The sequence below is a fragment of the Protopterus annectens genome, chromosome 12.part0, assembly GCF_019279795.1.
Source record: "Protopterus annectens isolate FY-2018-M chromosome 12.part0, PAN1.0, whole genome shotgun sequence".
Lineage (NCBI taxonomy): Eukaryota > Metazoa > Chordata > Ceratodontiformes > Protopteridae > Protopterus > Protopterus annectens.
The window spans coordinates 1,451,017,004-1,451,089,092 of NC_056746.1; the positions used below are offsets into that span (position 1 = coordinate 1,451,017,004).

Consider the following 72,089-nt stretch of genomic DNA (forward strand, 5'->3'; position numbering starts at 1 on the left):
ACTCAGGCTCCTTCTGAGCCTGCAGATTCTGCTTCTTTGCAACATTGTACCTGCAAGACATTTTTTTGCTGGCTTTTAGTTCTGCTCAGAACGTTTCTGAGCTCAAGGCCCTTATTGCCATTCCTCCTTCTTTAGTTTTAGTTTTTCACAGGGACAGGATGTCCCCTCATACTAACTATTCTTTTATGCCCAATGCAGTAAATGAGTTGCCCTTGAATCTGTCAGTACAACTCCCTTCCTTTTTCCCTTCTCAGACTACTGGTGAGAGGGTCTTGCATACCTCGGATTTGCACAGACAGCTGAGGTACTATTTGGATACAACTAAGGCCATTTGCATACCTCTCAACTGTCCAAATTTTTGCAGAATGTCTAGATATTTGTCTTATATGTTTGGCCTATCCCTCATCATCATTTTCTTTCAGCTGTTCCCGTTAGGGGTCGCCACAGCAGATCATCTGTTTCCATTTCTTCCTGTCCTTTGCATCATGCTCTTTCACACCAACTGCCTGCATGTCCCATCTCACCACATCCATAAACCTCATCTTAGGCCTTCCTCCTTTCCTCTTACCTGGCAGCTCCATCCTTAGCATCCTTTTCCCAATATACCTAGTATCCCTCCTCAGCACATGTCCAAACCAACACAATCTCACCTCTCTTGCTTTGTCTCCAAACTGTCCAACCTGAGCTGACCCTCTAATATACTGATTCCTAATCTTGTCCATCCTAGTCACACCCAGTGCAAATCTTAACATCTTTAACTCTGCCACATCCAGCTCTGACTCCCTCATACAATTTCTTTTATTGGCAAATCACTGAGGATTGAAATAACTAAATAATGCCATACATTTGAGTTTCAGACTTCATTTCCTTCAGAAAATGAATGCAAAGACAAATGCTGTTATTCCAGCAAGTTTCGAAGTCTATAAGAACAATGTTTAAAATCTGTCCCTATTTTTGAACCTTTGTCCCCCTATTATTTTAGGCTTTGTCCAGATTTCTTGTGCTAACAGGCTGAAAGTTGTGTCCATTCATAAGTCTGACCAGGTTTTTGTTTCCTTTCATCATGGGACCTTGGGTTCGGCTGTTTCTAAGCAAACCACCTCCCCCTGGATATCTGAGGCCATTTCTTTTTGTTATTCTTTTATGGCAAATCTTTGTCTACTTGTTAGCGCTCATTCCACTACAGATGTTGCCTCTTTTAGTGCCGTCTTAAAGGGGGATAGACACCAATTCCATCTTTGAAGCTGCTACTTGGTCTTCAGTGCATACCTTTATTAAGCATTATAAGTTGGATATGGTTTCTAGGGCAAGAGAAGGTTTTGCAAGTACCATTATGTATGGGTTTTTTATGGGCTCTTCTCAGCCTTCCACCTCCTGTCCTGTTTCTTGAGCTTCTTTGCTCTCCCTATGGTAAACAATACTGCAACAGTGGTATAGAAGGAAAGAATACACTGTGTAAAATCTTGTTATAACAGCAGATGTCCTTCTCTTCACTCTTGCTGTATTTGCTCCCTCCCTCCAGCCCCCTGCTGTTTGTTCTGTTTTTTTTGGATTCCCTTCTGGCTGAGTCTCTCCCCTTTTTCTTCTGCATTTTCTGTCTTCTGGATGTGCATGGATTCCTTTGTCCTGTGGAGACTGTTCTCTACTGGGGCAATTCAGTTCTGGTAACTGCGTCTGTATATCACTTTTATGCCCTACATCCTGTGCGGGGAGCATGTGTGTGACGCACGGTCCATGCAATATCATAATGCTTTGATATACTGGCTGAACATCGGGCTGCCTTAGGCGAGAGATCCCTATAGTAAAGAATACTGCAACAGTGAAGAGAAGGACATCTCCTATTATAATAAGATTATACACAACTCTACTTTATCGCATATGATCATTATAGGGCCTGTGTTTCCCAAACTCACATTCCATGACACGTGATGTAACGCGAATTACTGCCTATGCTCATTACAGGGTTTCTGTTTCCCAAACTCACATTCCATGACACACAAGTGGAGTAACATGAATTATTGTCTATACCCATTACACATTAAACAAGTAAAACCAGTGACAAATTAACATTTATTTTGGTATAGGCATGGCGTGGTGTAATCCCATTTGTAGTGGGCATTATACAGGAGATTTTCTTCCTCCTAGAATGTGAATTCGATCATAAGGGCTTTGCCGTAGGGGATGAAACCAAGTCAGTCATAAATAAATCTTAGCAAAACTCCCAAACTGTCAGGTGTTGCAACTATATTAATACATCTGCTTTAGTTGGCTTTGCTGGAGTTAAAAACAGATGTCAGTTTAAGTAACTATTTGAATTGTAGTAGCCTGCTAGACAGAGTTCTGAAACACAGAGACTAAATATCCTAAAGAATGGCCTTGGATATACCTAGTTCAAGATGGCCATTTCTCAGAATATTCCTTTTTCTGTGAGATATGGTGATTGCAGAGTTGGTTTATACAAGTTCATGGGATGTGACGGGCTTGTCCCCTTAAAAAAGAAGATTAAAGAAGAGCAATGTTCAAAATTCACTCTTCTCCATGCCTTTCGATCTTTTTTCGGCTTGTCTGCAGCCAGCATTTCAAGTGATAACATTTCAATAGAGAGCCATCTGTTTTAGTTAGTAGCTTATTTATTTATTTTACATTTGTTGACCGGGATAGTCCGACTGGATGCATGTCCATTTTCAGCGGAGGCCTGGGGAGAAAAGCTCCACAGAGAAAAGAGTACACACATTGATTTACATCCAGATAAATACTCATTCACAGGATTTATACTTTGTTTTGGTTTAGATACATTTGCCAACAGTGTGATTTAATTACAACTCAAAATGCAATAATGTAACTATAACTAGTTATAAGATCCTAGCACTTATAGAATACAGTCAGACAATGAGGAACTTGATTACTGTAGAACCAGTAGAGATAGAATACGGTGGATGTTGATTTATAATTATTTGAAACTTAGAAAACAAGTGTAGCGCCTAGTAGGTACAGGGGAGTGGGTTATAGGATGTGTCAAAGAGGACTAGTCTGGATTAATACATGGGCAAAGCCAATGAGACTTAAAAAATTGTTTAAGATTATTTTTAAATTGACAAAGGGAGGTAGTGAGTCTTAGGTTATTAGGGAGGGAATTCCAAACCTTTTCTATAGCATTGGCAAAAAGAGCTTCGCTTAAAGAGCTTACTTTATACATGACACAATAACCAGAAAGTACAAGGATTTTAATTGATATGCCAGTTTACCCATACAGGGCCTTATCAAAGCAATAAAAGGTATTATATTTTATTTCATTTAGGTACAACTTTTTAAAAAAAAAACTTGTATATGAGGGCTGTATTACAAAATGAGTGCAAAGTGACTCATTGATAGATGAATTGTGGAATCAGAGCTTATAGAAATGAACTCAAATTGCAAGCTTGTCATAAGGAATATTACATACAGAATTTATTTATTTATTGTGGACTGAATAGGTTGGTAATCTTGTCTGTGGCTGTATGACCTCAGAACTGGTATATTTAATTTATGGGATATAGGTCTATAGGGGCACATACCACCCTATGCAAAAATACTTTTTTCCTGAATGCTATGATTCTTTTTTCTTGTTTTACTGAACTGCTAGTTCTCAGAATTCCTATCAATGAACTCTAATTCAGAAGTTCATTTTTCAATATTTTTTCAATAACGCTATAAAACCTTCCATACATGCTGGCCCAACTACAGAGACAATGAGTTTGTTACAATCCCTAAATCTCAGCATGGAAAAGTGGAATGAGTCTGCTAGATGTAGCTCTTTTTAGTCAGTTTTATACTTATCAGGTTTATTTCCTTATTTAATTCAGAAAAGAAATGTTGTTCTGCTTAAATACAATGAGCTGCTTTTATATCTATGCCCTCCCCTCCCGCAATGAGGGGGCCACCCCTGGGGTCGTACACCGATGTCCTCTTCCCTCTGCAACTCTGGTCAGGGAGATAACCTTACCATGCAGAAGGAGAGGTATTGACCATTGTAAATGCCATGCAATAAGGAAAGTTGTATAAATTCAGATATATTCTCTTTACCTTTTGCTGACCCTGTAAAGACAACAAAAAATGGTGCTGTTCCCATATGCATGCAGGAGCTAGGAGATTATAGCACTGATCGATTTCAAAGCACTTCACTGGAATATAAATCATATAGCTGCTTCATAAGAGCATGGTCGTTATATAGAAAATGGCTTTCTATTAAAATTTATTATTTGGGAAAGAAGATGAACAGAATGACAAATCTCATTTAAAATGTATTTGAACTGTGTGTGATTACTGTCTCGTCTAGAAGGTCTAGTAAATTTTTGAATATTCAGAGAGGAAATATTGTACATATTCTTAAAATGGAACTGAATATGTGAAATAAAACCAGAGAGACAGAGACTCTGTGTGAGCTATCTGCCATATTCGATCTTTCACTTCAGTATGAACATAATGCATTATTTATAGAACTGATTGACGAAAACTTGACATTTGCTTACAGTCTGGTAAAGCAGTGTTAGGAAATATTAGCTCTTAACTTAATGTCATTACATTTTCATCTCTCAGACAGACATCATTATTCCTGCAGCAATGCATTTAAAGAAGACTAGGAAAAACACTGGCTGCTGGTCACATTTTTGATAAGATAGTTTGTTAATATTACTGATTATCTTGTGTTGTCTCTTTGTAGGATTTCTGCACTCCTCCATCATACATATCAGATAAGAAAAAAGATCAGCACTTGAAGATTTACAATTCTACATCTTCATTTGTCTTACTTCCTAATGCCACAGGCCTAACATGGTCACCAAATGCTGTCAGGCCTCTGCAGTGGCCTCCTGTCACATCAATGAAGCTATGGATTTCTGAAGAAGGACAATCTTGTACTGATACATGTCAAGTGCATGGACACATCTGTGAACCAGAGTTCTTCCAGTTTATCAATAAAAAGGAATTATTTCTCCTGTAAGTTTATGAGAAACCTCACTGTTGCCATACTTTCTCTGTTTATTATACAAATAAGAAAGTAGCAGTATGCGGAATGTTACTTTTTACTTCCTCAAGTTTCAACTTCCCACAGCTGTACAAACATTTGTGTATTTCGGTGAGCAATACTGAAATACAAAGACTATCTGTTAATATACTTTCTTCAAATTTGTTTAACTTTGGAAGCATGCTATTTGTACTCCGTTGGTGTGGGGACAGTGCTCCCTTTGTCAATAGGTGTAGGAGGGCTTGTCACCCTGCAAAAAACAAAAATTTGCTCCCCTCACAAATATACCTTCATTTGAGCAGCTTGCAGTGAGTTAGTGAAACTCAAGCAGTTTGTATTCAAGTTAATAAAGTAGATCCTGCACAGGCTAATTACTTCAGGCTATAAAACGGTTAGTCTTGACACAGGTCAAATGGTCTGTACTGGAGGAAAACCATTCCTGCTAAACAGATACTTGTCCCAAACTCAAATTGGGAATCAGTAACGTGTTGCATTTTCACTGGGAAAAACGGGAAAACTGCAGTAGGAGAAAGCTATATGATAGCCTCATTTTGATTAGATAAGTGTTTTGTATTTTATACATATTTGATTAATATCTTTCAAAACTACCTGTTTTGGCATTTGTACTGCCAGCCTATATTTGGGTAAGAAAAATCAGAAGTCTGGGAAATGCATGATGCAACTTAATGTGTGATCATAGTTGCTCAAAAGAAGCAGACAGCAGGAGGCAATGCTAGACTATGTTTGATAAAAGGATCTTCAATTTAATTCAAGAAAACATGAAGAACCTAACAGTATATTTATTAAAGTGGAACTTAATAAAATACAACTAGAAGTTAGAATCACTATCTTTCAATCAAATTGCATAATATAATTAGTGACAAGAAATGCTGTACATATAAGTGACTCACTGCATCATATAGTCTGCCATAGCCCATAAGTAATAATCTCATTGGTTTCAGGATGTGGAAAAGAAATGACAATAATGGTACATTTCCAAATACTGCACTAGAAATAGCAGAGCACCTGGCTGCACAGTTATATTTACATGAAGCTCTTTAGTTTGCACACACACCCCCCACTATACCTCTGTATGCCTTTCAACTAACTATCTGCTGCTTGTGCTAAAGTTTCTCCTAATCATTGTGTCCCTGATACTGTCCCCTAGGGCTGGAACTGCCTCAGCTGCAAACACTGTGGGACAGAGTCATTGAAATGTGGATCTGTCTCTACCGAAGCAGCTTACATTTGGTTGTGTACATAAGGAATATTTTGAAATAGCAGTGTCTAGGTTTAGCTGCTGACATCAAACACATCACCCACCACACATCAGTCAGCTCCAACTCTACCTTGAAATGCCAGTTCTGAACAGCAGTATGTTTTGGGAATACAGCATCTTTCACCATTATTGGGAATTGCTAATTGCAGGCAGATGTCTGTCCCATCCCTTATGGACTAAATAAGCTGTCAAAGTGACCTGGCTTCCCACCCTGGCTCATCCAGTGACTCAGCCACTAATCATTTGCAATTCATCTGTGTGGATTCAGGACTCCAGCTCTAACCTACCATGGAAACGAATAATTCCCATCGACTCACAAAGCTATCGAGGAATAGCACTTTTCACTTCAGACTATAGCAATTTTGAAAAATTATTAAAAAATGATAAAAATGTCAATTATTTGCATTCGTATCAGTTCAGTTCTATTTCAAGAAAAATGGACATTATAAATCATGTATTAAAAGCTACTCTCCTACATTAAAAAATATAAGTACAGGCATTTTACCAGCAGGCTTGATATATTTGTTCATATGTATAGGGCTGCTTTGTAGTCACTTCATTAGTTTTATGGCATGGATATCACTTGCAATGTAGATAAGTTACAGAGGTACATGTTGGCTTGCAAACCTTTTCTATGTGCGTGCCAAGCTCCTGCTAGGTGGGGTTCTTGGGCAGCTTTCTACATGGTTCTGGGACAATCGAATATGTATTTTAGTAAGAGGGTTTTGAACAGGTAGAGTCCCTTGTGTGTGCTGGGGGGTACAGGGGCTGTCTCCCCTGCACAATACACTTTTAACTCTGTACTTATTTTTGATGCTTTTGTTGAGGTTACTGTTCCTCATCTGTTAAATTGGCTTGCATTGTATGCTGCATAGTGTTTAGTGGCTTATTTTCACTTTTGTTTGATTGATTGTGCTATATTTACAATCAGCTGCTTTTCGGTGTCTTTTTTTCAATTTTCAGTTTCAAATTCAAATTCAGTTTTTCATTTGCTTTGTATCTGACTTCTTTATATTGTGATCATTTAATATATATTCATTTATCAGTTGTCTTCCACCTTCACATAGTTTTCATGGAGAAGATTTAAAGGTACAGCTGAGGTTCAGAGGTTATCATTTTGGGATATTAGAGTTGCATCTCCACTACTTGCAGATGACGATGTCCCCTTAGCATTAGGTCACTGTGATCACTAGGGTGCATTGGAACAGTTTGTGGTTGAGTGTAAAGCAGATGGAATGAGACTCAGCACTTTTAAATCTAATGTCCGTTTCTTTCCTGTAGTGAGAACAGTCACCTGAAGCAGAAGGATTTCAAGTGTCATGGAGTCTTCTTAATGAATGAGGATAGAGAGTACTGTGATCTTTTATTTTCTAAAAGCTGTTTTTTCACTACATGTCTACTGGCTGTTAAGCCTTCCCCGTCAGTCTTGAAAACATTTATTCCCCTACTGTCAGATATACCCAAACACTGAGGTGAGAACTAAACTGAGAGGTCATCATCCAGGCAGTCAAGGAGTGTTTTTTTTATTTTGCTCGAATCCCAGCACTCAGTGCAGTTGTAGTGAGGTGTTAACCCCCATCTTTCTTTGCTGATGTTAACACCCCCTTCTCAAAAGAGAAAACATCACCTCCCATGTATATTCGTCCTTCTACCATAGGTTCATAAGTGGTTACTGGGTTATTGACTCAGAGGTCTTTATAAGCCTAGCCGTCTGTATCCAATATAATACTAGAGAAACACAATATAAAAGATCTTGCGAAAACTCAAGATCTTATTTAGCAATGACTGCCCATATCTAGGAGGGTCATAGGTGAAATCCCTGGCAGGAATTTACAGTTTCCCCATCTTGATATCTAGGCTACACTAGCATAGAGGGGCTCTTTTTCGTGTGAATTGGTAGCCTATTCCACAGGAGTGGCAACTTCTGAGACATATATCTATCTCTCCAGAAGGTCCTATTTATGTTGCAGGCCAGATTAAGGTCCCTGGAGCAGAGCGGATGACCCTTGTCCCATTTGACTTGCGGATGTGCATGATTTCCATTAGGTTTGGATCCAAGAATACTCGGCAGGCCAGGCACAAGTCTCCTGTAAGTAGTCTGTATGCTACTAAGTACAGTGACAATGACTTCACTCTGTCAATGTATGACGTGTTGGAGACCCTGAATTTCTTGGTTAGAAATCTCTGAGGTCTTACATGTTGCTGCAGGTGCCTGGTAAGGTACATACCAAAGGGAGCACTGCACTCAATTATTGGCCAGATGAGGGTCGAGTACAGGGATGTTATGACCTCTGTTGCTCTTGAGACAGTGCCTTTGCTAATGAGGTGTGCAACGTAGAACGCCTTCCTTACTACAGTAGACACATGGTAGTCAAAGTTTACGCTACAGTCAACTTTTGTTCCCAAGTCTGTCACTACAAAGTTGTTACTTAGGGTATTATTATTTATATGATAATCTGCAGGGATATCGTTTTTCCGAAGGGGATGATAATGCATTTTTTAGCACTGAGGTTGAGTCCATAGCTTTGGCCCAAATCACTGGTTTGTGCCATTCCCTCAAAGTATATTGGCATTGTTTGGGGATTCAGTGATTGTGCCTAATTTTGCAGTCGTCAGCCACAGCCCCTCTGTTTGGACGGAACTTCTGAGAAGTATATTCCAAAAATGGGGGGCCCAACACTGACCCCTGTGGAACCCCACTGGTGACAGGTCTGCTGGTTGAGGTAAAGTCCCCTACTTTGACTGAGTGTGATCTGTCAGTGAGCCAGATAGCAACTCACCTGACGACATAAGGGTTGATATTCAACTGGGAGAGTGTATCAATGATGTCTGAATGTGGGATTGTGTCAAAGTCCTTGACTAAGTCAAGGTAGGCTGTATGCATAGATATGCCTTAGTCTATGGCTCTGGTGATGTTTTTGAAGAAGTCCACCAGATTTAACAGGCCTGACCTGCCTTTGACAAAACCAGCTGTGTTAGATCAAGGGTTTGGAGATCACCTATATCTTTACTTATAAGGTCCATGATGATTTGTTCCATGGCCTTACACACAAAGCTGGTTAAGCTTATGGATCTGTAGTTCCAAGAGTCTGTTGCTGTACCTGCTTTATGAAGGGGGATGGTGGATGCTGTTTTCCATTCATAAAGGACAAAACCAGTACTCAGGCTGTGGTTGAAGAGAGTACCTAATGGAGTTCCTAACTCATGTTTTAGACCATTTAAAAATGCAACCTGGGATGCCATCCGGTCCCATAGAGGCTGTGTTTTTGGCCTTGGGGAGAGCATTAATGACTTGCTCTTTAGAAATGCAAGGTGGGAAAGATGTAGAGGGAATGCTTTGTGTAATGTTTGCAGGTGACAGGGTGAATTTTTCAGCAAACCTGTCAGCTAATAGCTTAGCTATTCTTGCAGGATCAGTGTGTGTGATGCCATCCACAGCAGCCCACATCTGCGCTCTACCTTTTAGGTTACGGATATAGCTGAAGAATGCCTTATGGTTATCCATAGCTATGGTTGCTATTTTTTTTTCAAAGTTGCCCTTAGAGGATTTTGCAAGTTGTCTTATTTGTTTGTTCAAGTGGGGGGCGGGTGTTCTTCCAGTGCTGGAACCTCTATTTTTTTATTCTTAGACAGTAACTACTTCTTATTGTATAACTTATTAATGCTAAATGCCCACCAGGGAGGCTTGTTTTTTTTCTTGAGGATCTTGTTTTGATCCTATCAGGTACAGCAGTGTTAATACATGTGTATAAGTGATTGTACAGGGCATTTGTGTATACCTTAGTATAGTTGTCACTGCCATCTGTGAGAACAGGAGCTTGGAAATTATATATGCCATTCCTTAGGAGGGTATAATTAGCTTTGGTGAAATGTTTTAGCCTGCTTTCACTTGAGAGCTTCAGGTGTTATAACTACTTCAAATGTGACTGATTTGTGATCAGATTTACCAGTGAGGGTCCTATACTTGTCATGATGCAACAGTCAACCATGTGATTTCATTCTGATGAAGGGGATCACCGCGCCCACATTCCTGATCCTGGACATTTCAATGACGTGTAACTCTGTGTTTGTATGGTGGTGAGAAGTTAACTGGAAGCCACCTCTACTACCCCTTAGTCACTCATTCCTACCCTCCCGAACACGTCCACTGCCTGAAGTGCTAGTTGGTTTTGGGTCATCTGGGTCATAGTTATGGTTCTGTCCCTGTCTGCCACAGAGGTGAGGATGGGGATGTGTAGAGAATAGCCAATGGATGAGTGCGTAACTGACAGTACTGGAAGTGTTGCACCAGGCAGTGATAGTTATGTGGGAGATGTCCTAGTGTGAAGTTCTCAGTTTACCAGTTAGTCATTGTCCCTGTCCTCACCTGTGTCTTGAACTTTGGGTAGTAACTGAAAGAAAGTGATCACAGATGCAAATGGCAAAAATAAGATTGTTTTGTGTAAAATTTGGGGCTGACTTTCTGTGAAAAAGAGCTTTGCATCTGGGAAGCACATGGAGTGGAGTTGCTGCTCAGGACTGAGAGGAGCCGGATGAGATGTTTTGTTTGGGCATGCGTGTGGATGCTCCCAGCATTCCTTGAGAGGCGTACTGAGCACTTTCCACAGACACAGGTTTGTGATGGCTCATCATATTGCCATTTCATCGGTAACTGATATATCACAATAAAACTTGAGACTCAGTCCATTAAATGTGATGTATGAATATTTTTAATGGGTACTTTGCCTCATATCCCCTATAGAATTATATATACTAACTCTGAGATCTCTCAACAGTGCTGACAAGGGGATACTACAGTGCTTGCAACACTTGAAGAAAACAAAATACTGGTGTAACATTAGGGGGGATTTCACAGATTTACACGAGGCTGATACTTTTATAGGATGTCTTATTGTTTAAATGAGGAGTATGATGTTCTTACAGGAGATTTAAACTCTCTGTATATTAATTGTTCTCTTAGAGAGAGATCTACTCATTTTCAAATTTACACCTGTATAGATCTATGGTATGATTTTTGTAACTCCCTTTAGGACCTGAGTAACAAATTTAAAATTAAGCAACCTTAGATGAACACCAAGAAAAAAACATTAATTTCACAAAGCAATGGTGGTGCTGCGGTAGCGTTGTTGCCTCACAGTAAAACGCTGTCCGGTTCGATTCTCAGCTAGAGCGTCTTCTGTGTGGAGACATCTGTGAATGGTCGTACCTTCGTTGAAGGTTGTGTGTCAGACCTCGCAAGCCGGTATGTAAAAATCAACTGCCAATCATTAGCAGACCGGAGTTCCACTGTGGCGACCCCTAACCGGGAAAAGACACAAACAAAATGTTGCAAAACAATTCTCCAAGTCTCAACAGGGAAACACACACTACTAAAGACAAGTATGAGAAATCTCAGTCTTTTGCAATTACTGATAAAAAGGCATTCTTTAAATATGTTAATTACAACATTTTTAAAAATTATATCATTAGTGAATTAAAGTTTAACAGACATCGTTAGGTTTCTGCATTAGGCTGCAAACATCTGAAAATTATATTTGATATTTGTTGTGGTACAAATGTTAATATGCCACATCTTGACTCTTTCAGTGATGCTATATGCTTTAAAATTACTTGAGTGAAGGCTATGTCAGCTTTGGATGTTGTTAAACTTGGCAACTGAGCTGGCCTGATGCAATACCAGGGGGCTTGTTAAAAATATCACATTTGCCATCACATCTGTGCTGACTGAGCTTAAAAAAATATCACATTTGCTATCATGTCTGTGTTGATTGAGCTTTTTTAACTTTTGTCATCAAACCAGCAATATACAGGATGTGAGGAAATCTGCTACAGGTGTTCCAGTTTGTCATTTCTTACATTATTGACCAATCAGCTTGGCTAGCTATATAAGGGAGATAATGTTAGAGACTTTGCCTAAGCTGATCCCAGTACACGGAATTGAACTGCATGATCCTAACCACTGTGGTTTTGTGGGAATTAGTCATGTGACCCTAACTTGATCCAGTTTCATAAAAATGCCCTATGTGCTAATAATAATGGTTTCCCAGTAGTCTTTGTACTTTTACATCTTAAAAAGCCTTTGATACTGTTCCTCAACAGGCTACTATAGATTGAATCCTAGCTTTAAACATCACTCCATATGTTAATCACGCTACCCACAAGTAGTTAAAATAGATCTAATTAAGTCAAAGTCTGCTGTAGCCTTTCAGAACTCTGTACAGTTGCTTGAGGTACTCATCGGGGTTCAGCTTTAGGCCCTTTTCTGTTTAACTTCAATTGGTTCCACCCTGACTCTTTCTAGTTAGGTTTGGTGCTCAAAATTTGTCAGTGATACTTAAATAACTAAAGAGCTTAAATGAATAGTTGGTTCTTCAGCCTTATTTAGGAAGTCTAAAAACATGAGACGAGAAGCGTAACCTAGACTTTCACATTAATAAATGCCCAGTTATGCACACTGGATATTACAACACAGATTTCCTTATGGATTGATGCCACTAGTATCCAGACTACTGAGATTTAATAGGATCTGGGATATACTGCCTTCTTTAGTGATGTGCATGTGGAGGCATTTAAAAGGAAAGTGTATTCTGTGATTTATTTCATCATTAGTTCAGAATGCTTCACTTTACATTTAATACGTAGCTGAATATATCCCACCTCTCATACAAGGCTCATTTTATTCCACCTTACATTTTATACTTAGCTCATTATGTTCCACCTTACATCTCATATATAGGTTACTATATTCAAACTCACATCTTATACATACCATATTTTTTGTACATAGCTGGATATGTTACACCTTACATCTCATACATCACTCTGTATGTTTCCTTTACATCTCATACATAACTCTGTATGTTCCATTTTATATCTCGTACATAACTTTGTATATTCCTTTTACATCTCATACATAACGCTGCATGTTCCCTTTACATCTCATACATAACTCTGTATGTTCCTTTTACATCTCATACGTAACTCTGTATGTTCCCTTTACATTTCATACATCACTCCGTATGTTTCCTTTACATATCATACATAACTCTGCATGTTCCCTTTACATCTCATACGTCACTCTGTATGTTCAATTTTACATCTCATACATAACTCTATGTTCCCTTTACATCTCATACATAACTCTGTATGTTCCCTTTACATCTCATACATAACTCTGTATGATGTTCTTCATGTTTCACTGTTGCAGTCATCACATTTGGGTTATCTGCTTGCATTGGCCCTCAGTCGGCCTGATTATCAAATCCTTTGGTCCTGTGTCGGTTGCTGTCTCATCTTCCATGATGTCAGGTAGTCAGGGGTATAAAGCATGCAGCCAACATCATTACATCAGTCTTTCTTACTGTGCGGTGCCCGAAGCAAAAGCAGTTCGCAAGTGCTGGTCGGTCGACTCCTGAAATTTTCGTTTTCGAGTTTCAGAACCAAAGTCTTCAACTAAAGCTAAGTACCCCGGTGGGGAAACTTTTTCTTGCTCTAAACCGATGTCAGTAAAAATCAATAATTGTATTTCTTGCGGAAAGCAAATACCTCATAAAGATTTTATTCGTACTGTATTCCTTGCCTAGGCCCTGACCATGACGTACCTTGCTGTCGGTTTTGTGCCTTATTTAAACAATGGACTATGCATCGTCGGTATATTTATGCTTCTAAATATTTTGGTACTCGGTTCAATTACCCAGATATGGCTTCGGTAAGCCACCCAACATTCCAAAAAAACGCAAAGATAAAGACAGAGACAGGCTGCCTAGGTTCAAAGCTGCCGACAATGCTTCTCCTAAGCTAGTTGCCAGTTGCTGGTACTCAGTGAGGCACTTTCGCAGCCCCTGATACCTGCTACTTCAGATTCGCAGGCCTCTACTGAGACCCATTCAGAGTCTGGTATGCCGCGAGATGCTTCAACTGTGGAACGTGTGGATGTCTCTACCTTGGATGGGTCCGAAGCCACTGTGCAGGCACTGGCTTCTGAGGGTGTATTCAGGCCTACTGACTTGCATATTAAACCAACGCCATCTTCTTCTTCAAGGCCTAAAACTCGAACCATGCCTAGAAAACCGACACCCAGACTGCATGGTCCGGCCTCTAGGCCTAAAAAACAAATGATTGGAATGGCTGAAGATCTTGTTACTTTAATCAGGGGAAGCCATCCTTCCCCCTCTAAGAGACATAGGACTGAATTTGCTTATGATTCTTCTGATCTGGATTCTGAAATCTCTGTTTCCTCTGATGACCAGGATTTACCGTTATCTACCTATGAGGATTCTGGTGCAGAGCACTCTATTCCCTCTGCTTCCCCTCCAGAGGATTTCTCTTTTGGTGAAACCTTGCATACACTTAGGGAGCATTTTCGCTGGGATTACTCTGATTCTAAAAAGAAGCTTAGGGATTTCTTGCTCCTGCCCCAACACAGGCCTTTAGCTATCCCCCCCTGTACTGGACATTGTTGATGATGCCTTTTCGGAATCTAGCGTGGCCCCTGACTCCTTACCTCCTGCTCCCAGCAAACCAGGTAGATTTTACAGGGTTCCTGACTCTCACAAGTTCTTCTTTAAAAATCCTACTGCGGATCCTGAGACCATTTCACAGGGACCCAAGGGCATTAAGGCTACTACTGCCAAAAATCCTACCCCCTCTGATAGAGATTCCAGAGTGCTGGATAGATGGGGTAAGAAGGTATACACTTCTGCAACCTTGGCCATTAGGGCCTTAAACTGCCAGTTTCATATGTTAAAGTATCAGCAGCATATTATTGGATTGCTTAAACATAAAATGATATTGATTCATGACTGTGCTGAAAATAAGGATTTACAGGATTTGATGCATTCTGCTGAACAAGTTGGAAAACATACTTTGCAATGTGGTTTTGATTCACTAGAGGCATCTTGCAGGGCTGCTGTCACTGGGTCTGTACTTAGAAGGCATGCTTGGCTTAAGGAGCAATCTTTGCCAGATCATTTTAAAGCTAAATTGCTGGATGCTCCCTTAAACCAGGACCGCCTGTTTGGCAACAAAGCAGAAGTAGTACTTAAAAAGATGGAGAAAAAAGCTAAATCTATGCAAACTGTTAAAGATTTCCTGCAAGTACAGCCTCCAAGATTTAGTAGGCATTGGCCCTCTAAGAATTGTTCCTTTTCTGCCTCTTCCAAGCCTTCTCAGTCCAAATCCAGAACCAGCAGAACACCAAGGCTTCAGTCCCAAGGTACACAGGACTAAGCAGTGGGGGGCTCCCACTTCCAAACCAGGGAGTAGTAAGAATCCCCCCTATGGTAAACTGTCTCAATGACTTAACTTTAAAACTTCCAAGCCCTTCTCAACTGACTGCTCCTTTAGGGGGAAAGATTGCTTTGCAGGCAAAAACTGGGAACTCATTACCCAGGACAAATGGGTTTTAAATATAGTTTCCCAAGAATACAGATTCCACTTCCACACTTTATCAACCCCAAATGGTTGGGCAGATCTCCCCCCAAATTAGTGGGCAGTGGCTCAAAAGCAAGTTCTCTCTCTCTTATGTATAAGGGCTATTCAAACTGTCCCAGAAGAGGAAAGGGGACAAGGTTTTTACTCAAGACTTTTCCTGGTGACCAGAAAAGACAACTCCTGGTGTCCTGTCCTGGATCTCTCTATCCTAAACACTTTTTTGGTGATCCCAAAATTCTAGATGCTAACTCCTCACCATTTGCTTCCTATGCTAGGCAAGGATGCCTGGTTGGCAACACTGGATTTAAAGGAAGCCTACCTGCACATCCCAATCAGGGAATCTTGCAGAAGATACCTATGCTTCAAAGCAGGCTTCATGCGCTATCAGTTCTCTGCACTGCCCTTTGGCTTATCTACTGTACCCAGGGTATTCACAAAGTGCCTAGCTCCAGTCATTGCATTCTGCAGCAAAGAAATATTCAAATATACCCATACCTGGACGGTTGTCTAATTCAGGCAGAAAGCCAGGACATACTTTTGAATCATCTGGCATTTGTACAAAAGGTGCTAACTTGTCTGGGGTACACCATAAACAAAAATAAATCACATCTGGTACCCTGCCAACAAATTGTATTCCTGGGAGCAAGCTTGGACACAGCTTCCCAGATGGCTTTCCTCATACCAGAGAAACAAGTTCATTTGACAGCTTACTTCAAACTAATGGCCACAAAGACCCTGTTATCTGCAAGGCAAATACTTCAAGCCTTGGGGTTCATGGCCTCCTGCATTCTCCTAATTCCATATGCAAGACTGCATATGAGGAAACTACAATGGTATCTAAAAAGCCTAAGGTGTCAAAATTCTCAGGATCTAGAAGCAATGATTCCTATCTTACCTTGCCTGCAGTTAGAGTTCCTTTGGTGGGCAGAGGCCTGCCACCAAAACAAGGGGCTGCTATTCACTCTACCCCCTGCTGCCCAAACCCTAACAAGAGATGCATCAGACTATGCATGGGGGGCTCACTTGGCAGGGAAGTGCATTCAGGGCAAATGGAACCCAAGTCAAATGCATCTGCATCTCAATCAAAAAGAAATGTTAGCTGCACAGAATGCTCTGACAGCCTTCAAGGACCACATTCTTCCAGGACAATTAATGGTAAAGACGGACAACACCACTGTTATGTGGTACATAAACAAGTAGGGGGGAACCCACTCATACCCTCTCTGCAGACTAGCCATGGCTCTGTGGAACACAGCCTTGAGCTACCAAATGCACCTACAGGATCAATTCTTGCCAGGAAAGCTAAGTAAACTGGCAGACAAACTAAGCAGAAATCTCATGGACCCACATGAGTGGAAAATGGAACCAAAGACATTCAACATGTTGATAAACAAATGGGGAAGCCCAGTGATAGACCTGTTTGCTTCCCCCCAGAACTACCAATTGGAGAAATTCTGCACATGAACTCTCCACAAATAAGCTTGGAAAGTGGATGCCCTGTCCTTCACCTGGAAAAATCTATCAGTTTATGCCTTTCCTCCTCTGCCTCTCCTCTCCAAGGTACTACTAAGGATAAAACAGGACAAACCAAGGACGATACTGATTGCACCAGACTGGCCACGCCAACACTGGTACCCCCTCTTGCGCAGTGTATCACTGCTGGCACCATGGCACCTGCCTCAGACCCCTACCCTGCTGTCCCAGCAGGAGGGCCAGATTCTGCACCCTCAGCTTCAAACTCTGAACCTGGCAGCCTGGCTAATTACCTGATCTGTCCATTACCATCCCTCAGTAAACAAGTGTTGGATGTCATTCGGGAGGCAAGGAGGCCTAGTACTAGAAAATCTTATGCTGAAAAATGGAAAAGATTCTGTTCCTGGAACCAAACTCAGGGGATGAGCACAGCAGCACCCAATTTACCTCAGATTCTTCAATACTTAACTGAGATGCTTCACAGTGGCCTTTTCTTTTCCTCCATCAAAATTCATGCCTCAGCCATTTCAGCTCATTACAACACAGAACCACCTCTCTTCTCTCATCTACTGCTCAAGCAGTTCCTCAGAGGGGCCAAAAACTTAAGACCACCCAGGAGAGCCCCAACTCCAGCCTGGGACCTTAACTTTGTTTTGGAAAAACTCACTCTACCTCCTTTTGAGCCAGCTGCAAGTGCAGAGTTGAAATTCCTTTCTTGGAAAACAGCCTTCCTTTTAGCCATCACTTCAGCTAGAAGGGTGTCTGAATTAAAGGCCCTTATGGCAGTGGAGCTTTTTATCATCTTTCATGCGGACAGGGTGTCCCTCAGGATCAATCCCTCCTTCATGCCCATGGTAGTATCCAGTGTGGCTGTTAATCAGTTCATTCATTTGCCAACCTTCTTTTCTAATCCACATAACAAAGTGGAACGGATACTGCACTCCTTAGATGTGCACAGACAACTCAGATTTTACTTGGACAGGACTAAACCTCTCAGGAAATCTGAACAGCTGCTGGTGGCATTTGCTCCAGGGCTAGAGGTGAAGGCCATTTCAAAGCAAACCATTTCTAAATCTATAGGCCATTGCATTCATTTCTGCTATAAGCACCATGGAAAACCTATCCCACAGGGGATAAGACCACATTCAATCAGGGTTGCATCTACCCCTACAGCCTTTCTCAGAGGTGTCCCTACCAGGGACATCCTAGAAGCTGTTACCTGGAGTTCTGTAGATACTTTCACCAAGCATTACCATTTGCCAATTTTCTCTAAATCCAGAGCTGGCTTTGCCACTGCAGCCTTGCAGGGCCTTATAGCTGGTCCTAATGCTACCTTATTTCCTCCTCCCATCCTTAGCTTTGGGAATCTACCCAAATACGATGGCTGCAACAGTGAAACACGAAGAACATACTACAGTTGTGTACACTTACCATAAATGTAGATGTTCGAGTGTATTCACTGTTGCAGTCCTAGTTTCCCTCCCTCCAGCCCCCTGACTTCTATTGGCTATACCTCTATTCTTGCTTACTGTGTTTAAAGCTTTTTGGCGTATTTGCTATTTTGTTGGAGGTGTAACCTTGTATATATATTTGCTTCCCATTATGGGGGCACCTGACATATGGGGCAAGAAAAACTGATGTAATGGCATCGGCTGCATGCTTTATACCTCTGACTACCTGACGTCATGGAAGATGAGACAGCAACTAACGCAGGACCCAAGACTTTGATAATCAGGCTGACTGAGGGCTACTGCAAGCAAATAACCCGAATGTGATGACTGCAACAGTGAATACACGTGAACATCTACATGTATAAGTGTACACAACTGCATTTTCCCTTTACATCTCATAACATCACTCAGTATGTTCCCTTTACATCTCATACATAACTCTGTATGTTCCCTTTATATCTCATACATAACTATGTATGGTCCCTTTTACATCTCATACATAACTTTGTATGTTCCCTTTACATCTCATACATAACTCTGTATGTTCCCTTTATATCTCATACATAAATCCGTATGTTCCCTTTATATCTCATACATAACTCTATGTTCCCTTTACATCTCATACATAACTCTGTATGTTCCCTTTATATCTCATACATAACTATGTATGGTCCCTTTTACATCTCATACATAACTTTGTATGTTCCCTTTACATCTCATACATAACTCTGTATGTTCCCTTTATATCTCATACATAACTCTGTATGTTCCCTTTACATCTCATACATAACTCTGTATGTTTCCTTTATACCTCATACATAACTCTGTATGTTCCCTTTACATCTCGTACATAACTCTGTATTTTCCCTTTATATCTCATACATAACTCCGTATGTTCCCTTTACATCTCATACATAACTCCGTATGTTCCCTTTACATCTCATACATAACTCTGTATGTTCCCTTTATATCTCATACATAACTCTGTATGTTCCCTTTACATCTCGTACATAACTCTGTATGTTCCCTTTACATCTCATACATAACTCTGTATGTTCCCTTTACATCTCATACATAACTCTGTATGTTCCCTTTATATCTCATACATAACTCCGTATGTTCCCTTTACATCTCATACATAACTCTGTATGTTCCCTTTATATCTCATACATAACTCCGTATGTTCCCTTTGCATCTCATACATAACTCTGTATGTTCCCTTTATATCTCATACATAACTCTGTATGTTCCCTTTACATCTCATACATAACTCTGTATGTTCCCTTTATATCTCATACATAACTCTGTATGTTCCCTTTACATCTCATACATAACTCTGTTTGTTCCATTTTATGTCTCGTACATAGGTTCATAGGTAGGTACTAGGCTATCTGCCTGAAGGCATTTTAAGCCTAGCCAGAATGTGTTGGCTTTCGCCACCCCCTTAGATTAGTTCCTGTGCCTTTGTCCAGCAGAGCCACTGAAGTGATCCCCGGGGTAAACTATCTGTTTCCCATCCACTCGTCAAGGTTTCTTTTGAAGAGTGTTAGCGAGGACCTCTGCCTAATGTAGAGTGGAATCTTGTTCCAAAGCATGAAAAGTCTCCGGGACAGGAATCTATCCCTCCAGCATGTCCTATTTATTGTTGTGGTGAGGTTTAGATCCCTAGAGCATGTGGCTCGAGGGGATAAGGTTTTCTTTAGGTGGAGCATGTCCTTCAATTCTGGATTGGACATGGCCTTGTATGTCAGGCAGAGATCACCTCTGAGTAGGCGGTATGCAACCGAGTACAGCTGGAGTTTCTAAAGTCAAGCTGCATAGGGCATCTGTTTGAGGCCAGTGATCCTCTTAGTGAGGTACTTCTGTGGTCTTTCCAGCTGTTGCAGGTGTCTTGTAAGGTACATCCCAAAAGGGGCGTTGTACTCTATGATGGGTCTGATGAGTGATGAGTAGAGGGGCACAGTGACCTCTTTTGATCTGGATGCGAACCCTTTTGTGATTAGGTGGGCCACATATTTACATCTCATACATAACTCTGTATGTTTCCTTTACATCTCATTCATCACTCTCTGTGTTCCATTTTATATCTGATACATAGGTCACTATGTTCCACCTTAAATGCTGTACATAGCTCTATACATCCTGCCTTTCATTTAATACATGACTCTATATTATTCTACCATACATCATTCTGTATGTTCCACCTTACATCTTACATGAGGCTCAGTTTATTCAACCTAACGCCTCATACATAGGTCGATGTGGTTCACCTTGCATATTGCTTGGTATATTCTACCTTACAGCTCATACTAGGCTAAGTTTATTCCACATAATATCTCATGTACAGGTCAGTTTGTTCCATTTTATGTCTCATAGATAGGTCAGGATATTCTACCTTACATGTCATAGTAGGATTGAATATCATAGCAGAATACTAGGCTATTGACCCAAGGGGCATTTTAAGCCTAGCCATGCTTCCCAGTAAAATTTGATTGGTTTTAGTTTCCAAGAGATTTATGGGGGTATACATTCTTGTGCAAGGGTGACCATGCATTTACAAGCTTGCTGTCTTTTTTTCTTTGTCTCTCTCTCTCTCTGTCTGATAGAGACATGGGTGCCAGACCAGGGATGTATTTACAGTTCCCATCCACTGATACAAGCTGCTGTTGAATAAGTGCAGGAATGAACTTCACTTAACATGGATGAGAAGCCTGTGCCAGAGAAAGGGGAGCCTTTAATATACATACTTACCCATCCAACACATCCTATTTATATTGCAGGCAAAGTTTAGGTCTCTGGACCAGGTGATGTCCTTCCATATCATTTTTTGCAGTATTCTGTACCCTGGTATCTTCTGCCAAGGATAGCCCAGCATCTGGCCAGTATACCAAAGCCTTCAGATGTTTACAGATACTGCGTGTCACACACATGCTCCTGCATACATTGTGGGGCATAAAGGTGACATATACATGTAGAAACTCAGAACTTTGCTGCCAGCCTGAACGGCATTATGGAATATAAGTCTGAAAGCCCTTCTGCTGTGCTGGTTACCGAGCTGAGTTATCAGATAAGTACCACATTTGTTTTTTTTTTTTTCCCCTCTTCTTATTGTTGTTCTTGTATTCATATCATCCAGACAGGGAAAATGTCAGTCTGGGAGGCAGATTCCCCATAAAGACAGTCACAACAAGTGTGTTTGGGTGCTTGCCTTGATCATGCGCGGGGCTCTATCTGCCAAGCATCTGGCATTTGTGCCTAAGACTCTATTTTGTCTCTTGTCATCTTTGTCCATATACCTGGAGAACCAGTGTCTTAAGTTGTTGGTGCAGGGTGCTTCGGCAGAATCCTTCTGTTCCAAGAGCCAGCCATCTGCCAAGAAGACAACCAAAAAAGTTAGGCCTGATTAGGCTGCTTTCCAGGCTCTCCCAGACATCTCACTTTTGGTCCGGTGCTTGCTTCAGATTCCTCTGCCATGACACCGGCATCAGAATTCTCGCATGTCCTCAGAGTCTGTGCCTGATGTTGGATGATTATATCTGAATATATCTGAGGGACTGGTGGCGGGATTCCTCAGATCTTACTGAGGGAGGAGATTCTTGCAATCATTACAGATTACTGTCAGGGGTGCCCTCCAAGGGTGTTTTGAGCAGATATTTGGCAAAAAATGTCTCCTGTTGTGAAGGATTCCCAACATGAATGGCAGGATTTCACTCAGTGTTTATTTAATGCTTTGATGGCCTTGAAGCCACCTCAAGGGGTCTCTGTTCCTGCTCCTTCCTGGTGTTCCACTCCACTCAAGTGGCCTAGAGAATTGGATTCCTCAGATGAAGATCTGGACTCGGGGGGGGAAGAATCTTTGACTTATTCTTTCCAAATCACTTCCCCCTTGGACTACGGTTCAGAGAGGGAGGATTCCTTAAGTCCAAACTCCCCTTTGGAAGAGCTGTCTTTTCGGGATACCATGGCCTGTATGTTGGACTCTATTGCAAGTGGGTTTGTAAGGTATTTTCAGCTCCTACAGATGGAGCCTCCCAAACCATCTGCTGTTCCTCCTGTTCTGGCTGCCATTTTGGATACCATTTCAGCAGCTTCTGTAACCCCTGACCCTCAGCCTCCTGCACCTGTGGATCCAGATAGGTTCTATAAAGTGCTGGAAGATTGTAAATTTTTTAATAAACAGCCTACTGCTGACACTTCTGTAGTGTCAGTCTTTTCTGACAAACCATCTAAGTTGTTGCCCTCCGCCAAGTTGTTGCCTTCTGATAAGGATAGTAGGGCCATGGTAAGGTTCAGCAAGATTGTTTACATTGCTGCCACTTTGTCCTTTAGTGCCATTAACTACTAGACTCATATGACCAGGTATATTTTGGCTGTTTTTTCTCAGGTTTCTAAGAGGGTTTCTAACCTTCCTGACCTTTCTGACTCTAAGGGAGAGGCTTTGTCCCTTTTCCTACCGAGCTCCACTTCTCAGTTTGCCCACCATTCATTCAGATGCAGCTGATGCTTCTTCCAGGGCTGCTTCCTTTGGTTCAGTTATGACAAGTTATGCTTGGCTTCATCTTCTGAATTTGGATGCTCCTTTGGATAACAAAAGTCTTTTTGGATCTGCTGCTGCTGACCTTTTCAAGTCCCTCCAGGAAAAGGGCAAAGTCTTGCAGGAGCTGAAACATATTTTTGTTTCTCCCAATCATAAATTTCAGAGAAACTATCCCTCTAAGTCTGCCTTTGTTCATAGGCAATCTTGCCCTCCTACCAAGGGTGAGAATGGTTCTGTGGGTGTGCCTCCTACTAAGTTTACTCAAACTCGTGCCTAGAGAGAAGCATTCTTTTTGATGGTTTTTTTAGCTTTTCTATTTGATGATTAGCTTCCTTCTTCCCTCAGCTAGGTTCACTTGTCCCTTCATCTATCCTTGTCTTTTTTTTTTTTTTTTAATCTTTCTCTGTCTTTTCCAAATTGGCTAAACATCACTTCAGACTTGTGGGTTCTGTCCCTTATCTGTCAGGGTGGATTCTGTCCATTATCACTCAGGGATATTTCAGGGCTTGGAAGTCCTTTCCTCCCTTTTCAGCCATTCTTCAACATCCTTGGGAATAGATCTCTCATTTCCCAGTGCTTCTTCCCTCTCTTTTCATTCATTGCACCATTCAAGCCATGCCTCCCACCCTGGTGGGGAAGGGACTTTATTCCAGGATGTTTTTGGTCCCACAAAAGGAGGGTACATGGAGACCAATTCTGGATCTTTCACTACTGAACACCTTTTCAAAATTCCTTCCATTCCGATGTTATCCCTTCAGACACTTTCCTCCTCTTCTTCTTCTGCAGGCCTTCTGGTATCTCTGGGTCTCAAGGATGCATACCTTCACATTCCAATCCATGCTCTTTTCAGGAAGGTTTTTACATTTCTGTCTCTTTCTGGCATTTTCAGTTCTCTGCTTTGCACTCTGACCTCTACTGCCCCAAATATATTCCCCTAATGAAGCGCTCCTGTCCTTGCTTTTTGCAAGATTTGAGGAATTCAGATTTTTCGTTAGCCAGACAATCTGCTTATTCAAGCTCATTCCCCCAGCAGTCTGCTTCAGGATCTCCAGTTTACCACTTGCCTTTTACACAGTCTGGGCTTGACCATAAAACTCCAGCAATCAGTTCTGATGCATTCCCAGGATCATATTTTCCTCGGCTGCAGACTTCAGACAGTTCCCATGTTGGCATCTCTGCCAACCCCCAAGCCTCTGTCTCTAATAACCTTTTTCCAATCCCTTCTTTCTCTTGCATTTGTCACAACCAGGAAATTTCTGAGAGTCCTGGACATAAGGCTACCATCATTCCCTTGCTCCCTGTCATCAGGGTCCATATGAGGAAACATCAGTGATGCCTAAAATCAATGTGGTTTCAACATTGCCACCCAACTGGCCTTCTCAGTAACTTTCATTCCCTGTCTCAGGGTTGAGCTTCAGTGGTGGATTCATCCACTTTCTGTCAATCCTGGGCTTCCATTTCAAGCTCCAGTTCCCTCTCAGGAGCTCTTTTCATATGCCTCAGACAGGGGGTGGGGTGCCTCCTGTGGCCCCATAAACATTCAGTGTCTCTGGCCCCTTCATCAGAGGTCAGACCACATCAACATAAAGGAGACAAGGGCTCTGCTTCTGGCTCTGTAAACTTTTCTCCCCCTCTTTCATCCTGGGACACTACAATACCGCAATGATGTGGTATGTCAACAAGCTTATCTTCTTTGCAGACTAGCTCTTCAGGACTGGTATCTAGCTATTCAATATCTAGTGACTCCTCAGGCAGTTTACATTCCCTCTGAGCGCAGTCTAGTGGCAGATTTGTTGAGCAGGTCCAGCACATAAGCTTATGAATGGATGCCTCACACAGATGTGTTCCTAGTCATTTTCCATCAGTGAGGTATTTTTCAGGTAGATCTTTTTGCCTCCTCTCTGAACAGACAACTTCCTCTCTTCTGTTCCAGAGTCCTAAATTTATTTATTTATTTATTTATTTACATTTGTTGACCAGGAGTGTCCGACTGGATGTAGGTCCATTTTCAGCGGAGGCCCGGGGAGAAAAGCTCCACGGTTAAAATAAACAGACAGTAGTTACATTGAATTACATAGTGATTAACAATTTAACATAGCAATTACTTACAACATATTTACAGATGAAGAACATAGTACATCAGTAGACAACTAGAATCTTTATCTGTGAAGTACATAACAGACATTTACAAATGTTACAATAAGAAGTTCCTACTGTATAATACGTACTAGGCTTATGAGCATCTGAGCTTGCTATAATCAAGGTAGTTAGTGGAGTGGAAAGAAATGTAGTGGTTGGATGGGGTGGGTGATATTAGAGTGGGAGTTGCAAGGGCATAGCCAGCGTGTTTTTAGGTGCGCTTTGAGTAAAGTTTTGAAGTGGGTGCATGATGGTACGGAGGTAATTGTGGGTGGGAGGGAGTTCCATAATTTGGCTATGGTGCAAGAGAATAGTGCTTCACCAGCAAAGTTATTGGCTTTAGTGATCTGCAAGTGATTTTTGTTGCTGGATCTTAGTGGTCTAATGGTGCGAAAGGGTTGGAGTAGATTCTGGAGGGATGGGACATTTAGAGGATGGTTTACTAGTTTGTGAGCAAGTGAAAGTTGATACCACTGAAGGAGGTGAGGGAGTTCAAGCCAGCCCAGTTCAGCAAGTGAGAGACAGTGGTGACTACGGTAGGATGCCCCTGTGGCGAATTTGGCAATTTTGTTGTAGCAGGTCTCTAGCTTGTTTAGATCACATTGCCTTAGGTTGGTATATATTGGAGAGGCATAAAGTAGGGTGGAGATAAGGTGGGAATTTGCTATTGAAATCTTTGCTGCTTTGGTGAGAAGTTGCTTATTTCTGTATAATGCTCCTAGTTTTTTGTGGACTTTTTTATGGTCATGAATATGTGAATGTCAAATTTTAGTTTATTGTCTATTTCCACTCCTAGCAATTTGGTGTGTTCAGTTGGGTATATAGTGGTGTTGTCTTTTGCTGTGATGTTAAAGTGAGAGTTGTTTTGAGTATGTTTGGTGGGTTGGAAGATGAGTAGTTTAGTTTTGTTTGGGTTGAGTATTAATAGGGCATCGGATAACCAAGTTTCAACAGAGGAAAAGGCTTTCTGTGTGACTTTCTGCAGTTTGGGTAGGGGCTGGGCTGAGCAGATCATGGTTGAGTCATCTGCATATTGTATGATTGGATTGGATTGGAGAGTGGGGACCCTGTATTTTCTTTTTAAGAGTGTGTTTCTGTACTTCTTTCCCCCTTCCTCTGTTACCACGAGATCTGCACAAGATCCAGCAGGACTCTCCCAAAATCTTGTTGGTGACTCCCATGTGGCCCAGACAGCATTGGTTCCCCCTTCTTTCTCACTTGGTCAGGGGCATTCACCACGTTACCTCATTGGGTGGATCTTCTCACACAAGAGAATTGGTCTGTTGTCCATCCTCAATTGTTCAGTCTTCAAATGACTGTTTAGGTGATAGGGTTTTGATCCCTTGTAGGCACCTCATTTTTGAGGGCTTTCTTCTGGTTCTGCAGGAAGCCCACTACCAGGAAATCCTACATGTCCAAATGGAAAAGATTTTCTGTCTTATGTCTCTCTCGCTTATCAGTGGAGGTTCCTTTGATTCTCTTATTTGTGTGATCTGATGCATGCTGAGTTGGCATATTCTTCACTGAAAGCTCAGCTGTCAGCAATTTCTGCCTGTTTGCCTTTGAATCCACCTCTGGCCTCTAGGTTTGAGGTCAACCAGTTCCTTAAAGGCGTCCTTCATATTAGGCCTAACAGGAAGGCTATTCTGCCTCCTCCTTGGGACCTCAATTTTGTACTTGAAAATTTGGCCCAGATTAATTACAGCCTGCTTCCTCAGCTTCCTTTCAACATTGTATTTGGAAGACTGTTCAACATTTGGCACTTGCTGCAGCCAAGAGGGTGTCTGAACTTCAGGGTGTCATTGCCCTCTTTCCTGTTTTAGTTTTCCACAGAGACAGGGTCTCTCATCATACTAATCCTTCTTTTATGTCCAAGGTGGTTAATGAGTTGTACTGTCTTTTTATCTTCCTTCCTTTTTTCCTTCTCTGCCGTCTGCCAGTGAGAAGGTTCTTCACACCTTGGATTTGCATAGACAGCTCAGATTTTATTTAGATAAAACTAAAGTTTTTTTTTTCAAATCTGAGCAGCTTTGTTCATTTCATCCACGAAATTGGGTTTGTTTCTCAGCAAACCATCTCCTCCTGGATTTTTAAGGCCATTTCCTTTTGTTATTCTTTTCATGGCAAATTTATTTATTTATTTATTTATTTATTTACTGGGTAGTCTCCAACTGGGCAGGTGGCCTGTTTTCAGTGGAGACCTGGGAGAAAAGCTCCAGAAAAATATAATGCAGATAAAGATAAATGTATTTCCTCATCTGTGAAATCACATTCTGCTAGGGTAGTTGTCTCCTCTGATTCCTTTTTCAAGGCTGTGAGTACCAATTTTAGCCTTGAGGCTGCTATTTGGTCTTCTGTTCATACTTACATTACAAGCTGGATGCTGTTTTCAGGTTCTGGGTAGGTTTTGCCATGGCCATCCTGCATAGGTTTATGGAGGTTTCTTCTCTGTCTTCCTCCTCCCAGGCATCCTCTTAAGCTCTTGTATTCTCCCTTAGGTGAAGAATACTGCAATAATGATATGGAAGGACATAGTACAGATCTGTAAAATCTTACCATAAAAGTAAAAGTTGCTACAGTTAATAAATTGTGAACAGTCTACTTGGACTTATATGTAATAACGAGCAGTTGAGCATAACCCTTTTGATTCCTTACTTTTGTTTTTTTAGTTCTTTAGATTCCTTTGCCATTTTTAGTTTGGTTATTAAAATCTTACCATAACAGTAGATAGCCTTCTCTTCATTATTGCAGTATTTGGTCCCTCCCTCCTTTCCCTTCTGTCCTGGCTCTTGCCCTGCTGGTTGCCCTTCTGCCTTCTTCTTCTTTATTTTTCCTTCTGGTTGCACATGTTCCTAATTGTGCCTGAGAGTATTGTTCCTCCTTGGACTTTTGCAGTTCTGATCATCTGTGTCTATATGGAACCTCTCTTTTTAATTTCTCCAAATCTTTCGGGTTTCTAATATCATGATGGGAATGGACCCCATTCCTATGTCAAAGTATAATTAAAATTCATGAAATTAGTATTATTTCACTCTTTGATGTCAGCCAAAAGTGCTCTCCGCAGCACCCACATTGTGCCCAGTAATGACTCCTCCTTCAGTTTGTATGAAGTTACATGTATTGATTGCATATCTAAATATGATTGTAGACTCTTTTTTTTTTTTTTATAACACCTGTTGCTGCTACTACTATTGGAACTATATGGGTATCTTTCTTCCACAATGCTCTCATTTCTGCTTGCAAATCCTGATATTTTATGACATTGTATCTCTCTATACACAGGACACTGTAGTCACTGGGTGTGGCAATTTCAATGATCAATGCCACTTTTGTCTTCTTTTCTTGGACCACTATATTCAGTTTTCTAGCATCTATCTTTTGAACTGGGTAATGGATGATCCCATGTGATGCAGACTTCATAATTTTCTGTGATGCTTTGTGGCTCATGCTTCCAGTGTTTTTCAGCCGCTTCAGTGCCATAATGTTTGCACAATACCCAGTGCAATAGTCTTGCCACATTATTATGCCTTTCAGTATACAGTCCTTCTGCCATTAGTATGTTGCATCCAGCAATGAGATATGCAACTGTTTCCAATTCTGTTTTACAAAATCTACATTTGTCTGTTTCTCCCACATGTTCAATGGACTTTATAAACCAACATGTACGTAAGCCCATCTTGTGCTGCCAATATTTACCTTTCATCTCTTGGTTTGAATTTGCCTCTCCTTAACCATTCTTGCATTCATTCTTGATCAACATGAGGTTCTTCCAGAAGTTTTCTATACTTGCAACTATAGTTACACATTTTCCACATTTCTTGCCTTCTCATCTGGTACTTCACCTTATATGCTTTCTTTTGTTTTTTTTGGAGCATTCAGTTGCTACCTGGTTTTTATCCACTTGTGGTTTAATTTCCATTCCTGCTTGATGCCGATGTGTTTCTGCTAGCCTAAGCAGGGAAGTCATCTTAGATTTATTCTTCTCATGTTTCAAAACTTTCACTACAGCTGGGTCTTGTGAGGTCAGCAGATATGTGTGAAGTCCCACGATTGCTGATCCCTCCTTCAGAACGGGGAATATATAATCTTGGTATGCACTGATTTTTATAAATCATTTGGTGAGCATGGAGCATCCTTCTTGTTTTCCTATCTAATCTACCTAACTTGCTTTGGGGCCGTTCAGTCACTCCAAAACTGTAAGGACAGGAACAGCAAATTGGTTAACAGATTGAATTTTGTTCCTAGATGTCAATGCTGTTTTCAGGATTAATTTAAGTCTTCTAAAGTACTCCTTACAAAGTTTTATTCACATTTGTTCATGTTTTATTGTTGATCCTTCATCAATTCCCAAGTATTTATACACTCCCTCTTGCTCAAGTTCTTTTATATCACATTCTTGTCCCAAACTGATGTTGTCCTTGTGCTGCAGTTTTCCTGCTTTAAAGGTTGCTTTTGCACATTTATCAAGACCAAGTGACATTCTTGTATCATCTGAAAAAGTTTTGACAACTTGCAGTTGTACTTTCAGTTCCTCATCTGATGAGCTATAGAGTTTCAAATCATCGACAAAGTGAAGATGGAGAAGTCTTTAGACTTTGTTGTTTTCTAGGATCAGATTATAGCCATGGCCTAAGCTGTTAAGTAGACAGCTTAATGGGTTAAGGGCAAGGCAGAATAGCAGCAGTGACAGAGTGTCACCCTGGAATATCCTCCTTTGAATTTTTATCCCTGGAGTAATAATTAGTCCTTTATCATGGTTTAACTGCAGAGTGACCTGCCACTGTTTCATAGTCACTGTAAGGTAGTCGATCAGTGTACGGTGTATCTTATACATTTTTAAGCACTCTTTTATCCATGAATGTGGGATACTATCACATGTTTTTTTGTAGTCAATCCATGTCATACTTACATTCTTCCCCTTTTAACAGTTCCCCAGTATGACTTTATTTAACAGCAAATGATCCTCTGTTCCAAATGACTTTTATTTTATTGCCCTTTTGTTCATTGCCATAATTGAGTTTTCTCCTAAATGACAATAGATTCTGTTGGCATAAATTCCCGTGTGTAGTTTGTACGTTGTTGGAAGGCAAGTTATTGGTCTATAATTTTTACGGTAGCTTGCAAGTTCACTCTTAAGTAGAAGCATTGATTTTCCTGTTGTTAGCCAGGTTAGTGTCTGTTCGGGGTGCACATATAAATAGTTCTTACTCTTGGCTAAATCTTCATGCAAAGATGTTAATACTTTTAACCAGAAGTTAGGTAATGCATCTGGGTCTGGGGTTTTCCAATTTGAGGTTTTTCTTAACTTTGTTTCAATATGTCTGGCTGTTACTTCATCCCATTTCATATCATGTACCTTTAAATTTCTTATTTTTTCTTTTACTTCTTCTATCCATTTAGCATCTTTGTTATGTTCCACAGGATCTTCATAGATTCTTCTTCAAAATGTATATATTTCTTCTTTTTTTGGTGGTCTTTCAATTCCTTTTACCTTGTTTCCCAATTCTTTAGAAAACTATCTTTGGGTCATCATTAAACTGCTTATTTTGTACTTTTCCCTTATATTTATCTGTATATCTTATAAGTTTTTCTGCCTTTGCTGAGATTTTTAGTTTATTTGTGATAGTGCATGGTAGATCCTGATCTGTTCTAATACTGCGCATTGCTTTTATCACATCTGTCTTTCTAAATCATATTGTTAATCTGTTTCCTCTTCTATACTCTTCTAACAATGACACTTCTTGTCTTAGTTGCTTTATAGTTTTCTCTATTCGATACTTCCATGATGGTAGTCAGATTCTCCCCTTTCTCTCCCTCACTACCCTGTGTTGTCGTGGTAGAACTTTATCAGTTATAAATGTAGCTGCACAGTAATGTATACTGTTTACTTCTCTTATATCGCATGGATCTCAATGAATAGTCCATATTATTGTGTTCATTTGTTTTATCAAACTTCTGACTTTTTGGGTTTTATTGACTTTCTGCAGTCTCTCTCATTGATCTTAATATAGGTTCATAGGTAGGTACTAGGCTATTGGCCCTAGGGCCTATACAAGCACAGGCAAAAAGGTACCCTGGCTTTTGCCACCCAAGAAAATTATTTTCCTGTGCCACTGTCGAGCAGAGCCACAGAAGTGATCCCCGGGGTGAATTTCCCATCCAATCATCAAGATTTTTCTTGAAGAGTGATAATGAGGAGCTTTGTTTGATATAGATAGGTAGTTCATTCCAGAGTATGGGAAGTCTCTTGGACAGGAATCTATCCCTCCGGCATGTTCTGTTTATTGTGGTGACAAGGTTTTGGTCCCTAAAGCATGTAGCTCAGAGGGATTGGGATTTCTTTAAGTGGAGCATGTCCAACAGCTCTGGGTTTGACGTAGCTTTGTATGTTAGGCAGTGATCACCTCTGAGTAGGCGATATGTGATGGAGTAAAGTTGGAGTTTTTTGAGACGGTCTGCATAGGGCATCTGTTTGAGGCTGGTAATCTTCTTTGTGAGGTATTTCTGTGGCCTTTCCAGTTGTTGTAGATGTCTTGTGAGGTACATACCAAATGGGGCTTTGTACTCTATAATGGGTCTAATGAGTGATGAGTAGAGGGGTACAATGACCTCTTTTCTTCTGGATGAGAAACCTTTTGTGATGAGGTGTGCCATGTAGAAGGATTTCCTGACTACTGTGGCGATGTGATTATCAAAGGAGAGACTACTGTCCACCTGTGTCCCAAGGTCTCTCATCACACTTTTGCTGTTAAGTATACTACTGCCTATTTTGTAGTTCATAGGTACAGAGCTTTTACCAAAGGGGATGACAATGCACTTTTTGGCATTGAGCTTGAGGCCATGGATTTGACACCAGGCATCTGTCTCAGTGAGGCCCTTTTGTAGGATGTCCACATCGTTAGGAGTTTCGATTATGGCTCCTAATTTGCAGTCATCAGCGAACTTCGTTAGCCAAAGACCTTCTGTGTTAGCCTGTACTTCAGAGAAGAAGATACCAAACAGGAGGGTCCCAGGACTGAACCCTGTAGTACTCCACTTGTCACTGGTCTGAAGTCGGATTTGGAGTCTGCTACTTTTACAGTGTGAGTTCTGTCAGTGAGCAAGTTGGAAACCCATCTTGTGACATAGGGATTTATACCTAGTTTAGTGAGTTTATAATTCCAGAGTGGGGGATGGTGGTGAAAGCCTTGGAAAGATCTAGATAGGCTGTGTGAACCACTTTACCCCCATCTACGGCTTTGGTGACTGCTTCAAAGAAGTCTATCAGGTTTAGGAGACATGATCTGCCTTTTACAAACCCGAACTGGGTGGGGTCCAGAGTTTGGAGGTTACCAATGTCTTTGTTTATAAGTTCCATGATGATACGTTCCACGGTCTTGTAGACCAGGCTCGTCAGGCTAATGGGGCGGTAGTTCCCGAGGTGCATGGTGGCTCCCCCTTTGTGGAGTGGGATACCTGTCGCTGTGTACCATTCAGTGTGCACAAAACCTGAGGTGAGGCTATGATTGAACATGGTACTTAGGTGGGGTGCCAGTTCGTTCTGTAGTTCATGTAGAACGAAGCCTGGGATGTTGTCTGGTCCCATGGATGCTGTGTTCTTGAATTTGGAGAGTGTGTTTTTTACCTGTGCAGCTGTGATTACAGGAACTTTGCACTGTTCCGGTATAGAGATGGGCCCTTTAGGGGGTGAGAGGGGTGTAAAGTTAGCACTGAACCTATCTGCCACGATGTTGGCAATATTAGTTGGGCCTGTATATTTAGTGCCATTATGCTGTAACTCAGAGCAGATCTGAGTGTTGCCATTGAGATTCTTGACATAGCTATAGAATGCTTTGTGGTTGTCTTTATAATCAGTGTCAATTTTGTTTTCGTAACTAGCTGTGGAGGATTTTATGAGGGATCACAGATTCTTACTGAGGCTGACCAGGGAGCTCCTCCACTCATCGGATTTTATTCTCTTTTGCAACAGTTTCTTCCTTCTGTTGTACAGTTTGTTTATTGCAGGGGACCACCAGATTGGCTTCCTTTCTTTGTAGGATAGCGTCTTGGTTCTGTTTGGGATAGCACGATCCATGCACTCGTGTAAGTACTTATAAAGTGCAATTGTGTAGGATTCAGTAGTCATAACTGTATTGTCCATCTGTATGGGTGTCATGAAGTTCACCACTTCTGTCTTAAGAAGCATGAAGTTGGCTTTGGAGACATTTTTTACCATGGTTTATCTATCTATCTCTATTATGTCAAGCAACTCTTCTCTTAGCTCGTTTTCTTCTAAACTGAGGCACATTTTTTTTCCATTTCCTGCAGGCATTCTATAGAAAGTTCTATTGCATCTTCTTGTGGCACATTCTCTTCGATTTCCTCCTGTGTCATCCATTGTTCTATCATATGAGAACTCACTGGCCTATCACTCCTCAACATTAACTGTGTCAGAGTTTTCACAGTTTCCTGTTCCTTCCCTTGCCGTCCAGCTTCAAGTGAATCTTTATACTCATTTCCTGCGGAAGGCTCCAAAATATCTTCACATGGCACCTGACCAATTGCTTCCCATTGTACTGGTTTCCCCTTAATTTGGAGTTCCATTGCTCTATCCTTTTGTGGTGCTTTCTGATTTAAATTTTCCACACTGAATCCTTCATTTGGAGGTACACCATAACCTCAGTTTCTATTTGTTTAACTTCTCCATTACTGATATTTTTTCCTCTGTCTTCTTATTTTTTGTATTGTAAAGTTTTTCATGTCCAGATTCCTTTACCTGTATTTCATTGAAATATCTTTGGTGCTGCTCTTTTTGAATTGATTAGTTTTGGTTTCTCCTTTGCATAGATATTACACGATATTAACTTTTATTTTCTTCCCCATGCCCATATTTGTTCTTCAGACGTCTCCTGATCTTCCTGTTTCTCCCTATTTTGGGGACTTGTTCCACCATGCTGTGATGCAACTTCCATTTTAGATCTTCTACATCAAATCCTTCACTTTGCAGGCACTCCATAACTTCAACTTCTATTTTTTTTAAATTCTGCTTTACTAATCTGCTTTTCTACATTCCCTCTTTGTGATATTTTTTTTTATTGTGAAATTTTCCATGTGTGGATGCCTTTGTCTGTATTTCTCTTTGAATATCTTTGGTGCTGCCTTTTTTATGTTGATTAATTTGGCTTTCACCTTGGCATAAATGTTGCACCATATAAAATCTCTCACATTCCCATGTCCATATTTCTTTTTTATACTTTTCAAAAATGTCTTGGTTTTGTTGTTTATATTTTCGCACTTCCTCAGATGCATGGAAAATCTGGAATAATCTCAAACCCCCCTCTACAAAACTACAGGGAACTATGAAACATCTCAAAAAACATGTCACCCTTGACAAAAAATCATTTTATCTTGACCCACAAAGAAGCCCCCACTCAAATCCCCAAAAAGTCTGGAGTACCGTCAACGCACTCTTACACCCAGGAAATCCATCTCCTCCCAACCCATCCCCTAACAGCTCCACTCGAAACTGCCACTCTTCTGAACTCCTTTTTCATTAACTCCATGCAAAATCTAATTAAACCAAACACAGATACCTGCCTCACCCCCCCCCTCTATCAAGCCTATCCCTAACTCATTCATCAAATCCCTACTCTATAAACTAAGACCTTGCTCCCCTTCTGCTGACAACCTACCTCCTCTATACCTTAAACTCACTGCCCCTCTATTGCCTCTCCAGTCTCTATTCTTATCAATAGGTCAATTCAGGAACATTCTGTCTCTAATAGCTGGAAAAAGTCCTATATTATACCCTTACATAAAGGAGTAACTCTACTGACCCTGCCAATTTCAGGCCTATTGCTATTCTATCCCCTACACAAGCAGCTCATCTCATATCTCATCAACAGAAATCTCTTCACCCCTACACACCATGTTTGTCGACCACATCATAGCACGAATACAGCATTACTAGCCTTCATTCACTCTATTGCTTAATCTCATAATGACAACAAACTAGTATCATGCCTCTTCCTTGACCTATCTAAAGCTTTCAACACTGTGTCCCGCAACCTCCTTCTCTCCAGTCTCTCCCTCTACCTCTAGTCTATCCTGGTTCTCTTCATACTTACCAAATAGAGCTCAGTCAGCCAAATAGCTCTCTGCAACCTCACCTTTCTTACCTGTTCAAACTGGCATGCCCCAAGGCTCCATCCTGGGCCCACTATTATTTAGCATCTTTAATAATAATCTCAACCAATCCTGCCCCCTCTCCACACTTATAGAATATGCTGACGACTCCATCCTCATCACAACTGCTGACAGCTTACCCCACCTACTCTCCCTCACCCAAGACACCCTCCACTCCGTTGAAAGATGCCTCACAACTAATCAGCTCCTACTTAACCCCATAAAACAAAACTACTTCTCTTCCAGCCCAAATCCCTCCATCACCTCAAGGCCTCTTTCTCAGTCTCTAAACAACACAACCATTAAGTCGAGTCTTACACTAAACTTCTTGGGGTTTTCATAGATCATGATCTTAAATTTGACATCCACATTAATAACTGCATCAAGAAAACACTCCAAAAACTAGGACTGCTATACAGAAATAAAACATTCTTAACCCAAGAATCTAAAGTCTCCCTAGCTTAGGCCTACCTGCTTCCTATCCTACTATACACCACTCCAATTTTCACTAACCTCAAAAAAATTTGTGTACCAAACTCAAGCTCACGTACAACAAAATTGCTACATTTGCCACAAATCTCCCCAATCACTCACATCACTGCCTCTCCTTACAAAAACTCCACTGGTTAAAATCCCATAATCAGCTCCTTCTGCCTCAGCTGCTTCTGACTCATAGTTTCCTCCATCAACCTACAGCATGTCCATCTCTGGCAACGCTCACCTCTCCTTATGTCCCCAACCGGGAACTTTGAAGGTCCAGCCAGCACCTCCTTCAAATCACAAAACCAAATTAATCTATAGGAAAACTGTTACATAGCCACTTAGCTCCATTTGGAACCAACTTCCTCTCCATATCAGAACCATCCAAAGCCCTTGCAACTTCAAACTTGCTGTAAAGACATATCTGCTTAACTCCTGGAACTACCCCTGTAAAGATCCTACTTGAACTTTGCTCACTCTGCCTCATCCCCTCCCCTTCCTTCTACCATTATCTCTTACAGTTACCTATTTCTTCTTGTATTCTAGATTTTCCTGCTCTCTGACCTTCCCGTCCCACAAACTCCTATCATTACTTTATATTTCTACCTCCTATTCTCCCCCTACTTTTACATTCTATTAACCATCTTTCACTTTTCTTTTGTCTTCTGCCTTGATCCCTCCTCCTTGCACCTGAATAACTCACTTCACTCACACTTAGGTTAGCAAATTTCCCATCACAACTATGATTATGATGTTGAATCTGTGTTTGTAAGTCACATAATTAACTTATAATATGTTTACATTTTCTTTTGCTTCTAACATTGTATAAAATTAATCAATTTTTGCTGTATGTATCTCCACAAGATTGTATGCTTAAATACTTAAATGATTGTATAAAAAATGAATTGCTGTAACAGAGCTTTTCTCCTCAGGTCTCTGCTGAAAAAGGGCATCTGCCCAGCCAGATCAACCCAGTTAACAAATGGCAAATAAATAAATACATTTTTTTCCAAACAGATCAAAGTTTCTTGTTCTATATAGTGTTTTTCAAAAATCTGTTGCATTAATGACTGCAAATTTTGACAGTTTTTCTTGCAGAAGTATTTTTCTTTCCTCTAATTTCTCTCTTAATCTTTTTGTATATCTTGTATCTGGAAATTCTGGGGTTTTTGCATAATAGCAACAATGCACAATTTCTTTCTTATCCTCAATACTCCAGTCTGTCGTCTTTAGGGCTCTTCTTTGGCCTGTCAGTTTTTATGATTTTTGTGGACTGCTACTTCCTTCTTCAACTGGGGGGGGGGGCATCTTTATGCCCTATGTCATATGCAGGGAGGACACGTGTGATATACAATGCCTATAAGAGCTGAAGGTTTCGGTTTACTGGTCGGATATTGGGCTATCGTTAGCAGGAGATTCCTTAGGTGAAGAATACTGCAACATTGACAAGAAGGCCATCTACTGTTATGGTAAGATTTTACACAACTCTGTTTTCCTAATGCTATTTGTTTTAGACCTGAATTGGAGGATGCACTGTAGGCGAATCATATTTTACCACTCAGCAGTCTAAAGGATACTGACTATAAGGACAAGGCTTTGAGGTGGTCTGAATAAGATTTGTTTTTCCACAACATGAATTCCTTCTGTGAGGAATCTCCAAATTCACTCCAGCTGTTGTATATACCTGGCAAGCTAAAGACCAAAGAGGGCATTGTACTCAGTGTTTGGTCTTATGAGAGCAGAGTAGAATGGACCATTGACACATTTGGATCTAGACATAATACCCCTGTTTATAATTTGTGCAACACAGAATGATTTCCTCACTACAGCAGACACATGATGATTGAATGCCAAATCACTGTCTACATGCTTTCCTAATTCCGTGATTACAGAATTAACTCTTAGGGGTGTTGTCAATGTGGTACCAATGTAATAGTTTACTGAGGTGGCCATATTTCTGAAAGATACTATGATGCACTTTTCATCATTTAGTTTTAGACCATGACTTTGGGACCTGCCATTAGTCTGTGTCTGGCCTTCTTAGAGGATAGTTGAGTTTATATATTTTACTTATTATTAAAAGATGAATACATTAAAGAAAGAGCTACTATAGATATTATTCAGAACAGCTTGAACACAGATTATTGGTATGATAATGTGGCATATTTGCAGGCTACAAGGACATTATTACCAGTGTCTAAAATATTTGTATGCATAAATGATTAAAGAAATGAAATGATTGATATCATTCTAACACCATATATTTATTTGGGTTAATTGTAATTATGATATGGTCAGCATTTTATAGGCTTTATATACTTCATTATCTTCCAAGATTAAGCTGTCAGACATTGATGTGAAAAGGTCAAAAGGGAAGAGAACAAAAAAAGAGGTTGGAAAAAGGTACATTGATAAATGCTGTAATACAAATATGTAGTTAAAAAATTGCAATTTTTTTCTTTCATTGTTTGAACATGTATTTATGTATTTGTCTATCTGTCTTTGTTGACCAGTGGAGACCCAGGAAGAAAAGTTACACATGAAATACATTTATAATTCCAGGGTAAAACATATATACATGAGCTTATTAACATGGTTTTTAATTAATTTTTAAATATTTCTTACATGAACATAATATTTTTAATACAAAAAAGAGAGAAATTAACATAAATTGGATAATTATTAAATACAGAGATAGTATATAGTAAGAATGTATTTATAGCATGATAGCTGCAGGGAAGAGATCATACTCGAGTATTTTTGAGTGTAGTAATAATTTACAGACAGACAAGTAGAATGTACCTTAAAATAAGACTGCTATGAAAGAAGACATTATGGAAATGAGCAGGAGGAAAAACAGACAGAGGAAGAATTGTAGTTTGCAATGGGGAGTGTTTGAAATTGGGAGGAGAGAGTAGAAATTCAGGATTTGTTGAGGTGGGTGACATATAACTTCAGATGAAAATTATTTTTCATATGGTCTGGATGGCATATGGGAATGGGTAAGCAGCTCTTTTAAGAGAATAGGAGTCAAAATTAAGGAGGACTGTAAGTGACAATGCATGCAAAGGGCAGTAGGTACAAGGGAGGGAGGGAGAGACTGGAGGACTGGAAGGCTTAGGAAAGGGGAATGTGAAGATAATGGGGGAGAGGTAAATGGAATTTAATCTATGACAAGTGTTCTTTGGTAGGTAAAATAATATTTTGCTCCTTGCTCTTATTGTATGATGAGTGCAACAGGGTTATTGAGGTTTGCAGGATATGTTGACTTTTTGTAGGGGTAGATGCTAGGGCTTCCATTATGTGCATAGCTTGGGTTTTGATGACACTGTACTTAGCAAGAAGAGTTAAAATTGCTAACTAAGGCAGTTGGTAATGCTGGCTGAGATATAGATGAGTGATAGGGGCTAAAGATTGCCTATTTGGGGATCCAAGTGGCCTGTTTTTATAAATATTATTGTATGAGTAGAATTTGTGTAGTGATGGCTTTTGATGAGAAATAGTTGTGAAATTAAAATGTAAATTATATTAAAACAAGTTAGGGAAAAGTCATTAATAGAATATATTTAAATTTAATATCTCTTCACATCTCACTCTTAAATGACTTAACCTAATAGTGCTCCTTTGAATATCAGAAGACTTAGCTGTGATCATACATGGGATAGAGTGTTGAAACATCTTGGACATAATAAAAGTGATTCTGTTTTTTTTAACAAACACTTTCATAAGATGCAAATATTAATGTCATCTTTTAACCAAAATGCTACTTGAACAACACATTTGTTATACGAGGTAAATGCAAGAGGGATATGATACTGAGAAGAAGAATACATTAATACTAGTAGTTGTATTCTAGTGTCCTTATAATGAAGGAATGCTTACTATGGTCATATGACTAGGTTATTAATTCTAGCTAATAGCTATTGGATCCTGTTACCGGGGGCTACAGTTACAAAGAAATTTCTAAATATCATATTTCTGAAAGAAAGTCAAATTTTATGTGAGTTTATTGGGCAAAATAACTTTTAGTGATAGGAAAGAAGCAAATTGACTGATTCAACTCAGTATTTAACAACAGGGTCAACATATTCAAATTAAAAGATTAAAACTATTTTAAATAATGAAAATTATTTTGTCTTATGCTGATTATGCTTTTATTTGTGGTACACAAACATGTATATACAGAATAAACATTTAATAGTTTGTGTTCCAGAACTGAATATTTTCACATAATCTCTTGTCTGTTCCAGCTCCAGATACTTATCTGTTTTTGTGGATTTTTGAAAAGAAAGTAACTTTTTAAATCAGAATCAGTCAAATACAGCTCTTTGTCCTTGTAGCCTGCAAATATGCCACATTATCATACCAATAATCTGTGTTCAAGCTGTTCTGAATAATATCTATAGTAGCTTTTTCTTTAATGTATTCATCTTTTAATAATAAGTAAAATATATAAACTCAACTATCCTCTAAGAAGGCCTGACACAGACTAATGGCTGGTCCCAGAGTCATGGTCTAAAACTAAATGATGAAAAGTGCATCATAGTATCTTTCAGAAATATGGCCACCTCAGAAGAAACTTATGTTTAAACATTTAGTAGTTATTAGTAATTACTAGTAGAAATTCCTTCATAAATGACAAAACTGAAAGGATTTAAAGATTAGTTTATCAGAGAAATTGATACATTTCTTTCAATAGATAATGAGGTTAATTAGACACTATAATAGACATTTTAGAATTGTGCTTATTTAGTAAGATTTCAGATTAGTGTATGAATAAATTGAAACATTTGGGGAGTCAAACAATCAATCCCAAAAAAACTTAATTTTGCTAATCCTTAACTACAGAAGGAAGAAACTGTATATGTTGATATGATTAAGGAATTAAAAAACTATCTTCACATATTAGATAATAAATCTGCAACAGTGATATAAAAATCATGTTGTTCTCTTATTCTGTAAATTGTCAAGGAATGCATAACTTAACGAGAGATTCAAGACTAAGTTTTAAATTGAGCCAAATTAATAGCATAATATTCTCATTAACTAGTTAATAAAGGCATATATTGAAGATATGCTGCATGTGTTTGGAAACTTCTGTAAAAATATTCATAAGAACAAAGAGCTGTATTTCCAATGAAAAATGAGACGTAGACGGCTGTAAAATCCAAAGTAGGCCTTTACTTGGTGCAAACACAAGCGCTTTCACAATTAAGCTTCTTCAGGTGTATGTAAGCACTGAATACAACCACACCTTTATACTCACATTGCATCACATGTTACATAGTCATATGACTAGATCTAACTATCAAACTTTATTAACAACTACTATGCACAACTAAATGTGTAAACATTTTATATAAATACATGTATTGATTCAAATGTAAAACTTAAAAATATGCATATAAATACACATTTAAAAACATAAATATCTGCTGAATGATCAGGTCTGTACAAATGTATATAACATTCATCTTCTATCTGCGAAGGGGTCTCATCTTAAGTTTAGGCTTGAGGGGTATACACTCATTCAAACCGTGTCCTTCCATACCTCTGAGTTTCGTGATCCAAAATGCTTCTAAGTTCTCTGCCTTATTACGTATATCCCCACGTCTCAAACTTTCGTGTGACAAAGCTATCACTCTAAACTTAAAGGTATGAGAGCTATCAAACTCCATCACATGCTTCGCTAGTGCATTATTCCTATTTCCCCTCCTAATATTGTAGATGTGCTCTCTGATCCGGTCTTTCAAATATCTATCCGTCTTCCCCACATAAAATTTCCTGCAGATATCGCAGCTTGCCAGGTAAACCACATGTTGGTTCAAGCAAGTTGCTGCTGCCTTAAAATACAAATCTTGCTTTAAATCAGGATGATGGAAACAAACGCTTCCATCGATGTATATACACCAATTACAACGCCCACAAGGTGTAGTCCGTCCAGGTCCTGTATCAACATGAATTTCTCTAGGAAAACATAATCTCCTTTTCAAAGAACTGTCATTCCTATAGCTGAATCTAGGTATGTTACCAATCAAACCTGCTACATCTTTATCTGTCAAAAGAATTTGCCAGTTCTTCCTAACTATGTCTGTGTACCTATATACATCTGTTGTATATTTCAAGGACATTCTAATATTATTGTTAGTCGGTGTTATGTGTCTTTTATCATCAGGTTTACTCCTGTGTGAAAAATAGGGTTTAGCTTGTTCTTTCCTCTTCTCGACAGCTGAGGGTATATGCATCTGTATGTTGCCATCATTATATCCTCTGCTGCCCAAGAATCTCTTGACCCTATCCAGCTCAGCATTAAAATCTTCATCCCTCACATTCAACCGGGAAGCTCTCATGACCTGATTCGTAACCACATTCTTAAATATATGTGGTGGATGTGCACTGCTCCTGTGTAACAAATGATTAACATGGCAGTCCTTCCTGTGTTGTCTGGTATAAATTACTTCATTATTACCTCTCACTACTTCAACATCCAGAAAATCCATGGTACATCTAGAGACTCTATGTGTAAATCTTAGATAGTGGGTGCTATTATTAATATAACCCACAAAGTTAGTCAGCTCTATTTCATCCCCTCTCCACAAAATAAAAACATCATCCACAAATCTCCGATAAAAAGAGATTAAGTGGATGAAAGGACCTTTGAACACAAACTCATCTTCCCAATCAACCATGACCGCATTGGCGTAGCTATTGGCACAAGAGGTGCCCATAGCTACGCCATTGCATTGTCTATAAAACTGGTCAGCAAATAGGAACAAATTATGTTCCAACACTAATTCAAGCAACTGCAAGATTAAACGAACTTTGTCAGAACTATAATTCGCATAGGCCTCCATAAAGTTCTTAGTTGCTATTAATCCCTCTGTGTTCGGAATTACAGTGAACAATGAAACTACATCCAATGTAACAAAAATTACACTGGAATCATGATGTTCAAAGAACTCATAGAGGTCTCTCAAAAAATGTTCTGTGTCTCTAAGGACATGAACATTCATATCTAAAATAGGTCTGAGATGCTTTTCAATAAAGATAGAGATTGGTTCAGTACACCAACCTCTGCCAGAGACAATGGGTCTCATAGGAGGATCAACCACAGATTTATGTACCTTAGGGAGACCTTGCAATATAGGTATAACTGGGTTGCTAACCATGAAATAATCCAGAAGTTTCTCATCAATCAAATTTCCAACTAACGACCCTCGCAAAACAGTACATACATCATTAATATGATAAGATACTTGCTCAATGTCTATCTTCTCATAGAACAAGTCATCAGTCAAACTGGCTAACATACTGGACACATATCTCTCTCTATCTAATACTACGATTAGACCCCCCTTGTCTGCAGGTCTTATGATAATATTTGTGTCTCTTTCTAACTCATTCAATGCTTGTCTCTCAAATAGCGTCATATTATGCCTTCCAGTATTAATACTTCTAAAGTTGTGCTTCATATTCAATTCATATATGTCACATATGCACATTTTTTCAAAAGCATTTATCAACGTGTTAGAGTTAGGTATAAATGTGCTAGGTTTAGAAAACACATTCTGTACATTGTCAGTTACTATACAGTCTTTATACATCATTTTCAAGTTCAAAGCCCTGGTGAACATCTTGACATCAAGAATGACTTCAGTGTAGCTGGAGCTACTTGTTGGAATAAATGAGAGTCCCTTACCTAAAACAGACAGATGAAACTCATTCAATATATGTGAAGATAAATTCAAAACTAGTCCCTCTTGCTGTTTAAAAAAGCCTTCTTTATACTCAGTTGGTTCCCCGACGTTTGCTCCCACTTCCTCTTGCCTCTTGTAACACTCCTTCCTCTGGAGTGCTCTCGGTGAAGTCATTCTTGATGTCAAGATGTTCACCAGGGCTTTGAACTTGAAAATGATGTATAAAGACTGTATAGTAACTGACAATGTACAGATTGTGTTTTCTAAACCTAGCACATTTATACCTAACTCTAACACGTTGATAAATGCTTTTGAAAAAATGTGCATACGTGACTTATATGAATTGAATATGAAGCACAACTTTAGAAGTATTAATACTGGAAGGCATAATATGACGCTATTTGAGAGACAAGCATTGAATGAGTTAGAAAGAGACACAAATATTATCATAAGACCTGCAGACAAGGGGGGTCTAATCGTAGTATTAGATAGAGAGAGATATGTGTCCAGTATTTTAGCCAGTTTGACTGATGACTTGTTCTATGAGAAGATAGACATTGAGCAAGTATCTTATCATATTAATGATGTATGTACTGTTTTGCGAGGGTTGTTAGCTGGAAATTTGATTGATGAGAAACTTCTGGATTATTTCATGGTTAGCAACCCAGTTATACCTATATTGCAAGGTCTCCCTAAGGTACATAAATCTGTGGTTGATCCTCCTATGAGACCCATTGTCTCTGGCAGAGGTTGGTGTACTGAACCAATCTCTATCTTTATTGAAAAGCATCTCAGACCTATTTTAGACATGAATGTTCATGTCCTTAGAGACACAGAACATTTTTTGAGAGACCTCTATGAGTTCTTTGAACATCATGATTCCAGTGTAATTTTTGTTACATTGGATGTAGTTTCATTGTTCACTGTAATTCCGAACACAGAGGGATTAATAGCAACTAAGAACTTTATGGAGGCCTATGCGAATTATAGTTCTGACAAAGTTCGTTTAATCTTGCAGTTGCTTGAATTAGTGTTGGAACATAATTTGTTCCTATTTGCTGACCAGTTTTATAGACAATGCAATGGCGTAGCTATGGGCACCTCTTGTGCCAATAGCTACGCCAATGCGGTCATGGTTGATTGGGAAGATGAGTTTGTGTTCAAAGGTCCTTTCATCCACTTAATCTCTTTTTATCGGAGATTTGTGGATGATGTTTTTATTTTGTGGAGAGGGGATGAAATAGAGCTGACTAACTTTGTGGGTTATATTAATAATAGCACCCACTATCTAAGATTTACACATAGAGTCTCTAGATGTACCATGGATTTTCTGGATGTTGAAGTAGTGAGAGGTAATAATGAAGTAATTTATAAAAGACAACACAGGAAGGACTGCCATGTTAATCATTTGTTACACAGGAGCAGTGCACATCCACCACATATATTTAAGAATGTGGTTACGAATCAGGTCATGAGAGCTTCCCGGTTGAATGTGAGGGATGAAGATTTTAATGCTGAGCTGGATAGGGTCAAGAGATTCTTGGGCAGCAGAGGATATAATGATGGCAACATACAGATGCATATACCCTCAGCTGTCGAGAAGAGGAAAGACCAAGCTAAACCCTATTTTTCACACAGGAGTAAACCTGATGATAAAAGACACATAACACCGACTAACAATAATATTAGAATGTCCTTGAAATATACAACAGATGTATATAGGTACACAGACATAGTTAGGAAGAACTGGCAAATTCTTTTGACAGATAAAGATGTAGCAGGTTTGATTGGTAACACACCTAGATTCAGCTATAGGAATGACAGATCTTTGAAAAAGAGATTATGTTTTCCTAGAGAAATTCATGTTGATACAGGACCTGGACGGACTACACCTTGTGGGCATTGTAATTGGTGTATATACATCGATGGAAGCATTTGTTTCCATCATCCTGATTTAAAGCAAGATTTTTATTTTAAGGCAGCAGCAACTTGCTTGAACCAACATGTGGTTTACCTGGCAAGCTGCGATATCTGCAGGAAATTTTATGTGGGGAAGACGGATAGATATTTGAAAGACCGGATCAGAGAGCACATCTACAATATTAGGAGGGGAAATAGGAATAATGCACTAGCGAAGCATGTGATGGAGTTTGATAGCTCTCATACCTTTAAGTTTAGAGTGATAGCTTTGTCACACGAAAGTTTGAGACGTGGGGATATACGTAATAAGACAGAGAACTTAGAAGCATTTTGGATCATGAAACTCAGAGGTATGGAAGGACATGGTTTGAATGAGTGTATACCCCTCAAGCCTAAACTTAAGATGAGACCCCTTCGCAGATAGAAGATGAATGTTATATACATTTGTACAGACCTGATCATTCATCAGATATTTATGTTTTTAAATGTGTATTTATATGCATATTTTTAAGTTTTACATTTGAATCAATACATGTATTTATATAAAATTTTTACACATTTAGTTGTGCATAGTAGTTGTTAATAAAGTTTGATAGTTAGATCTAGTCATATGACTATGTAACATGTGATGTAATGTGAGTATAAAGGTGTGGTTGTATTCAGTGCTTACATACACCTGAAGAAGCTTAATTGTGAAAGCGCTTGTGTTTGCACCAAGTAAAGGCCTACTCTGGATTTTACAGCCGTCTACGTCTCATTCTTCATTGGATTTGCCTTGTTTTTTTGTGGAGACACTGTGGTGGGTTACCTTCTGTTGGCAATTTTTTATTTTACTAAAGAGCTGTATTTGACTGATTCTGATTTAAAAAGTTACTTTCTTTTCAAAAATCCACAAAAACTGATAAGTATCTGGAGCTGGAACAGAAATCCAAGCAAAGAACAAACAACTGACTAGGAGCCAAAGACCACAGCAAGTGAATCCAACAATGGTAGAAACCACTCCAGTTTTCAGTTGCTATAGAAAGAAACAATTCTTTACTGGTAAAACCACTGCTATTCACAGTTAAGCACTTCCGTCTAAACATAGACTTCTTCAGAACCATAAAAAGTCCACTAAACACTGGATTTAAAACCTCAGAGAAGTAAAGCCACACCCGCAGGAACTGTCAATCAACAGGCAGGCTGAACAAAGCCCAGGAAGCTTAAAGATGTACACACACAAAAAAACACTTCCACATTAAACCAACTAAAAATGTAAAAAAATCTAGAATGTCAAAATACTACAGAAAGCCAATGCCAATTGTAAAATTTTGCTATGTTGGCTTTTAAGTTCACTAGCAATGGAAATATAGTCAGTCAGTCCAGGTGGATTTGCGGGGTCTAAAGCCAGCTGCCAGTATATCTACGGACGTCTGTGTTTAGATGAAAGTGCTTAACCATGAATTGCATTGGTTTTAGCAATAAAGAATTGTTTCTTTCTGCAGCAACTGCAAACTGGAGTGGTTTCTACCATTGCTGGATTCATTTGTTGTGGTCTTTGGCTTCCTGGTCAGTTGTTTGTTCTTCTTTTCAAACCTGTTGTGAATAGAAACAATATATCCATTGTAAACCTTTACAGTTACTGTAGCAGCAAAACCAGCAAAAGTTGTTTACATTATTTATGTTCCCAAGATCCAAAGAACCAAAACCATACTGTGTCCACAGCAGAGAACTCATTTTATTGAAACTTTATTTGAGCCCTTTCATCTTAAAAACAAGACTTATGCAGAAATAAAGCTCCAAAAGACACACTGTTTAACTATGCAGTAATTATGTGATGAAAATCATGTGCTAAAAAGTTATGCAATTAAAAAGCAAGTAGTAAAAAGTCATAAGACCATCGATAAACACAGTTATATACAATGATTAACATTTTTGTGAGTTTTTTAAACAGAAGTAAATATTGCAAAATCAAAATAATCATGTATATTCTTGATGCCTTCTTTTAAAGAATGCTGTCAATACTGATAGATCCATTTAGATGGGGGGATTCCAGAAAAGGTTACCAATTTCCACTGCCCAAAGGCATGCTAATTATTTTCCAGCACTATGAAAGCAAACATGGAAAACATCTTCCAGCAACCAACATATATATTTAATGTATTAGTTGAAACGCTTGCTAATGTTGTAAACATGCTCTTGCATTCCTTCTCTTATGCTACGTACTACTAATATAGAATGCATTAACCTAGTCTGTGACATTAATAGCACTTGTTGGCAGGATAGATTTGGTGTCCAATAGACTCCCTCTTTATGTCAAGCAGAGTACCTCTCTAGCCCTCTTTAAGAGGAACCTGGACGATTGAACGGGAAACAGAAAATATACCCTTGGGATCCCACCTGTGTCCCTGCTGGACAGGGGAAACAGGTGCTGACTTTGATGGAACATGGAGGAAATTCTTGGCTAGGCTTATAAGGGCCTCCGGACTTATGAACCTATGAACCTATCATACGTAAGCAATCAGCTAAATCTACAACTGTTTTAGTCACAGAATTTACCCTTCCATGTCCCAATCTTAAGCCATAATGCTTCAATATTTCACTACACCCACTGACATTAATAAAACTCCATAACTTACAGTGACTACCCAACACTTTGCCAGTTTTTAAGCTATCAGTAATATATTCCAGTACATTTTTGATATCGGCCCCTCTCTCGTAAATAAATTCCAGTACATTTTTGATATTGGCCTCTCTCTTGTAAATAAATCCAGGGGCAGTACCTAAAGGCTCGCTAGTGTGGATTTTTTTAATGCAGTGTACATTGTTGCTGTAAGTTAAGATCACATATTTCTTGAAATTTGTAAGATTGTGAGGGATTTGAACAACCAGCTTCTTCACTACTTATGAAAATTGGGACAAATCTCCATGCTCTTTCTTCCTGCATGTATCTCATGGTGTCAGCAAGACAACTATCAGGGTAGCCCCTCTCCCTTAATGTTTCACTTAAGTTGTTCAACTCAGTGCAAAAATTGTGATTCTCAGATATTAATCTGGAGAGATGAGCCATCTGTTTTTTTACCAAGTTGATTTTTTTTTTCCTTTGGGTGTGTGACAACTCCCATGGTACAAATACGAATTTGAAAAAGTCTTTTTGGTAGATATTCAAGGAATAGCAGCACTGAGAAAAATTCTAATATAGCCACACATATAGGTAAGAGGTGCCATCATATGCAAAGATCTAAGTGAAATGTAGGAGGGAAGTAGTATCTTCCAGAAACTGCACAAACTAATGTAGCACTTCTTCAGTACCTTGCTAGAAAATAAAGCTGTCATCTAGGTATCTGAAGTAAGTCTTGCAGTAGCTCCTGTAGGAGATGGAATAGAAAACACAACATTGGTTCCCAGTATCACAAAATGTAATTAGTATATATGGGGACACTCCACTAATCTGATGGTAAAATTCCACTTCAAAGGTAACAAAATTGTTGTATAACACAGTCTGCATTGTTTCTTCTAACAAGTTAATTTCCCTGGCTGAAAGGGAAGGATCCCCCCATTAGAGCTTCATGAACCACCTTAAACCTATGCCATGTGGTATGACAGAAAGCAGGTCTTTGGTTTCAGTAGTCACACAGATGTTATCCACAGAGAAGTCCACTTTCTTGACTTTGTGAAAAAAAAATGCTAGTAATATTTCAGTATGTGATGAACTCTTTTAGTGTTTTTTTTTTTTATTTGAAGTCAATAAACCTTTAACAAATGATTCAATTTTTGAACCTTCCACTGTAATAATAGGTCTTAGTGGAGGATTATTTACGATTTTGTGGATTTCAGGAATTTCCGCTATATTTGGTGTTGAAAGGCGAGTTAGTGAGTTAGAAGTTATAGAGATCAATGTCAGTAATATCTATCAATAACAGATCCTTTAGCCACCTGTCAGTCTTTCTATAAGCTACATTTCAAGCAGAGACACAACACAATAGGTGTTACAGTCACTCAACATATGTAACATTATCCTCACATAGTCCATGGTCTGCATTATCCCCACCCACCCACCCCGTTATCAGGTTTCATGATTTTTATGGGCTTGTCAGAAGATGTTCTTTCAACAGTGTGTACTCTTTAAGACTTAGATTAAAAAGTGATGTTCAAAATTAAAAGAATATAACTTTCTGATGTCAGTCTCATATTGTTTTTATAATAACTAGACTACAGGGATTGAGGGGAATTGGTTTAAAGTATTTTTTTTCTGAAGGGGAATTTCAGTCTAACATTCACCTTAACTTTTTAAAGTACATTGCCAAGTTGAGTTTACATGTGTGGAATTTGAGATTGACCAGTGTCTCTATTAGGCTGAACTTTCAAGAGGGAATAAAAGTACACCCCTTTTTGAAGTGACAACAACGGAGTCTGTGATGTTTAAAGGAATAGAATTGTAAATATTGAAGTTATTTTTATCAAAAATATGTAAGATGCCTGCTGGGTAAGGTAAGCCAAGGCATCTGATTCTGTTAAAAAAAAACATTGGTATGCAAATGATTTCCTCCCAAAGTTCTGTCCCCTTCTTCTGCCTATCCTGGTTGATGTTGTCAGGGGTTTTGTGGGGATAAAAAATGTGAATCAGCAAAGGGTTGGTTATTTTGTTCCTCTGTCCTGTTAGAATGCCTCAATGGTGGGAGCAAGGTGAGCTCCTCGGTTTTGTGCATCAGATGTCTGGGGAGTGATCTCAAAATTAGATTCCACAGGGTCTGTATTGAATTAACGAAAATCCTCTTGTGTGAATATGTAAACATCGACATGTATGCAGCAAAGCAGCAGAAGAGCGAACATCCAGAACCATGAAGATCCGAAGATCAAACTGCCATAGTTGTCCATGGCAGTAGGTGATTTCCTTATCCGGTATAGCTCCCTAAGGTAAGTGTGCGATAGTTACTGACCTTAGGGTTAGGGTGTGGGTTAAGGTAAGTGTATATGTAGTGGTATGTTTAACTTAGATGTCAGGGTTAGAAATAGGGTTAAGTTTAGTGCATATATAGTAATGTAGTTGAGTAGCGGAGTATATATGGTAATATTTTATTTTTACTTTTCAGCTGTTGTTTTTTATAGTTAGATGTATTTGTGTGTCATGTAGGTTTTATTAGGATATGGGATATGTAGGTGAAATGTAGATATGGGTATAGTGTGTTTTTTTTTATTTTGTTTGGGTAGGCAGTATATAGCGGGAGGTGGAGTTGGCCAGCTATGGGGATTCAACGTTTTGTATTTTGTGATTTTGTACGTTCACTGTCTTTGCGTATCGCTGTTTATGTGTCGACATTTACTTATTCGCGCAAGAGGATTTTTGGTAATTCAATATAGACCTGATTCCACAGTTCTATAATTGTCAGAAGCATCATCATAATGTTCATGTTTTTTCTGGTAGTGGCTACATGGACTCCTGGTCATATTCTTTGAGTCCCTGTCTAGGTTTTCTCTCATTTCTAGGTTTTATACCTTTGACTTGTTTTTCAACTTTAAGAAATGTCCTGGAATACATCTCTTTGCATTTGTCAAACAATAAATCTTTGACAGTAGATATTTTCAAGTCATGAGTCTTGCCCTTTAACTCATTGTACACTTTGAAGCCTTTTGGAACTTGTTGCCACTTCAGGTGTTCTGTAAGAAATCCACTGTCAAGCTGCAAACAGTTGTACTAAAGAAGTAGTTTTTAAGATCATAGAAGATAATGAATTTGTTTTGTTGCCACTGTGAATTTTGTTACTGTGAAACCACTGATTGAGTTAGGGAAATCGTTGCTGTTGACAGAGTCAGTTGTATTCCCTTTCCTAGAATCAGCTATGTTTCTGTGTTTATCACTGATATGAATATTCACAGAAGAAGAAGAATTGTTCTGTTCCTTCTGGTCATTTAATTGCTAGGTCAGTTGCTGTATTAGTTAAAGTTAAGTTGCTTACCATAGTAGAAAGGTCTGCAGCAGATAAACCAGGTTGAGTGTTCTTGGTGAAAAGTTCAGGTGAGGATATATTAGAAGCCACTAAGGAAAAATTCACCAGTAACAAAAAAAATACATATTGTGTTCTCACAAGAGAACTCACTTTATTGAAGCTTTGTTTGAACACTTTCATCTTAGAAAACAGGACTTCTTCGAAAATAACAAAGCTCTAAGAGACACTCCATTTTAAATATGCATTAATCATGTGATGCATACATCTACGAAGAGGGCATCTTTACATGTACAGTGGAACTGTTTCACATATTCAGGTAAGTTAAACTATAGAAAATATTTAAAATTGAATATAATGTTAATTTTAATCTTCTAACTTGAATTAAAGCCACAGATACAAAAATCAGATTCCACAAGTGCATTTGCAATACTGCATCATATCTAGCTTGTTGAATGTTATGATGAAAATAACTACATACAAAATGATGAAATAATCCCACCTGCTTCAAGTTCTACAGTGACATCACCAATATTAAAACAAAGTGTTAAGTCCGGAAGAGTGTTCATCATAAAGTCCCATTTTATTTATTAAATGTCGATTACAATATTTTAATGTCAGTTTTAGCAGAACGAATACAAACTTTTTACCATCCATAATAACTGAAGACCAAAAGACTTGATAAAAATTTTAAAACATCTCATTGATTATGCTGATTATAATAAATGTCATTTAGCAGTTAATAACCCTGCTATAATTAAACAATATTTGATTCCTTAAACTGGTCATATCTGTTCAGAATATCAGGTTTCAATTTCACTAAAATATTACTGCTATAATTACAGTCTGTATTCTAAAAACTTTCATTAAGCTAGGACCATTTTTTAGTAGTTTATTGAAATTAAAAGGAAAAAGAACTAGGCTGTTTATTGCATCTTTACTAATTAATCTAGCAGTGGAACCTTTTGTAAATAAGAGAGCAGAAAAAAATATGTAAAGATTTTGAAGTGATTAGATCATCCATCTTGCACACCTGTCGACCATCTGTTTTGTTAACCAAAGCATGTTGAAAAACAGAGTTTGACCTTTCGGACATTCAATATTTCTGTAGAGCCAAACCAAATAAACCCAATCACTCAGATAAATCCTGTAAACTCCACTTAAAGACAGCCAGACAAAAAGTCACTGGGACCATGAATCGCTGTTCACAATACATGTTTATTAAATACAAAATTAATAAAAGCTTTTATTCATTTTGTATGTTACTAAAAGCATGTTGTGAAGAGTGGGGTGTGGTTCCAGTGACTTTTTATTATTCTGGAATATATCTGTAGATGCCCATATGTGCATGGAAAACACACACAAAGTTCATTCATTCTGTGATAACCTGCTTAATCCATTTCAAAGTCACAAGTCAAAATTTGTTGTTTATTTAGTTAAATGTATGTCTCGTCCTGCCTTTTATATAGGCCGAATGAGTAGAGAACTTTACAAGTGTGTATACGAACATAGATATGCAGTAGCAATGGGTGATGAAAGAAATGCACTGGCCAAACATTACAAATTGGGTAAAGGTAAAATTAATTTTAGATTTTTGGTATTGGATGAGATTAATGGGTATGAAGAAATTTTTGATGCAGAAGATGAGCTAGGATGGTGTGAACATTTATAGCACGTGAAGATGAATGCTTGCCATTTCTCTGGTTTGAATACTCAAGATTTTGATGCTTATCTTAAAAGGAAGAAGGTAAAAACACTAACAGTGTAGTGATCATATAATGTTTGTTATGTGATGAATTTTTTTATCATGTGATTATATTTGAATGTATTTAAATAACTGGAGCAAAAGAAAGTATTTCAGTTTGAAAAATTCTTGTATGACGAAAGCACTTACTGAATTCCTTTTGCTTTAAACAGTTTGGTTTTTCGTGTTTGTTGCCTTATTAGTTGAGTTTTTTCACTTTAGTGCATTTGCTCGAATGTCACACTGATGAGGGAAGGGATGTGAATTTAAAATGTGTACCAATAACACTTTGTTTTACAGCACAGTAAACCACTCCCATGCCTGATAAAAAGTATATATATATATATATATATATATATATATATATATATATATATATATATTTATATTTAGAAAGCTTGTGAGGAAATTATTACTCTATTTTTGTTTTACTTGGATCGCTTGTCTGTGTACTTAATAAAGGATTTTCGACTGGAAACAGACTGCCTGCCTTGCTTGGATTACTTTTGAATATTTAGTAATACTGTAGAATTATATATTTTCTATTATTACTTTTTGACTTGACGAGTTTACGTTCGCTACTTCTACTACTATTGTCTGATCTGATTAACTAGAAATATATGGACTGAAAATCTTCCACACAGAGAAGTTTCTTACACTGTTTTGCTTTTAATACTCTGCAGACTGATTTCCTTGTATTTATCGGTGAGTCATTGAAATATTGAGTTGGGGTTGACTTAACAGTTAACATGTTTACCTCTCAGACACAAAGTACAGGGTTTGAATTTCACTATTTATCACATTTTTTGCCTGGAGCAAGGGTTAAGTGAGTGAGGAATAGGAAACACCATGTGTGTCCTTGGAAAATGGAGATTTACTGAAAACCTACTAACCCCATACATGTTGTTTCACATCCGAGGGTTAGCATTTATTGGACCTTTGTGCTGGTACATTTATGCCTATGAATGGAATGGAATGGAATGAACTGCCCATGCCCCATAATAACCCGTCCCCTCAAATGTGATCTACTGGAAGTTCAGAAACAGAAGCCATTCCCAGACACCTTCATTCTTTAGCTTCCCTTTGAAGTTAGGTCACACGAGTTGTGGTTAGGACATTTCCATCTATATCTATCTATCTGTCTGTCTGTCTGTCTGTCTGTATCTATCTGTCTGTCTCTGTCTGTCTATCTATCTATGTGTGTATTTAAAAGTAGACTTGTATAGAGTGTAACATAAGGCATTTGTCTAATGTTTTAAATTGATATAGCATGCACTGCATTCATAGTTAAATTAGAATATGTGGAAATTATTATTCTGTTTTATGATTTCAGCCTGAAGATTACTTGTGACAGTACTGAGTCTGAAATGAATCACCTTTATCCAGCATTTGCAGTAAATACTCGAGAGTGTTACCTGCAGCGGGAACCACTACTCTACAGCTGTGCAGGACGAAACAGTAAGCACCAACGTCTCTGTCCATGCCGGGATTTTCAGGAGAGGCAGCTGGCACTTTGCAAGAACTGCTTATGATATTTGAACTTGCTACCCTTTACCATGAGCTAAAGGAATGCCTGAGTAAAGCTGATGCATACATACAACAGTGAAACATAAGAGAGCATACAAAGCACAGGACAAGACACTCAGAAACCTATTCTTCAGAAACACTGAAGGCTCTGCCTTCCCATGCAGCTTTGAATGCTGTAAACAACTACATAGGTTTGCATTTTGCACAATCTGTTCAGACCACTCACCTTTACTTTTATATAACATTAATCTATTTCCACAGAGAATTGCAGCCATGGAGGGGAAATGTCGTGATAAGCTGTAGGCACTATTTCTAATGTGAGTCTGCAGGCAGATAGCCCTCAGATCCACACCACCTTTACAAGAAAACAGCTGGGTATCTGTCAAATGATATTGCTTTTCCATTTTGACTTAAATATGGCTTCTTTCCAGGTCCTGCTTGCTATGTACAGATCCACATTACCCTAGCTTATCACAGAAGCATGAAGCAAATGACATCACATGGGTTATTGAGTCAATCACAGAGAGATGTACATTTTTCTCTGTGAAGGAGAAGGTAGACGATTAAAATGGTGATAATATAGATATGCCGGTAGCCAGTTTGTCTTTGCCCATAAGACTATATTTTGCTCATTTCAGAACTTCTTGGACTACTTAGAATCTGTGAAACTTGTCAGATATGATGCCTGGTCCATCTGAAACAGAAATAGCAGTTCCTTAATTGGCCACTGTTCTCTCCCGGAACTCCTCTTTTGGACACATGTCTACAAGAGTGCAGTATTTTTTTGTTGTATTTCCTTTGTCATACTTTCTGCTGTTTGCATCCTGTTGGAAAGTTGTTTGATACTAATAGAGTCCGTGCACAATCATATTGACTTTTTACAGTATACACAACAGCTTGGGTGCAGTGGACCACTTTGCTTCCCACAGTCACTTGTAAAACATATTCATAGGTGACATATCCTGCTATCATGATTATTTTAGCATTCTTTGCAAAAGGTGGTATGGAACAACCGTATGTGGAATTTTCAGATATGGAACGCTGTCCTTGGTGTTAGTAGAAGTATCTCAAAACCCAGTAAAATCATAGCTGGGCTTCTGCACTATGCCTCAGCCCCGTGGTAACCTTTATTCACATATATCTGGAAGTCTGAGGGCATTAAATAATCATCTCACATAAGCACCTAGAAAAATGTTTCATCAATGACGTGTCTCAGTGATTCATTCCTAAATGATTGAAATGATGCACTGTAATTCATACCAGAGGGTTGGGGTGGGGTGTAACATGTTTTTGTAATCCATGTCAGTGGATGGCATGTTTTTGATGATGGGAGCTGCTCTGCTACTGATTTAAACTGAAGATTGCCCAGAACACAGTGAAGTAACATTGTTCAGCTTTTCAAATATATGTCAGTACTTTTGCTCCTCTGTGAAATAAGAGTTAAGGTGCCATCATGCAAGCTCCTTGATAGAGAAAGTCAAAACCAATGTGGTAAAATTTGGAATGAAAATTAAAGCAATAGAACACTTGAATTTTTATTACTAGTGTTAATAAATATTTTGTCAAGCTGTTTAAATCATAAGAAGTTTGTTCTTTTTTCCACCTAACACAAAATTGGGAATTTATTGCGTTTTCCTGCTCAGCCAAGTCACAAAGCATTTTGAGCAAGATATGAATTTATTCTGATATCAGTTTTGCAAGTTGTTCAGTTGTCTTATAACCAGTGCAGTTCCATTTGCTTTCCTTGAAGGCTGATTATATTTATCATGTAAATCTGGTCTGTAAGTCAAAACTATAAAAGAAATCTATGCAACCTTTTATGGTATCTTCATTCTAAAGCCGGAAAAGCAGTCATTCTAGGTATTGAGTTTAGCACGTTATGAGGATATAAACTGACTAAATCAGCATGTTCTTACCTGAATAAATGTGCTGCAGTTGTACATCAGCAACTGAAAATTAATTTTAATGATGTACGGAAAACGTTCAGGCATGCCTGTCCAACATACACTAACAGGAAAAAAATATTGTCAGTTTCCTGTGTCGAAATATAAATGGAAAGCATTTTGTGACAGTATACAACTAGCTATAAATGATACATAATTTGCACTTGGCAGAAAAAAAGTGTAAGTGGAACTGTAAAAGCTAATATTACATTTTCAAACAAGTGCTGTTTGTATTTGTTGGATCATATGCATGGTAAAGTAAGAGATGTCTACACGTACGGCAGGTGCAGGGCCAAATCAAACCAGACGTAAGTGAACAAATGGCCAGCACCAAGATGTATTAAGCACAACAGCAAAACAAAAATGAATAAATAATACTTTTAGTGGTCCCAAAATAATTATTTAATGGTCCCAAACCGTTTTCGGAAAAACTGCCTTCCTCAAGGGCTATGAGGAAGGCAGTTTTGCCAAAATCGGGTTGGGACCATTAAATAATTGTTTTGGGACCATTAAAAGTATTATTTATTCATTTTTGTTTTGCTGTTGTGCTTAATACACCTTGGTGCTGGCCGTTTGTTCACTTACTTCTGGACTGCAGAATAAAAAAAATATGCCATGTCCTATAAAGCTCAAATTAACACAACCTTCTCAAAGTAAAAGTAGAGAATCACTGGGACATTTTCAATCCCAGATGAGTCAAGATCACCTGTAGTATGAAGGGTTTGTGAGTTGATTACAGAAGTTAATATGGTGGTTGCAATAAACTGAACTGTGTTTGTTTTACAAATCAGTATGCCATTATCAGGGGCCATTATATGATATGCCATTTAAAGAGGAACCAAGTTTCCAATTAAAAGCAAGCTACCACCACCAGGGAAGAAATAATTACTAAGGAAATGTATCCTTAAACAGAGAAAAAGATGGTTGTCCTTACAAGTATATATATATATATATATATATATATATATATATATATATATGGGTCTATGGTTGCTTGAAAACTCATTTGACTGAAAATGAAAGTACTAGGACCACTTCACTGAAAACTCACTTGACTGAAACTCATTTCATTGAAAGTTATAAATGGCCTTTTCCCCACTGTAGTGCAATCCTGGAGTTAGTATATATAGTACGGGGGGTGTGGGGGTTGGTTATATACTGTCATTTGGAAACAGTTATTTATTGTACTTGTAAGTATCACTGTGTATAGTTTAAAATGTTTATAATATGGGGGGATATGCTCCCCACACCCCCCTTACTTTATATACTAACTCCAGGATCACACTACAGTGGGGAAAAGGCCATTTATAACTTTCAATGAAATGAGTTTTCAGTGAAGTAAGCTTTCAGTGAAGTGGTCCTAGTAATTTCATTTTCAGTCAGGTGAGTTTTCAATCAACCGTAGTAGACTCATATATATATATATATATATATATATATATATATATATATATATATATATATATATATATATATATATATATATGTGTGTGTATATATATATATATATATATATATATATATATATATATATATATATATATATATATATATGTATATACACACACACACACACACATATATAAATATATATATATATACATATATATACACACACACACACACACACGTATAGGTTCATAGGTTCATACTAGGCTATCTGCCCTAGGGCATTTATAAGCCTAGCCAGAGTGTGTTTGGCTTTTGCCACCCATTTTAAATTAATTTTGCTATGCCCTTTTTCGAGGTTAGTGTACTGTGCCTCTGTCTAACAGTGACACAGAAGTGATACCCGGGGTAAACCTACGATCTCCCATCCACTCATCAAGATTCCTCTTGAAGAGAGTCAATGAGGGACTCTGCCTAACCTGGACTGGGATTTTATTCCAGAGTGAAGGGAGCCTCTGGGTTATGAATCTGTCCCTCCAGCATGTCCTATTTATTTCAGTGCTGAGGTTCAAGTCTCTTGAGTGCGTAGCTCGATGGGATTTGGATTTTCTGAGGTGCAGCATGTCCATTAATTCCGGGTTGGACATGGCTTTATCGTCAGGCACAGATCGCCTCTGAGCAGGCGGTATGCCACTGAGTGGAGCTGGAGTTTCTTTAACCGGGCAGCATATGGCATCTGTTTGAGCCCTTTGATCCTCTTGGTGAGGTACTTTTGGTGTCTTTCCAGTTGCTGCAGGTGTCTGGTAAGGTACATCCCAAAAGGGGCATTGTACTCAATTATGGGCCTGATGAGGGATGAGTAAAGAGGCACGATGACCTTCCCTGATCTAGATGTGAATCCCTTCATGATTAGGTGGGCTATATAAAATGTTTTTCTAACCACTTTGGCAACGTGGTTGTCAAATGAGAGATTGCTATCAACTTGGGTCCCCATGTCCCTAATTACTTCTTCTGTACTTAATGGATTACCACCTATGTGGTAATTTGTGGGCACTTTGTTTTTGCCAAAGGGGATGACTATACACTTTTTGGCATTTAGCTTGAGGCCATGGCTCTGGCACAAGTTGTCTGTTTCTATGAGGCCCTTTTGGAGAAAGCTTGTGTCGGCTGGAGTGTCCTCTGCAAACTTGGTCAGCCACAGTTATTCCGTGTTGGCCTGTACCTCCAAGAAATATATACCAAACAAGAGAGGTCCCAGGACTGAGCCTTGTGGGACGCCACTTGTAACTGGTTTGGAGTCTGACATGGCTCCAGCAATTCTAACCATGTGGGTTCTGTCCTTGAGCCAGTTTGCAACCCATCTAGTGACATAGGGGTTTATATTTAAGCTGGTGAGCTTATCTATAATGCCCGAATGGGGTATTGTATCGAAGGCTTTTGCGAGGTCCAGGTAGGCTGTGTGGACCACCTTTCCCTCGTCAATGGCCTTGGTGACTGTTTCAAAGAAATCAACCAGGTTTAAGAGGCAGGATCTGCTCTTAACAAAGCCGAACTGGGTAGGATCCAGTGTCTGTAGGTCCCCAATATCTTTATTTATGAGGTCCATGATGATCCTTTCCATGGCTTTGCAGACCAAGCTAGTCAGGCTTATGGGGCGATAGTTTTCAGGATCCGTTGAGGCACCACCTTTGTGGAGAGGGACCACTGTTGCTATATGCCACTCTTTGGGTACATATCCTGTAGTAAGTCTGGGATTGAACAGTAGTTTTATGTTTGGGTTTAGCTCTTCTTGGAGTTCATGTAGGACGCAGCCCGGGACACTGTCTGGTCCCATTGATGCTGTGTTTTTTGCTTTGGAGAGGGCAGCTCTTACCTGAGCATCTAAGATGTAAGGGGGGCAGCACACTGCTGGGATAGATATTTGCCCTTTTGGTGGGGGAGGGGGAGTTTGCGCTGAACCTGTCAGCTAGGATGTTGGCAATGTCTGTGGGTTTGGTGTATTTTTTGTCATTTTGGACTAATTCTGAACATATCTGGGAATTCCCACTTAGGTTCCTAACATAACTAAAGAAAGCCTTGTGATTATCCTTAGTGTCCTGTGTAATTTTTCTCTCAAAGCTGGCCTTAGCCGATTTTATGAGTGCCCGTAGTTTTTTGCTAATACTGATCAGAGATGCCTTCCATTTTTGGGATTTTGCTCTATCATGTAGTAGCTTCCTCCTTCTATTGTGTAGTTTGTTTATGGCTGGGGTCCACCAGACAGGACATCTGCCTTTGGAGGATTGGGACTTGGTTTTATTTGGGATTGTATGATCTATGCATTCCTGAAGGTGTTCATAGAATGTGTTTATAAAGGATTCTGTGGTCTGGGCTGTATTTTCCACAGGCCCGGGGGCTTTGAAGGATTCCACCTTGGTTTTGAGGATTGTGAAATTTGCATTAGAGAAGTTTTTCACTGTGGTTTTCAAGGCAGGGGGTGGAGTCGGGATGTGAATATCCAGTGAGATTAGTTTATGGTCTGATCTTACCAATGAGGGATACACTTCTGGTCTCGAGCATAGAGTCCCCATGTTGGTGATGATCAGGTCCAGTATGTTTTCCCCTCTTGTGGGAGTGGTAACAAGTTGTTCCAAAGCATTTGAGTTTATAAATTCTAGGAACCTTTGGGCTAGGGTGTTGTAGCTAGAGTAATGCTCCCAGTCTATGTTTGGGTAGTTGAAGTCGCCCAATATAATGGTGTTTGGAGAGACCTTCATATTTTCCAGTGTTCTCAGGAAGGCCGAGTGGGGTTCCTGGGTTTGGGAGGGTGGTCTGTAGCAGGCTATAAACTGGAAGGCAGTTTTACCCACTGTTAGTTGCACATGGATAGTCTCTGATGCTTCATGCTGTGCCACCAACCTGGAGGTGTGGGTATCTTTGACGAATATTGATACTCCCCCTCCTTTTGTGGTTCGGTCCAAGTTTTGAGGCCGAAAAGCATGGTATGAGGTATAACCAGGTAGTGCTGGGGTGCTTTCGGGAGCCTTGAACCAGGTTTTTGTTACTGCACAGATATCGATGTTCTCCATGCTAAGGAGAGTTTTGAGTGTGTGCATCTTGAGGTTTAGACTTCTGGCATTGAGTAGCATTACTCTTAGTTTCTTATCCCTTGTGATACCTATGGAGGTGGGTTTGTCTTTTGAGCGTTGCCTAAAAAAGGCACTATGGTGGTAGCAAGAGCCTTTGCCAATATCCGAAAGCCCACGGGTGACAGGTGCAAGCCATCCCTAGCGAAGCATCGTGGCTTGTCGAGCATGTCATCCCAGGCTGACAGGCATTGGATCCCCTTTGAATGACACCAATACTTAAGCCAATTGTTGAAATTGATCATCTTGTCTTCATATTATGGCGTCATTCTTGGTGAGGGTAAGATGTTACTCAAGGTCAGGGTCATACCGGCCTGGGCTACATGCTCAGAGAGCTCCTCTATGTCTCTTTTCATGTAGTCCAGGGAGGTACGTCTCAGGTCATTCACACCAGCATGGACAATGACTGAGTCATATTTGTACTTGCCTTGGAGTGACCTGAGTGCTTGTGTTATGTGGCAGATCCTAGCGCCCGACAGGCAGCGCACCGTGACCTTCTCCTTGTTCAGCCTGGTGAGCGGGACGTCAGTGTGCCTGATGATAGAGTCACCTATTACAAGTGTATCAGGTGTGTTTTTTTGCCTTAAGGGCTGTGACTGTTCGGCACAATGGCTTTGTGAGCTATGTGTTGCACGTGTTTTGTTTTGGGGTAGCAGTTGCTTGGGTGTCTGCTTTGGAGGTCTCTGCTGCTTAGGCAGACTTTTATTTAGAGCCTCAGTATGTTTTGTGTGTTTATGTGTTTGGTTTGCTGTCGTGGTAGGTCTATGTGAGACTGGAATTGTAGTGAGTGTGGTTTCCTTCTCCTCCTGACTGGTTTCGCCAGTACTGAGTTGAGAGAGCTTAACCTCCAGTATGGCTATATGGTTGCATCTCTCACGTGTTGGAATTTGTTGGGAGGAGGAGAGGGTTGTCTGCGTACATGCGGCAGTTGTAACATTGCCTCAAGATTCCCAGATTCACCAGCTAGACCGGAGAGGAGATTGACAACTGACCTTTGGACGTGCTAGAATAGTACTGGGAATTCTTTTATAATTGAAAAAAAGGGCTAATGGGGAACAAGGTACTCAAGGGGAGTTTGTGAGGGTGTAGTGCTTTTAATTTTTTAGTGCTGACTTATATAATTGCTTTAGTGAGCAAGTGCCAGGTAACTTAAATGCAATGTGTTACAGGTAACTTAAATGCAAAAATGACAAACAGTAACTTTCTTTCAAGTGAAACAAGGAAAAAAGTACAGTAAGCAATGCAGATATCACTAGGGATCCACAGAAGCACTGAAAAGCCGCGTTTTAGGTGGAATTAGCATTTCAGGGAAATAACAAGCAAACAACAAGCATACAAACGAAGCTAGATTCAGCAGGCCTGGATCTAGTCTATGCTACAGCAAACAAGGTATACCAATTTCAGTAAGAAACAGTTCAAATATGCAGGCACTATAAGCCTTTAACCAGAAATTCCCAGCTCAGATAGGCAGAGTCCAGCCTCTCCTCCCACAAGAGTGCAGACCACGAACCTTCTTAATGTAAAATAACTGGCCTGAAGCCCAAGTGCTTAAACCAGAGCTAATACACTTTTAGAATAATAGACACTGAGCCCTCAATCAGCAGTTCCCAACTTAGAAGGATGTAAGCTACCTGTCCCGCCACCACAGTGCAGGCCACAAACATTCCTAATGTAAAACAACTGGTCTGAAGCCCAAGTGCTTAATCCAAAAGACTTAGAATGATAGCTACACTTTAATCAAGTTACTACCAAGCAGTAATAAATACAACTGAATACTTTAAAGAATGTCTGGATTAGTGCTCAAGTTATACAAACAAAGCTAGTACAGCAAACAAGGTGTACCAATTTCAGTAAGAAGCAGTTCAAATATGCAGGCACTATAAGCCTTTAACCAGAAATTCCCAGCTCAGAAGGGCAGAGTCCAGCCTCTCCTCCCACAAGAGTGTAGACCACGAACCCTTTTAATGTAAAATAACTGGCCTGAAGCCCAAGTGCTTAAACCAGAATTAATACACTTTTAGAATAACAGACACTGAGCCCTCAATCAGCAGTTCCCAACTTAGAAGGATGTGAGCTACCTGTTCTGCCACTACAGTGCAGACCACAAACCTTCTTAATGTAAAACAACTGGTCTGAAGCCCAAGTGCTTAAACTAAAAGGCTTAGAATGAGTTACACCAAGCAGTAATAAATACAATTGAGTACTTTTAAGATGACGCAAAAGCAAAATAAAGTTGGAAGAAACACAAATACAGTAAAAGCAGATACATTTTTTTTCAGAAAAGTAGCAAAAACAGTAGTAAAAACAATTCACATGCAATGCAAGCTAGCACACTTGAGTATGTAGCAATATTAGTCCACACACAGTTTGAAAAATTGTAATTAAATTAAAAAGGACTAAAAGCAAGTGCAGAAAGGGTTTATTAGGTAGAATGCGGTAAAGAGATGGGACTGGGGGCATGTCCTAGATCAAATCTACAGTGGGGCGGGCACTGCAAAAGCCACCAAATTTAAACTACAACCAAGAAGAGGGGGGGGGGCAGTTTCAACAGAGATGTGAGGAATCAGAGTGCAAATTATAAAACCAAAAAAATATATACTGATCTCTGTATATTTGCAGGACAGTAAGACAACAGATATCTAAGCAACAATTTAGCTCTATAATACAGAATAATACAGAAAAATATACTCAGCTCTATATATTTGCAGATAGTCTTGTAAGGCTGTCTCTCAACACACAGGTTCCACTTTAAAATGTTAAAAGAGGCAAAAGCAAAATAAGGTAATAAAGTAGGAAGAAACACAAATACAGTAAGGCAGATGAAGTGCAAATTTTTTTTTTTTGAGCTGGAGGAAACAGAGCAGATTAAGATACTAAAGGGGAATGCCCTTCCCAAGTGCTCTCTCTGTACACTGCAGAGGAGATGGGAATGGTAAGAGTATCCAAAATCAAAATATGATCTCACTGTACTCAGCTGAGTGAGCGAATGAAATGGGTCCAGGAGTGAGTGTGCAAAAAGAGATTTACAGCAGGGGCGGGCAATTCCAAAGCCGCCCAAGATTAACACCACAACAAGAAACAGGGACGGGGGGTGGGGAACTACTGCAGAGATTCAGAGACTCAGAGACACACACAATATTTACTGAATCCAAGACACACAATATTTACTCACTCAAATCTTGCATAATGAATTTTGTATTTAAGTTACTGTGAATGTTCATGTCATTGTCTGATGAAGTCCTGGTGGAGAGGGACGAAAACACGATTTGTTTGCTGTCTGTGAAATGCGTTAATAAATTGAACTTTTCTTATCAAGATTCAGCTGCTTCGCGACTTTTGTGGCTCTTTGGAGGATTATTGGTTTTGTTTTGGAGCTACAGCCAGCTTTTGCTGAGTTCTAGTGATTTTGTTGGTGGTTTGGTCGCGTATGGACTTTGTAATTACAAACAGAGTCATGGAATCGGATAAGCAAGAGGAAGTGGGTCAGACACGCAAGCTGATTAGACAGCTAACAGAACTTATCGATTTGCTCACTCCTCTTTGCAGCAGTCAACTTCCTGCCAAAACGAAAGTCAATGGACATGGAGATCCAACGGATGCGTTACTTGGGCCAACTGCCAAATGAAAGAGGGAGCTTATTGGCGGTGATGATCCAGCCGGCGACCCTGACGAGAATGAAGGCACCAGTTTTGACCCACTAAGAACGCCAAGGATTTTAGATGCAGGGGCAGGAAATAAGGAAACGACTGAAAGAATATACAATCAGCAAGGGGCTAGACCTAAATCTTCCCTAGCGCCTAAAGGTACTGTTATTTTTGATTGTTTAACCACAACTGAGTGGTTACAAAAAGAATACTTGTTTACAAATGACAAGCCTAAAGTTACTAATAACCGGAATGATGGTGACACTTATATGGTTAAATTAAATAAGTTAAATAAATTAATGACACAATATAGAACATTAAGCATTGAAAATGCATACCTCAATGAATGTTTAACAAAGGAAATAGTCCCTAAGGAGCTTAGAGTATATAAGTACCCTAATAATGTGGAAATTGGTTCGTTTCATGAATGTTTGATAAAGGTATTTAACAAATGTGGACTAGAGGTTGTTCAGTTAATAATAGAGGAAAATGAAAGAAGACAAGAGACATTGGGGAGAGACATTCATGAATTAGATATGTGTATTAAGAATGATTTAGTCTTTGGTATTGTAGAAGAAAAAGAGAAATATTTTAAAGGTAGAAAAGACATTGATGCACAATGTGAGACTATTATACAACGTAAAATGGGGAAACTTCATAGAGATATTCAGGAATATAATAGTAAGACCAGTTACCCGAACCCAGTAGGTATTAATAAAAGGAGATACAATGAAACACCTTATCAACAGAATAATAGAAGGGGGGATAAGGAAGAGGGGTGGGGGGGAGTAGACATATATGATGTTGAGTTCCCACCCTTGGAGTATGAGGGAGAGAGAGTTCAACCCCCTCAGTATAGGAGAGAAAATTTTCGGATGAGAGGTGGGAGAAGGGGGAGGGGAAGATATTAAAATGTACCCCCACCCCAAGTGAGATTTTGAATGACTCACTAGATATTACAACAGAAAATGATAAAAACACATACAAAGGTTTCTCTATTTATAATTTTAGTGAAATTATATTGACTAACGAACACTTTAACTTACTGAGTAAGGGTCTTAAATACATCCCAACTAAAAAAGGAGAAGTAACAGGAACAATTCTTGATGTCAAATTATTCATAACGAAGGTTAACTTAGCCATTTTAGCCTCAAGAGCTGGGTTCCATAGAAACAACCAAGAAGGGGCAAGGTTAACTAGGAGTTCCCTATATAACCCACCCTTAATGCCCCAACTAAAGAATCTAGAAAACGTGATTGAAAAAGAAATCCGAAGAACTATGACAGGGAATAAGTTCAATGACAAAAAAAACTTAAAGGAAAGAGAAACGGAAGTATTGGATAACTTAATCAATAGTAAGGGTGTGAGAATAATGAAACCAGATAAGGGAGGGGGAATCGTGATTATGGACAAAATTATATATGAGGCTAAAATGAATTCTATATTAAGAGATGAAGGTAAATACAAGGTAGTGTCTAAGAATGAAATAGAAATAGCATATAAGAAAATTGACTTAATGCTGCAAGACCTGTTAATAGAGAAAGTAATTGACATGAAAACTTTCAGATATTTTGAAATTCAGAAGCCCAGGGTAGCCACAATCTTTGGTATTCCCAAAGTTCATAAAAACCAGGAGGACCCCCCCTAAGACCCATAGTTACTGCAGAAGGGGCTAAGACAGTACCCTTAGCAAAATTTGTGGATGAAAAAGCCAAACACATTTGGGTCAATAATAAGATCATATTAAAGGACTCCTGGGATTTTATAAGAGAACTCACACCTGAAGTTTATAAAGATGATTTATTATTCATTACTATTGACATCATTGATCTTTTTTCGAGTATTCCCTATAAAGAAGGGATGGATTTTTTTGAACAAAGTATTTTTTTAGATCAAAAAATGACCCATGAAGAAAAAATAGCCACAGTTGCTCTCATGGACACAGTTTTAAAATATAATTTTTTAATTTTTGATGGTGAATACTATCAACAGATTAAAGGGGTGTCCATGGGAGCAGCATGTGCCCCTACATATGCAAATATAGTCCTGTCACAATGGGAAGATTATTATATAATGAATTCCAGCTTTAAAAAGTATTGGATATTGTACCATAGATTCCTGGATGACATTGTAATTTTTTGGACCGGAGGTAAACAAAGGTTCTTGGAATTTTTTGAATATATTAATGCGACAACAAGTTTTCTAAACTTTACATATGTCATAAATACAGATATCCTAAATTATTTGGATGTTGAGGTTATTAAAGTGGACCACAAGTTTGAAACTAGGGTGTTTAGAAAAACAACATTTTGTAATTCCTACCTACACTACGATAGTGCCCACCCCCCTCACTGCAAGAAAAATATAGTCAAGGGACAATTTGTGAGGGGGTCGAGGATGACAAGTAGAGACATAGATTTCAAACAAGAATGTGATAAATTGGAAACAATGTTTCTAGAAAGAGGTGATCCTATAACATTTAATCTGAAGTAGGAGATTCATTTGTCTGCAACCTGTGGGTTATGGATCCGACATCGGATCCGAACCGGCATGGTTTACCAGCTATGGATCCAAGCTCTCAGCTCCTCCCCTCACCCATAATGCCCTGCTCTCCATACATGACCTCAGATCTTGTATGCTGCGCTGGTGACCAGATTTGTGTTCCTAAGCTCTTCAGCTAAGTACAGTTTTTCAGTGTTTAAAGTGTTAAATTTTGAATTTTTGTGTGAAAGTTGTGTGAAAGTTTAGGTTTCCCTATTACTTAATTATACTTTTAGTGTTTTAAAATTTATTTTTACTCATCCCTCCCCTCGCTGGTAGCATAGTGTGTGTTTGGGCCTGTTGTGTGGTTTAGTTACTTTGCTTTAACTTTAGTTTAAGTAACTTTTGGTATTTGGGATGTCTGAACAACCCAAAGCTGTGTTCTCCAAGTGCTCCGAGTGTGGCCATAAGCTTTCCCCTGCTGATGGCCACACTCGGTGCGTTAGATGCCTTGGGGTTGAACACCTCACTTCTGGATGTTCCATTTGTACAGGGTTCAACCCCAGGGCATTGAAGGAGCGGAGGTCCAAGCTTGTCTTGGCGGGTCTTTTGCCACCGGACTAGGCTCCGGCCTCCGCTCCTTCGGGGGTAACCGTTTCTACGGTTGTCTCCTCTCCGGCTCCCCCTCCTCCTCCTGGGACTCAACCTCCCTGTAGTGGTTAGGAGGAGAGGGAAGCTAGAAAGAAGGACCGGAGGGAGAAGCACCATAAGCGGCGGGCCGAGACCTCTGTTTCAGCCCCGCCAGCCAAGTGGGCTTCTCCTCCGGCCTCCTTGTCTGCTGGTTCTCCCCCTCCTCGGCTCTGGTCTCCTGTGTGTTTTTCACCGGGACCTGAGGAGGAGGAGACCCGATCTCCATCGAGGCTACCCAGGAGGCACTCTAGGCCTACCTCAGTAGCCTCGTCGAGATCGACCTATAGCCTGTCGGACGCTGATCTGGACCGGATGATGAGAAGGTTCATCCAGGCCCAGATGCAGATGGGAGTGCTCTTGCTTCCCCCCCCCTCTGGGGGGGAGCTCGACCCCTTTCTTTAAGCCAATTGCTCCTTCTCCGACCTGCTACCCGGGTTCGGAGCAGTTGGAGCCGAGCAGCTTCGGAGCCGGGGGTGGGTCGGCGCCGATAGTACTTGATACTTCGGATCCGACCCTGCCCTTGAGTGCTTCGGATCTGACCTCTCAGAGCCTGGATCCGAGCTTCGGATCCGGGGGGATCAGTGCTCCTTCGGCGCCGTCTGTGTCAGAGCGCACTGCCCCTTCGGATCCGGCGCTTGGCCGGCTCCGATCCACTCCTCGGATCCGAGGGGGAGCCGATTGTTGGATCCTTTGGTCGAGGTCGGCTCCCCTTCAGCTTTTGATGTAGTGGAGAGGGCCCTGTTGAGGGTCTCCGGACCCCCGGCACTTGCTTCGGCTCCATCCCGCGCTCCATCTGCACTGGGTCAGGCTTCCACCATCCGGCCCTTGGGACAGCCTGCTCCTTTGCCCCAAGCTGTTCCCTTGGAACAGGTCACTGTTTGCGAGGAGTCCTCTGACAGCCCCCGGAGGATATTCCCCGCAAACATACGTGCAAAAGGAGGCACATTGACTCCCCCGAGTCTCTCACAGAAGACACGGACTTGGAGGAAGGGGAAGGCTCCCCAAGATCACCCCCCGAGGATGTCTCATTTGGAGACATCATGGAAATGCTCCGCATAAGGGGGGGGTGGTCTGCCCCCAAGTCTTCCTCGGACGAATCCGTGTTCTTGGAGGCATTTGAAGTGGGCCCGTGTACCTCTTGGGTGTCCCCTCCTGCCGACCCCCTGGTGGACCTCATTACCACCAGGGCGTGGAAGGAACCGGACACCGTGGAGCCAATCCCAAAAAGGCCCGACCGTATTCTCAGTCCACCGGCTGACCGTGCCCATTGGAGTAAGGGGCCTCCGGTAGATGCCATGTTGGCGGCGGCCACCAAGAGGGAACTTGCTCAGGAGAGTCCCTCAGTCCATCCCCCGAGCAAGGAGTCTCGGATGATGGACCGCTTGGGGAAGCGGATGTTTAGTTCAGCGACCTTCTCTGTGAGGGCGCTGAACTACCTGGCACATGTGATTAGGATGCAGCGCGATCTTATAAAAGAATACGCTGCATCCCCCCCAGAGTCCATGTCGGAGGAGGACAAAGTGCTGCACTCCACCCGCATGGCCACTCTCAGGTCCGTCACTAATACCTCTATGCGGCTACTGTCCCATGCTACGAAAGGTGCCGCTAGAGCCGCAGGGGCAGGCCTAGTTACTAGACGTCAGGCCTGGCTCCGTCATTGCAATTTCTCAGAGCCCTTCAAGGCGTCATTTGCGAATGCCCCCTTCGATGGTTCTGCCCTCTTTGGCAAAACTGTCCGCGACACATTGACCCAGAGTGAGAAGGACGGGAAGACGCTGTCTGCTGTTGGAATCCGCTTCTCTGCACCCCAGAGGCCCTATTCTAGGAACCAAAAGGGTCAGAAGAAGATGTGGTTCCGGAAGTCGCAGCAATCCCAGCCTGCTCCGGACAACCAGTCCTTCCGTGGCAGAGGAGGACAGGGAGGACGCCGCCCTAGGAGCAGAGGGGCTCCCAGGAACTTTGGGTCCAGAGAACCCTTCTCTGAACGGCCCGTGCAGCAGCCCTGAGGGGTTGCCCGGCTGCTCCACTCTGGAGGCAGTCGGGGGACGTTTTTCGGAGCACCTAGTGGCATGGGAGTCCATAACATCAGACCGCTGGGTTCTCCAGATCATATCCAGAGGATACCGTATCCCCTTTCTTCACTTGCCAAAATTGAAGTCCCTCCCCAACGTTCCACCCGGTCAGTGGGAGGCCGCTTTGGCAGAAATTGGCCATCTGCTAAAGAAAAGAGCCATCCAGCCCGTCCCCCCAGACCAGATCGGATTAGGGTTCTACTCCAGGTTCTTTTTAGTGCCAAAAAAGACGGGGGATCTAAGACCAATTTTAGACCTTTCTCTTTTGAACCTGGCAGTTCCCAAGGAGAAATTCCGAATGGTTACATTGCAGTCTATTCTCCCCCTTCTGGGAGAAAACCACTGGATGTGCTCCATAGACCTCAAGGATCGTACTACCACATACTAATGGACAGGCGCTCCAGGAGGTTTCTCTGCTTCCGGCTGGGAGCCAGTCACTACCAATTCCGGGTCCTTCCCTTTGGTCTCTCCACAGCCCCCAGGGTGTTCACCAAAGTATTAGCAGTGGTAGCGGCCCACCTGAGGCTTCAGGGGGTACAGGTCTTTCCTTACCTGGACGACTGGCTTCTCACCGCCCCAACAAGGCATCTACTTCTCTTGGCGCGAGACTCCTTTCTCCATCTTGCTCCACGCCTGGGCATCACGATAAACACAAAAAAATCCAACCTAGCACCCACTCAGCTCATAGATTTTATAGGTGCCAGGTTAGACACGAGGAGATTGAGAGCCTTCCTCACAGCGGACAGAGTGCAAAGCCTACAGCTCCAGGTGCGGGCCATTCTCCACTCAAGCTCAGTTCCGGCGGAGTTGGTCCTGAGGGCCCTAGGGTCCATGGCGGCAGCGATTGCGCTTTTCCCTCTCGCCAGGTTCAATATGCGTGTCCTTCAATGGACACTCATGGTTCAGTGGTCGTATCTTGCTCTTCCTATGCATCATCCCATTGCGATCAGCAAAGCGTGCAGGCGGTCCCTCCTGTGGTGGCTACACTCTCCAGATCTCCACAGAGGCCGCCCCTTTTGTGCCTCTCCCCCTCTCGCCACGGTGACCACGGACGCCTCCCGCCTTGGGTGGGGGGGGGCATTTTGCAGGCCGGACGGTCCAAGGCACGTGGGACGATTCAGAGACCTTGTTGCATATCAATGTTCTAGAGATGAGAGCAGTGCTCTTAGCGTTGCTAGCACTTCAGGCCTTTCTTCCCTTGGGAACAATTGCGATTCAATCGGACAACATGTCTGTTGTCTGGTATATCAACAAACAGGGAGGAACCAGGTCTTACCCCCTTTGTCGAGAAGCCATGAGAGTGTGGGAATGGGCAATCTCCACCAGCCGCTTTCTCATAGCAACGCATATTCCGGGTCGGTCCAACATCCTGGCGGGCAAACTCAGTCGCACCATTCTCACCCCCTATGAGTGGTCTCTCAATACTCAGGCAGCGGAACGCATCTTCGCACAGTGGGGAACTCCTTGTTGCAATCTTTTTGCGTCTCCCTCAAACACCAAATGCGACAGTTTTTTCACCCTGATACCTCCTCCCGGAGGTTCCCCAAGAAATGCTCTGGTGCATGCTTGGCCACCCGGTCTTCTTTATGCTTATCCCCCCTTGCCTCTGATGCTCCAAGTTCTTCAGAAAGCCTCTCGGTTGGGGTGCAGAATGATTCTCATTGCTCCCTTTTGGCCTCGACAGATCTGGTTCCCCTTCCTAAGGTCTCACTCAGTGAATCCTCCTTGGATTCTAGATCCCATTCCGGATCTGATTTCTCATCCATCCCACTTATCTCCTCCGAACCTGGACAACCTCAAGCTGACCGCTTGGCTGCTCCAGTTCCACTCCTGATCAGGACTCCCGGTATTTCGTCCCCTGTTAAGGCCATCCTGGTGGCAGCTCATAAGCCATCTACTAGGAAAGTCTACCATAGCAAGTGGAAACGGTTCTCTTTGTGGGCAGAACGGCAAGGCCTAAACCCCTTCACAGATGT

At 40.2% G+C, this 72,089-nt stretch overlaps 1 long non-coding RNA gene across 1 annotated transcript; it reads left to right on the forward strand.

Annotated features, from left to right (window-relative positions):
- Positions 1-4,703: 4,703 nt before the first annotated feature.
- On the forward strand, positions 4,704-56,351 carry LOC122817248. Its single transcript, XR_006367179.1, has 2 exons — positions 4,704-4,974; positions 54,576-56,351. It is a non-coding gene; the product is annotated as an uncharacterized LOC122817248 (long non-coding RNA).
- Positions 56,352-72,089: the final 15,738 nt, after the last annotated feature.